General features: G+C 40.0%; 2 protein-coding genes across 2 annotated transcripts; both read left to right on the forward strand.

Annotated features, from left to right (window-relative positions):
* Window positions 1–18251: 18251 nt before the first annotated feature.
* Window positions 18252–19157, forward strand: OR2B11 (olfactory receptor family 2 subfamily B member 11). Its single transcript, XM_066361109.1, is given in 4 exon segments — window positions 18252–18338; window positions 18340–18491; window positions 18493–19101; window positions 19103–19157. Coding segments are annotated over 4 exon segments (903 nt in total).
* A 2263-nt stretch (window positions 19158–21420) lies between these two features.
* Window positions 21421–26149, forward strand: LOC136388327 (olfactory receptor 2H2-like). Its single transcript, XM_066360235.1, has 3 exons — window positions 21421–21530; window positions 24962–25271; window positions 25835–26149. Exons 1-3 carry the CDS (start codon window positions 21421–21423, stop codon window positions 26147–26149), a joined length of 735 nt encoding a protein of 244 aa, XP_066216332.1.
* Window positions 26150–52370: the final 26221 nt, after the last annotated feature.

A 52370-nucleotide genomic window follows, 5' to 3' on the forward strand; every position in this document is an offset into this window, starting at 1 on the left:
TGTATAATAAAAAGAAAACCTTGACATGCACCTATGGGCATGTGGTGACCTTTAGAATAGTGACTGTCAAACACTTATGCTTCAGGATACTTTTATACACTTAAAATATTATTGCAGCCCTGGGCTCTCCTACCCACTACTTTCTTCCCCTACAGATGTGCATCTCCTGAGCTCTAAGGAAACCCATGAGACATGCAACCAGGGGAGCAGTGGGCAGCAGCAGCTTGTCCTGGGCTAATGCCCTGAGCCTGTCTCCACGGCCCCTTTTCTCTAATTTCCCAGTGTAGGCTCTTCTCTTTCCTATCACATCTCTAGAGAGCCAAGGCAGCCCCACTCAGACTCTCCTGCTGCTTCTTCTATTCTAGGCTCTTCCTTGCTTCACTATCCCCAGCTTTTAACAAATGTACTCTCAAAATAAAATAAAAAAATTAAAAAGAAGAAGAAATGATATAAACCCCTAAAAATCTTTTGTCTGTGTGAGTTGTACCTATCAATTTCAACTGTTAAATATTAATACTGAGTAGATTTCAAAGTATATATTAATTTAAAATAAAACCAAACACTCATGCACATTAACATAAATAACATTTTAATGACAAATAACGATCTCTTTGAAAACCTTAAGGAGCAGTGCGGCACAGTCGTACAATTGCAGATCTCTCCAGAGGCTAGCTCTGGGCGAGGCTGGGCTCACCCGCTCTGGCCTTGGTCTGTGGCACAGGCTCTGGAAAACTCCATAATAACAGTAGAAAAGGGGAAAAGAGGCGAACAGGCATCAGTGTTATGAAAACACTCTTGGCCACACTTTGAGAATACAGAGTATCATCACAACTACATAAAAATAGACAAGTAAAAATTCTGAATACATGTGTCATTATGCCACTTAGTGGTGTCTCTGATTATTGCAATGCCTGGTCACCAAATTCGTGAGTGTGTGTGCAGTGTATGTGTGAACATGGGGGAGGGATTCACGTGAGCTGTGTCTGATGCAGTATGTTGTGTGTACGTGAGGTCCATGTGTGTTTGTATTCACAAGGTATGTGACATGCATGTGTGTGTTACAGCTGTAGCATGCATGCATGCAGCATACATTGCTGCTGTGCATGTGGTGCAAGTGTGTATGTGTTTGTGTTCACATGGGTCATGTGTGTGATGTGGTATGTTTGGTGTACTTGTGTCTTTGTGGGTGGTGCGAAGGGTGTGTGTGTGTGTTGCATGTATGTGGCACTGTTCACATAAAGTTGTGTGATGCATGTTTGTATATGTGTTCAACTATATGTTGAACACATGTACTCAAGTGTGGTTGTATATTTGTATGTCTGGGGGTTGTGTGCTTGTGGGGATGTGCTCCATGTCTGAGTGTGTGTGTGTGTGTGCATGTGTAGTGTGTGTTTAGGACTTGTATTTGGGAGAAGGGAATTATTACTTCCCTGCCTTTTGCACACGTGCTTGGCCTTGTACAAGGTATTTTCTTTTAGGAAAACATCTATTAAATCGCCCAGCAGAGAAGCAGGCACGTGCAAGTCCTCCAGAGACACATTCTTCTCCAGTAGCTTCGTGAATCACACATCACCTCCACTGACAAGGAGGACTCTGGAGGTGCAGTCGCTTGCTCAAGTTTCCCCGGCCAGAGAGGGGTGGGTCCAGGATTGACATGTGGATCTTCTGATCAGTGAGGAATTTAACACCTTGTACTAATGATTGCCTCTAAGTTATAATAAACCATCTATATGGTATGATCAAAATGGGTAAAAAGGAAAACAAATTTCTTAATTAAAAATAATACAACAGCATCATCCAGTCATTCTCTCTGCTATTACCCTTTCCACTGGTGTGTGCAAATATTTAGGTCACACGCACAATTGAAAAGATCTGAATTAGCACTTACAGGACACTGACTATATGCCAGGCCCTTTATAAGACACGTTCACACCCAAGTGCAAACTGCAGCCCTGGAGGTCACATGTACAAACCTCACTCTCCATTTCTCACCATTCAGTTTTAATTTCTGAGTCCAGTTCCTGTAAATGGAATCTAATCCCTTGCAAAGAAGCTTAGCCCCATCTGCAGTCACTCAGACACTTCAGGCAGATTCATCCCACTGTTTTCCCCTTTTTCTCTGCTGGCGCCCAGTCTCAGAAACATTGTCACCTGGAGCACATTTCTTCCACCCTCCCAGACAGTGATTAGTGCCTGTGCCTGCCAGCATCCACTGAAGTCCCTAGAAGCCATGGCCACCTGTTGAAAGAGAAAGCTACTTGTGTGCTTTGTCACTACTGTGAGCACCCTTGAGGTGCCCTAGACCTCTCTCAGGAGACTCAGGGCATGCAGCTGTACTCCCCACCCATCTGGGGGGCTGGGACCCTATGACCAGCTGGCTATTTGGCTCATGGCCCTTCTCTGACCCACATGACCTCACACACTCCAGCCTGGGTTCCCCAGACAGCGGACTCATTTCCCAGCTCCTACATCAACCTGCCTTATTCCCAACTCGGTTCTTCATGTAGAAAAATGTTTAGACAGAGTCCTTCAGGATTTGTCTCTTGATAACCAAAGCAAATCAAAATATAGTGGTTCTCAAACTACTCTTTTCTCCAATGTCAGTTTTTACTTGATTCAGATACTTGTCTGGCTCTGTGTTCTCTCTAGGTCTGAGGTCTCAGTGTCGTCCTCCCTTCACTGGGCCCAGAAGAGCCCTGAGAAGGCCCACAAGGACCACAGTGAAGGTAAGAACAGTAATTATCATGTGCACAGGGCTGGCTTGGCACCAATTCAACCCCAAATGTACATACACATGGAGAACCTGAGATAGAGAAGCCAGACCCCTTGGCCAGCCGCTGTCCTCCCTTAACACTGAGAGAAGGGAGAACTTGCTTCCATGTCTTGTTCCAGTGCCCCAGTGCAGCCAGCATAGGTCTGGAGGGCTGTCATCCCTGATGAGAGTGGGAAAGCAAAAGCCTCATGTGGCCTGACCAGGCGGTGGTGCAGTGGATCAAGTGTCAGACTGAGATGCAGAGGACCCAGATTTGAAACCCTGACATTGCCAGCTTGATTGCGGGCTCATCTGGTTTGAGCACAGCTCACCAGCTTGGACCCAAGGTCACTGGCTTGAGAAAGGGGTCACTCACTCTGCTGTAGCCCCTGGTCAAGGCACATATGAGAAAGCAATCAATGAACAACTAAGGAGTCAGAATGAAGAATTGATGCTTCTCATCTCTCCATTACCTGTCTGTCTGTCCCTATCTGTCCCTTTCTCTGTCTCTCTCTCTCTCTGTCTCTGTCACACACACAAAAGCCCTATGTGATACAAGCAGTGGTTCTCAACAGAGTCCATGGGGAGCTGAGGAAGATGCACATTCCTGGGCCCCATCCCCAGAGATTTGATGCAGGGTGCAACCTGAGAATGGTCATTCTCAAGATGCTTCTAGGCAATGCCAATGCTTGAAGTCCGGGACCCAGTGGCTGAAGGAAGGGGAACAGTGGCCAGCAGAGCAGGTGGTTCCTGGAGAGGCAGATTTCAAAGAAGAAACAAAGATAGCATTGAGAAAAACAACTGTAATGAGAACTCTTAAGAAGACAGATATATTATTATGGTTTACAGGTACATAGAGATTAGAAATAGATATAAAATAGAGATAGATTAGATAAAAACACAGATACAGATTAGCTATAGATACAGATTTATAATAGATGTCTTTTTTTATTCTTATTTTGTCTTTGTCTTTGTAATATCTTTTTAGCTCTCCTTAAGAGTTGTCACTACATGGCCTGACCTGTGGTGGTACAGTGGATAAAACTTCAACCTGAAATGCTGAGGTAGCCAGTTCAAACCCCCTAGCATGCCTGGTCAAAACCCCTAACATGCCCTGGCCAGTTGGCTCAGTGGTAGAGTGTCGGCCTGGCACCCAGGAGTCCCGGGTTCGATTCCTGGCCGGGGCACACAGGAGAGGCGCCCATCTGCTTCTCCACCCCTCCCCCTCTCCTTCCTCTCTGTCTCTCTCTTCCCCTCCTGCAGCCAAGGCTCCATTGGAGCAAAGATGACCCAGGGATGGCTCTGTGGCCTCTGCCTCAGGCGCTAGAATGGCTCTGGATGCAACAGAGCAACGCCCCAGAGGGGCAGAACATTGCCCCCTGGTGGGCATGCCGGGTGGATCCAGGTCGGGCGCATGCGAGAGTCTATCTGACTGCCTCCCCGTTTCCAGCTTCGGAAAAATGAAAAAATGAAAAAAAAAACCCTAACATGCCTGGTCAAGGCACATATGGGAGTTGATGTTTCCTGCTCCTCCCTTCTCTCTCTCTCTCCTCCCTCTCTAAAATGAATAAGAAAAAACCTAAAATATTTTTTAAAAGAAAAAGAGTTGTCACTACAGTCATTTAAAAAAAAATGTCAGAGTAATGGTGATGTGAGAAATACCATTGATCTCTCCCCTTAAAATTTCAACAGATTGAACAGCTATAACTCAACAAAGGAACCCCAACTGGGCTCACAGTCTTGCCTGAAACATCGATGCTTGGAATGGACTAGAGGTGGAATGGGTTGAGAAGGGGGGCAGAAGATAAGATGCACTTGAGATCAGCTCTGGAGAGGAGAGAAGCCTGAACTGTTTGGGTTTTTGTCCACCAGGGCTCCAGAGAGGGGAGAAACCTGGAGTGACTAGGCCTCCTTCTGTCAGGTGGAACAGAGAGATTGATGAGAGTTTGAGGAGATACTGAACTAAAGCAGCAGTAAAATGAGGGGACACTGCCAGTTTTCCCATGGTCGGCTGGCAGCCCACAGTGGGATAAACACAAACATACAAAGAGTAGCTCCCCAGCCTCCCAGATCCCGTCTTCCTCCTCTCATGGAGTATAGAGAGTGGCAGAGACAAACCCCACAGTTTATCTGGTTCTCTGGTCTGTTAAGAAGTCCTGAGATCCCCATTGTTAAAGCTGTAAACCCACAGCACGCTGTACCCATAATCTTGACTGCAGCCCCACCTCCATCATCCTGACAGCAACATCTCAGGAGAGGTCAGCCCAGGAATTTCACAGAGCTAAAACCTCTAATCCAGCATCTCCTACTTAAAAAAATAAAAATAAAATAAAAAACTTCTTTTTGTTTGGGAGTTTGGGGGAGATTTTTATTTTCTTCTAATGTTTTTTCCAGTTTTCCTTTGTTGTTGTATTGTTCGTTTTTTATTAATTTTTTTGTTTTTTGTTCTTGGCTTATTTTGTAATTTTTCTCTTTTTAATTTTTATTTTCAGTTTTATATTTTTAATTTTTTTGGGCTTGAATTCTTAACAATACCACTCTCAAATGCCCTCAAGACAGAAAAAAAATACCATAACTGCCCAAGAAAAAGATGCAGTTCAGATAGAAAATGAAAAATCTCCAGAAAGCAATCTCAACTAAATGGAAACCTTGAAGTTAAATGACAGAGAATTCAAAATTGAAGTTCTAAAAATACTCAAGAAGATATAATAAAACACTGATAGGCTATTTAATGAGCTAGGAAGCAAAATTAGTACCTTACCAAGAAGATAGAAACTTTAAGAAACAGAAATAAAAAACTCAATGTATAAATTGAAAAATGAGCTAGAACATTTAGCCAATAGAACAGGCTAGATAAGGAGAGAATTCATGACATTGAAGACAAGCAACTAGAGATGATACAAAGGGAAGAATAGAGAGACTCCATAATTTAAAAAATAAAAGAGCTCTACAAGAACTGTCTGACTCCATCAGAAAGAGCAATATATGACTAAAAGGTATATCAGAAGATGAAGATAGGGAGAAGGGAATGGAGAGCCTATTCAAAAAAATAATTGATGAGAATTTCCCAAACCTATGAAAAGAGTTAGAACTTTGAATCCAAGAAGGAAACAGAATACCTAGTTACCTCAACCCAAACAGGTCTTCTCCAAGGCACATTACAATAAAATTGTCAAAAATCATTGACAAAGAAAGAATCCTCATGGCATCTAGGGAAAAGAAAGTAACATATAAAGGAAAACCCATTTGGTTATCATCAGACTTCTCAGCAGAAACTCTACAAGCCAGAAGACAGTGAACCCAAACATTCAAAGTACTGAAAGAGAGGAATTACCAGGCAAAAATACGATATCTATCAAAGTTATTCTTCAAATATGGAAGAGAAATAAAAACTTTTGCAGATGTACAGCTTTTATCACCAGAATATAGCCATGGCAAGAAATTTTCAAGGGGGTTATTCTACCAGATACAAAGAACAAAACTACAAATAAAAGCTCCAACAAGGTTACAATATAAACAAAGCTAATCTGAGACAACAAAAGCATAAAAGGGAAAAGATAAAGGTCTGAAGTAGCAGAGGACGATGGAGTGCAGAAGCACTTATAAAACAAAGAATTCTTGGCCCTGGCCAGTTGGCTCAGTGGTAGAGTGTTGGCCTGGAGTGCAGAAGTCCTGGGTTCGATTCCCGGCCAGGGCACACAGGAGAAGCGCCCATCTGCTTCTCGACCCTTCCCCCTCTCCTTCCTCTCTGTCTCTCTCTTCCCCTCCCGCAGCGAGGCTCCATTGGAGCAAAGATGGCCCAGGCGCTGGGGATGGTTCCTTGGCCTCTGCCCCAGGCGCTGGAGTGGCTCTGGTCGTGGTAGAGCGACACCCCGGAGGGGCAGAGCATCACTCCCTGGTGGGCAGAGCATCGCCCCTGGTGGGCGTGCCAGGTGGATCCCGGTCAGGCGCATGCGGGAGTCTGTCTGACTCTCTCCCCGTTTCCAGCTTCAGAAAAGTACAAAAAAATAATAATAATAAAAAACAAAGAATTCTTGGCCCTGGCCGGTTGGCTCAGCGGTAGAGCGTCGGCCTGGTGTGCAGGGGACCCGAGTTCGATTCCCAGGCAGGGTACATAGGAGAAGCACCCATTTGCTTCTCCACCGCCCCCTCCTTCCTCTCTGTCTCTCTCTTACCCTCCCACAGCCAAGGCTCCATTGGAGCAAAGATGGCCCGGGTGCTGGGGATGGCTCCTTGGCCTCTGCCCCAGGCGCTAGAGTGGCTCTGGTCGCGGTAGAGCGACACCCCGGAGGGGCAGAGCATCGCCCCCTGGTGGGCAGAGTGTCGCCCCATGTGAGCGTGCCGGGTGGATCCCGGTCAGGTGCATGCGGGAGTCTGTCTGGACTGTCTCTCCCCATTTCCAGCTTCAGAAAAATACAAATAAATAAATAAATAAATAAAATAAAAAATAAAAAACAAAGAATTCTTGTATATATAAAGCTTTTATCTCTATAACCTAATGGTAACCACCCTCAAGAAAAGAAAACTGAAAGACATATCTTAAAAAAAGAAAAAATAGAGAAAAGAAGCATGAAATACCACAAAACAACAACAACAACAAACTGACAGAAACACAAAGGAAAAGAACCAAAGGAGACACAGAGCTACCAGAAAACAAAACATAAAATGGCTATAGGAAATTCTCAAGTGTCAGTAATTACCATAAATGTAAATGGCCTAAACTCACCAATAAAGAAGCACAGAGTAGCAGTTTGGATCAAAAAGCAAAACCCAACTATAAGCTGCAAGGACAAAAGTAGACTTAAAGTAAATGGTTAGTAAATGATTCTTCAAGCAAATAATAGCTAAAGAAAAGCAGGTATAGGCATACTTATATCCAACAATATTGACTACAAGACAACAAAGGTAATAAGGGACCAAGATGGACTTATGATAATGACAAAAGGGACACTCTATCAAAAAGATATCACACATCTTAATATATATGCACTGAAACTGGGAGCACAAAAATATATAAGACATCTACTAGCAAAACAAAAGAGAAAGATAGAAAAAAACACACTCATATTTGGAGATCTCAGCACACCACTGACAGTTTTAGCTAGATCATCCAGAAAATCAAAAAAGAAATATTGGCCTTAAATGACACACTAGACCAAATGGACATAATAGACACTTACTGATCATTTCATCCCAGAACATCAAATTATACATCAGATTCTTTTCCAATGTGCATGGAACATTCTCAAAGTTAGACCATATGTTGGGTCACAAAACTAACCTCAACAAATTCAAAAAGATTGAAATTATACCAACCACATCTGCTGACAAGAATGTTTTGAAATTAGAATTCAACTGAAAAAATGAAGTACAGAAACCCACTAAATATGAAAATTAAATGACATACTTAAATGAAAGCAGAGATCAAAAGATATATACAGACAAATGAGAATGACAACAAGACATACCAAAAATTCTGGGATGCAGCAAAAGCAGTAATAAGAGAGAAGTTTATACCATTGCAGGCTTATATCAAGAAACAAAAGAGATTCCAAGTAAACAACCTAACATCACATCTTAAAGAACTAGAAAACAACCCAAAATCAGCAGAAGAAAGGAAATAGTAAAAATTAGAGCAGAATTAAATGAAATAGAGAACAAAAAAGCTATAGAAAAAATTAATACAACAAAGCACTGATTCTTTGAAAAGTTCAATATAATGGACAAACCCCTGGCTAAACTCACTAAGGAAAAAAGAGAAAAGACTCATATAAATAAAATTTGACATGAATGATGAGAAATTACCACAGATATATCATAGATATACAAAGGATTATACAAGACAACTGTGAAAGTTTATATACCACCAAATTCAACAATCTAGAAGAAATGGATAATTTTCTAGAACTATATAATCTTCCTGGATTGAGTCACAAAGAAGTGGAAAACCTAAATAGCCCTATAAGCAGGGAGTAGATAGGAACAGGTAACAAAAACCTCTCCAAAAATAAATTTCTAGGACCAGATGGCTACATTAGTGAAAATAATTTTAAAAAAGATTTGGTATATATTTTTCTCAAGCTATTCTAAAAAGTAGAATAAACAGTATACCCTAACGCATTTTATGAGGCTAACATAACCCTGATACCAAAACCTGGCAAAAGAGAAACCTACAGAACAACATCTTTAATGAATACAGATGCAAAAATCCTAAACAAAATACTAGCAAGTCAAATACAACAACACACTTCAAAAATAATACATCATGCTCAAGTGGGATTCATTTCAGGAGCAAAAGGATGGTTCAACTTATGGAAATTGATTAATGTAATACACCAAATCAACAAAACAAAGAACAAAAACATGTGAGCCTATCAATAAATTCATAAAAGGCATTCAATAAGATACAACATTCTTTTATGTTTAAAACACTCAAAATGGGTATAGAAGGAAAAATACCTCAAACCATCAGCTAATATCCTACTAAATGGTTAAAAACTGAAAGCATTTCCTTTAAAATCAGGAACAAGACAAGGCTACCCACTCTCTCCATTCCTATTCAATATAGTTCTGGAAGTTTTAGCCAGAACAATCAGACAAGAGAAAGAAATAAAAGGCATTCATATTGGAAATAAGAAGTAAAGATTTCACTTTTTGCAGATGATATGATCCTGTATATAGAAAATGGGGTGACATCAATAAATCAGGATACATATATTCAAAGGTAACAAGTCGAGGTTATCTTGTCATTCAATTATGTTGCATACCCACCACCCAAAGTCAGATTGTCCTCTGTCACCTTCTATCTTATTTTCTTTGTGCCCCTCCCCCTCCCCCTTTCCCTCTCCCATTCCCCCCTCCCCCCCGTAACCACCACACTCTTATCAATGTCTCTTAGTTTCACTATTATGTCCCACCTATGTATGGAATAATACAGTTCCTGTTTTTTTCTGATTTACTTATTTCGCTTCGTATCATGTTATCAAGATCCCACCATTTTGCTGTAAATGTTCCCATGTCATCATTTCTTATGGCTGAGTAGTATTCCATAGTGTATATGTGCCACATCTTCTTTTTTTTTTTTTTTCTTTGTTTGTTTATTTTTTTATTTTTTTTTATATATAATTTTATTTTTTTAATGGGGTGACATCAATAAATCAGGATACATATATTCAAAGATAACAAGTCCAGGTTATCTTGTCGTTCAATTATGTTGCATACCCACCACCCAAAGTCAGATTGTCCTCTGTCACCTTCTATCTTGTTTTCTTTGTGCCCCTCCCCACCCCCTATCCCTCTCCCATTCCCCTCTCCCCCCCCCCGTAACCACCAAACTCTTATAAATGTCTCTTAGTTTCACTATTATGTCCCACCTACGTATGGAATAATACAGTTCCTGTTTTTTTCTGATTTACTTATTTCGCTTCGTATCATGTTATCAAGATCCCACCATTTTGCTGTAAATGTTCCGATGTCATCATTTCTTATGGCTGAGTAGTATTCCATAGTGTATATGTGCCACATCTTCTTTATCCAGTCATCTATTGATGGGCTTTTTGGTTGTTTCCATGTCCTGGCCACTGTGAACAATGCTGCAATAAACATGGGGCTGCATGTGTCTTTATGTATCAATATTTCTGAGTTTTTGGGATATATACCCAGTAGAGGGATCGCTGAGTCATAAGGTAGTTCTATTTTCAGTTTTTTGAGGAACCACCATACTTTCTTCCATAATGGTTGTACTACTTTACATTCCCACCAACAGTGTATGAGGGTTCCTTTTTCTCCACAGCCTCTCCAACATTTGCTGTTACCTGACTTGCTAATAACAGCTAATCGAACAGGTGTGAGGTGGTATCTCATTGCCGTTTTGATTTGCATTTCTCTAATAGCTAAAGAAGATGAGCATCTTTTCATATATCTGTTGGCCATTTGTATTTCTTCCTGGGAGAAGTGTCTATTCATATCCTCTTCCCATTTTTTTATTGGATTGTTTGTTTGTTTGTTGTTGAGTTTTATGAGTTCTTTGTATATTTTGGATATTAGGCCCTTATCTGAGCTGTTGTTTGAAAAAATCATTTCCCATTTAGTTGGCTTTCTGTTTATTTTGTTATCAGTTTCTCTTGCTGAGCAAAAACTTCTTAGTCTGATGTAGTCCCATTCATTAATTTTTGCCTTCACTTCTCTTGCCATTGGAGTCAAATTCATAAAATGCTCTTTAAAACCCAGGTCCCTGAGTTGAGTACCTATATCTTCTTCTATGTACTTAATTGTTTCAGGTCTTATGTTTAGATCTTTGATCCATTTTGAGTTAATTTTTGTACAGGGGAAGAGACTGTAGTCCAGTTTCATTCTTTTGCATGTGGCTTTCCAGTTTTCCCAGCACCATTTATTGAAGATGCTTTCTTTTCTCCATTGTGTGTTGTTGGCCCCTTCATCAAAAATTATTTGACTATATATATGTGGTTTTATTTCTGGACTTTCTATTCTGTTCCATTGGTCTGAGTGTCTATTTTTCTGCCAATACCATGCTGTTTTGATTGTCGTGGCCCTATAATAGAGTTTGAAGTCAGGTATTGAAATGCCCCCAGCTTCATTCTTTTTCTTTAGGATTGCTTTGGCTATTCGGGGTTTTTTATAGTTCCATATAAATCTGATGATTTTTTGCTCTATTTCTTTAAAAAATGTCATTGGAAGTTTGATGGGAATTGCATTAAATTTGTATATTGCTTTGGGTAATATAGCCATCTTGATTATATTTATTCTTCCTAGCCAAGAACAAGGTATATTCTTCCATCTCATTATATCTTTTTCGATTTCCCTTAACAATGGTTTATAGTTTTCATTATATAAGTCCTTTACATTCTTTGTTATGTTTATTCCTAAGTATTTTATTTTTTTTATTGCAATCGTGAAGGGGATTGTTCTTTTGAGTTCCTTCTCAGTTGTTTCATTGTTGGCATATAGAAAGGCTATTGACTTCTGTATGTTAATTTTGTATCCTGCGACCTTACTGTATTGGCTTATTGTTTCTAGTAGTCTTTTTGTGGATTCTTTGGGGTTTTCGATGTATAGTATCATATCATCTGCAAAAAGTGATACCTTTACTTCTTCTTTTCCGATATGGATGCCTTTTATTTCTTTGTCTTGTCTGATTGCTCTGGCTAGAACTTCTAGTACCACATTAAATAAGAGTGGAGAGAGTGGACAACCCTGTCTTGTTCCTGATTTAAGGGGGAAAGCCTTCAGTTTAGTGCCATTTAATATGATGTTAGCTGATGGTTTATCATATATGGCCTTTATCATGTTGAGATATTTTCCTTCTATACCCATTTTGTTGAGAGTCTTAAACATAAAATTGTGTTGTATTTTATCGAAAGCCTTTTCTGCGTCTATTGATAAGATCATGTGGTTTTTGTTCTTTGTTTTGTTGATATGGTGTATTACATTAACCGTTTTACGTATGTTGAACCATCCTTGAGATTCTAGGATGAATCCCACTTGATCATGATGTATTATTTTTTTAATATGTTGTTGTATTCGATTTGCTAGTATTTTGTTTAGTATTTTAGCATCTGTATTCATTAGAGATATTGGTCTGTAGTTTTCTTTTTTTGTGCCATCCTTGCCTGGTTTTGGTATGAGGGTTATGTTGGCTTCGTAAAATGTGTTTGGAAGTATTGCTTCTTCTTCAATTTTTTGGAAGACTTTGAGTAGAATAGGAACCAAGTCTTCTTTGAATGTTTGATAAAATTCGCTGGTATAGCCGTCAGGGCCTGGACTTTTATTTTTGGGGAGGTTTTTAATGGTTTTTTCTATTTCTTCTCTACTGATAGGTCTGTTTAGGCTTTCTGCTTCTTCTTGACTCAGTCTAGGAAGGTTGTATTGTTCTAGGAATTTATCCATTTCTTCTAGGTTGTTGAATTTAGTGGCATAAAGTTTTTCATAGTATTCTACAATAATTCTTTGTATATCTACAGTGTCCGTGGTGATTTCTCCTCTTTCATTTTGGATTTTGTTTATATGAGTTCTTTCTCTTTTTTCCTTGGTAAGTCTTGCCAAGGGTTTGTCAATTTTGTTGATCTTTTCAAAGAACCAGCTCCTTGTTCTATTAATTTTTTCTATAGTTTTTCTGTTCTCTAATTCATTTATTTCTGCTCTGATTTTTATTATCTCCTTTCTTCGGCTGGTTTTGGGTTGTCTTTGTTCTTCTTTTTCTAGTTCCTTAAGGTGGGAAGTTAAGTGGTTCACTTGGGCTCTCTCTTGTTTGTTCATATATGCCTGAAGTGATATGAACTTCCCTCTTATCACTGCTTTTGATGCATCCCATAGATTCTGATATGTCGTATTGTCATTTTCATTAGTCTGTATATATCTTTTGATCTCTGCACTTATTTCTTCTTTGACCCATTCATTTTTTAAAAGTATGTTGTTTAGTTTCCACATTTTTGTGGGATTTTTTTCCTCTTTTTTGCAGTTGAATTCTAGTTTCAAGGCTTTATGATCAGAAAATATGCTTGGTACAACTTCAATTTTTCTGAATTTGCTGATGTTGTTTTTGTGGCCCAACATATGGTCAATTCTTGAGAATGATCCATGTACACTGGAGAAAAATGTATACTCAGTCACTTTGGGATGAAATGTCCTGTAGATGTCTATCATATCCAGGTGCTCTAGTGTTTTGTTTAAGGCCACTATGTCTTTGTTGATTCTCTGTTTGGATGACCGATCTAGAGCCGTCAGCGGTGTATTGAGGTCTCCAAGTATGATTGTGTTTTTGTCAGTTTTTGTTTTAAGATCAATAAGTAGCTGTCTTATATATTTTGGTGCTCCTTGGTTTGGTGCATATATATTAAGAATTGTTATGTCTTCTTGATTCAGTGTCCCCTTAGCCATTATGAAATGGCCATTTTTGTCTCTGAGTACTTTTCCTGTCTTGTAGTCAGCATTATCCGATATGAGTATTGCTACACCTGCTTTTTTTTGGATGTTATTTGCTTGGAGTATTGTTTTCCAGCCTTTCACTTTGAATTTTTTTTTATCCTTGTTACTTAGATGAGTTTCCTGTAGGCAGCATACAGTTGGATTTTCTTTTTTAATCCATTCTGCTACTCTGTGCCTTTTTATTGGTGAGTTAAATAAAATATTTAGAGAACAAGTAAAGGTAATGCAGGGTGAGTGGGGAGCTGGCATGTCTGTGCATGAGGGGACTGTCCCTGTCTCAGTTATAGGGATTGATGTCCTCTCTACATGGGCTTGTGTCCCCTCTCTATGTTCCTGGACACCCACCCTGCTATGTTTCAGCTCCTTCTCTCCTTTGCCTCTCACCAGTACCAGGAAGGACCACTGATGGGCCGGGCTCCACATGCCATGCAGATGAAGGAGCTTCTCTAAGGATGAGATCCTTATTGTTAACAGAATCAGCCACCATTTCATGAGTTAATTGTATTATTCACATATTCTTAGTGCTGAACCATACAACATCTAAGATAGATGCTTGTTTGAAAAAAAAATGTACAATCTCCACAAAAAGTAGATTTTAACTTATTGGAAATTAGTAGCAAAAGCTATAGCACATCATGAAGTTTTCTATTAGGCAAGGTCTTAAATACTTTCCAGCTTTTACAGGGTGTTTAATGATGAGTCATACACATACACAGGGACTGTGGATGCTTTGGGGGCTATGGTGTCCTGGGTTCTGGCATCGGGGACCTGTCAGGAGATAGCATCTGACCCAGCAATGGGGCCCTGAATGACTTAGCCTGTGGTGTCATGTCACAGCAATGTCCTAAACCCTTAGGAAGCCTCAGTAGGCCCCATGGCTGAAGTAGGGCATGTGGTGGCACATACCTAGTGCCTGGTACACAGACCGATGGCAATGGTGCCTCATGTGAACTTACTGCCCTTCTCTCACTGTTTGTTAGAAGGTGTTGTTTAGTCTCTAAGATTAAAACATTTTGAAAAATTATACTTCAGCAACCTTGTGAAGCTATGGTTATTTGTGCTCCTCAAACCCTTAATACATGGAGCCTCCAAGGGACAGTCCATGGGAAAATTCGTGAGGGCACTTTGAGAAGGAAGCTGCAGTGAGGTCCCAGGTACCCGCGCACGAAGGCGCATTCTCTGCGGAAGGGCCTGGTGGGCACAGTCCAGCACAGGGAGCATGAACAGAATATAGTGAATGGGGCAGAGTGCCCATGGTGTTTTCAGACCCCTTCCGTGGACCAGTTCACTTCTGGTTTTACTCTGACCAGAACTCCATCTATGTCACACATACAAGTGTGACCTCAGACCAGGAGGTACACAACAATCATAAGAAAGCACTTTTTTCTTTTTTCTTTTTTTTTTTTGGTGATGAAAGAGCCCATTAACATCCATGAAAGGAAAGTGTCGTCATCTGTAAGCCATGTCCCAGGACCCCACCTCCCGCAGTGTAGCCCAGTTGTGGGCCCGGCAGTTATACAAGGCATGCGCCTGTCATCTGGATGGGAAACTCAGGCTGAATTTTAGATAAAGAGAGAGGTCTTTTCAGCTATTAGGCAATCAAAGCCCACGGCCTCAGTGTCCTCTTCCCTCTAAGGAGGTCATGTCCAGGTTTCTCTCTCTGGTTTGTTGGAGCTGATGATATGCCTGTCATATGTCAGGCATTGTGATGATGTGTGTGCATGGATCATAAGAGTTCTGTATCACAGACAATGCATACTTCCCAGGTTCATCCATGTGTGCACAGCCCAGCCTGCCATTGGGAGTGATGTGAGGGTAGCCCTTCAAACAGCCCAAGGGACGTGACAGTGGTCAGATGAAACTGCTGGGGAATCTGAGTGAGAGGACGCACTACTCTCAGCATGTGACTGTGTAAGGAGATGGGTTCTTATGTTTTAGATAACTGCAAGACCTAGATAGCTTTGCTCATAAGACCTGAGTCTTAGAAATATGACTTCATTGTGAAGGTGAGTGAAGGGTTGGATAGGAAAGGGGCTGCCTGCAGGAAGACAGTAAGCGTGCTCCTAGGGTCCAGATGGCTGTGGTTGCCAAGGATGGCTGTGGCGAGGGTATAGACAGCCATGCCTAGGACACAGTCACTGAGGGGATGTGATGAATGAGGAATAAAACATTTTACAGGTTACCTGAATACTTTGAGTCAGGATAACTGATGCAAACAAAGGCAAGCAGAAATGAGAAGGAGGGTGCTTGTTGGGGGAGGAACGGCTGACAGATTAAACATGGAATGCCTCTGTTAGCAATGTCAGGAGGAGGGCTGGCCATCAGTAAGGAATTGGCAGCTAGGAATTCAGCTCTGGAAAGATTCTGCTGAGGGTTATTACAGTTTACTTGGGAATTTCTATGTTCACCCAGAAAAGCAAGGCCACACCTTGGGAAACACCTCTATTTGGGGAGTGGGAAGACAAAAGAGGATCAAGGGAATGTGGAGACTAAACCTGAAGCAGAACTAACTCCACATGGGAAGGACTGGATGCAGAGACAGAATGGTCAGGCCAAGATCAGGTGCAGTCCTGTGCATGTGTGTGCGTGCACCCAGACACACCTGGCACAGTGAATGGGAAATTATACTCACAAGAACCCTCTCTGCTGCTGGTGACACAATCTCCATTTTCATACATTCTCTTCTGTCTCGGTCATTTGCACTAATGTTATTTACCAATGGCTTCTTAGAAAGCAAACTGATGGAGAGAATAATGGTTAAGAGCCAGACTTAGCTTTCAGTCTTGGCTTTGCTGCTGGCTGCTGTGTCGATGATCTAAGCTATCCTCTCCACACCACTCTGATCAACAGTAAAACTGTGGGTAAAAGACACCTACTTTACTGGGTCATTAAAGCACTAGGTCAGATATCATATGAAGTTGTTATCACAGCCCCTGGCTCATGTTAAGCACTTCATAATTTATATCTGCCCCTCTATTTTAATTCTTTCATCCTTTTTGTCTTTTCCTTGCTGTTTTTCCCTTTCTTGTCCAGTTTAGACTCTGAGAAAATTATCTTGAATCAGAACTTGAAGAGACATAGCACAATTACTTTTTTTTAATCTTAAAAAGTGGGCTAGCCTGAGTTTGCCCTGCCCAGCTCACTGTATCAACACCAGGGTGCTGAGCTGTCAATAGAGATAAAAAATGAGATTCTCTAAGACATACCATAGAAGCATTTTTAACAGAATAGTGGAAAGGAGTACAATAATTGGGTGCTCCACAAGAAAATTGGGGACTTTATGCAAATAGTATGTAGCTTTGAAACCACAGAGGAAGAAAGGCAATTGGCACTTGTTTTCCCCATTCAACTGCCAAGATTTGAGGTGTTTTCAAATTGTACCAGAGCTCTTCAGAATCAAGAACTTGGGGGATGGGGCTGTTATTGCAGCAGCCAACCTGAGTAGATGTCCTTGAACTTCCTTTATGCATAAAGCACCAAGTAAAATAACTAAAGATGAATTCTTTACAAATGACCCACAGACAGGATTCAATGTATTTTCAACACTGCATGAACAATATCATCCTCATCATGAAATTGAGGGTGTATGGTCCTGTGAACACTATAGGAGGCTGAAATCAAATTGCTGTGTTTTCCAACTCCAAGAAAAAACTATTGTAGCTACTTGGCAAATCAGTTGTACAGGGAATTCAAATGTCCAAACTGCCTTATAAATGTTATCCTTCAGCCAGCCCACACCAGGGGCCTTATTCCTTCCCAGATCAATATCTTTCTCCCTGTGCTCTAATCTTATCTCTTGGGTCACATTAGGTGCCATGACCAAGTCAGGGGTGGATGATTTAGCTCCTCTTCCCCCAAAGACTCAGAGGATGTTGGGTTGTGCTCTCTTTGCTGCCACAGTGAGTGACAGGGCTGTCTGTGTGTGGGGTGAAGCATGATGAAAGACACCAGCATGGTACAGAGGGTCATGGAGCCAGAAGTCAGCTTTAGGACGTGAGTATGGTGTGTTCATAGTCATAACCTCCCCCAGCTGCTTACAAAGCCCTTATGCTCGTTTTACGCCCCCTCTCACCTCCCTCCCACCTCTACCTCCAAACTGCAAACCAAGAAAGACTAAGAAAGTGGTAAATTCCGTCAGTGAGTTTGTAGAGATAAGACAAATATCCTAATGATGCTGGGAGCTGTGGCAGACTTTGATCAAATTGGAGGAACACTGTCCATACATTATGCTTACAAAGGTAATGTCCCTTTATCATCCCAAAGACTCTGTAGTTGAAGCAGGTATTCTCTGCCACTGTTACAGACGCAGGAACTGAAGTCCAGAAAGATTAAATGGCATAGGAAAAATCACAGAGTAGGAGGAAGAGCAAGACCCACACGCAGCTGCCCTGCCCCCTGGTTCCGACCCCCACATCTTGGCATGTCTGCTCCGCTAAGGCAGGGTAAAGCCTGTGGAGGGCAGCACAGGCCCAGGCTGAGGAACATGATTCCTTTCCTTAGCTTGTATTCATCCCAAAGTTCTTGATTCATCACAGGTTCCAGAAAATATCTCAGCATGAGAACTGACAACCAGAGCTTTCTGGGGAATCCTCCCAGGAACTTCATCCTCCTGGGTGTTTCCAGCAGGCCATGGCTGGAACTCCCCCCTCTTTGTGGTCTTCCTGGTGTCCTACGTTCTTGCCATGTTAGGGAACATTGCCATTATCCTGGTGTCCTGGCTGGATCCCCAGCTCCACAGCCCCATGTACATCTTCCTCAGCTATACCACCACCACGGTTCCTCAGATACTGATAAACCATCAGCTATGGCAGCTGCACAGTTCAGTATGCCATTTTCCACTGGTTGGGATGCACTGAGTGCATTGTCTTAGCTGCCATGGCCCTGGACCACTATGTAGCCATCTGCAAGCCCCTGTGGTATGAACTTATCATGCACCGCCCTCTCTGTCAGCAGCTTGTGGTCGTGGCCTGGCTGAGTGGCTTTGGCAACTCCCTCGTTCAGGTAGTCTTGACAGGACAGTTGCCTTTCTGTGGGCGGCAGGTGCTAAACAACTTCTTCTGTGAGGTTCCAACTATGATCAAGCTGTCATGGCCTGACACAGCCATGAATGACACCACACTGGCCGGGCTGGTGGCTTTCTTCGTGCTGGTCCCCCTAACTGTCATCCTTCTCTCCTATGGCTCCATCGCCCGTGTAGTGCTCAGGATCCGGTCCTCCCCAGGACCGCACAAGGCCTTTGGGACCTACTCCTCCCACCTGGTGGTGGTCTCCCTCTTCTATCTTCCTGCCATCTACATGTACCTGCAGCCGCCTTCCAGCTACTTCCAAGAGCAGGGTAAGTTTATCTCCCTCTTCTATTCCATAATCACGCCCACCCTCAACCCCTTCATCTACACCCTGAAGAATGATGGGAGCACTGAGAAGACTCCTGGCAAGAACGTGGGACCTCTGCAGAAAATGAAGACTGGACGTGCCACTCCCCGATGGTTCCAGAACACCCAGCAGGTGTGTCAAGTGCTCAGAGAACTTTCACTTAGAGAGCCAATCACCAAACACTGTACATTCTTTTTAGAGATTTCAGGATTTCCCCAAATCTTCTGTCCAAAACATTTCCCCTCTTATGTGATCACAGTGCCCACAGTATCCTACCTTCCCCAACAGTATTTAATTCTAGGAGGCCATGTGTTTATAAGAATTCCTTAAAGAGAATCAGCATTCATAAATGTGCGTCAAATGACTTAATTCCTAAATCCCTGAGTCTTCTCCCTTTTCTAATCTTACTACTTTTCTTCTTTCTCCCATGGGTCTCTCCCAATCTTTTTTACTCATAAATATATACAACATGAGACTGAAACATAATCTTATATTACTTAGGATAAATGTATGTTCTTCTCTATATATTAAAATCTCCAGAAATTTTATGTAGCTTTGAAAAAAATTCCAAAAATGAAGTAGATTACTTTCTGAATCCAAACCCCTGACCAAAGGAGAGCATGAAATGGAAGCCAGATTGAGAACATTCTGAAGGCCAGTAGGATTTGTTGAGATTTCTACTTGCTGAATTGGTTTATGAACAAAAAAGTCTAATGTAAGCACCTCAGAAAAACAGCACAGAAGTCTTTTATGGTGGAAGCTGTGATAGTGGAAACCCATCTCTCATAGCTCAGAGAAGGCACAGTTAGGTCCTGAGGTGACTGAGAACCCGCCACAGAAGGTATTCAGATGTAACGGCTCATTTTCATCTGAGAAGCAGTCCCAGTGGCCCTTCTCCATCTCAGCTGAATCTTCTCGGAATAGGCAGGACCTTTCAGGGCACTAGTTGTCATTTGTCTCCAATTCTGTGCCCCAGCATGCTAATAAAATCAGGTCTCTTACCCCAGTCCCCTTTTAATGACCATATATCCTGTAGGTAAGTCATTTACCCCTTTCTCAAGTTGCAACCAGAAGTGATCTGAAACACTATAAAATACATCTGAGAAAAAAGCAGGAACCCAAGTGACGCCTTTGGAACAGGCTATAATGGTGAGGTTGAAGGGAGCAGTGAATATATTCAAGGCATAATAATTATAAGAATAATAATCAGAAGTGTTTCAAAACTGATAACAAAATAAACAGAAAGCCAACTAAATGGGAAACGATATTTTCAAACAACAGCTCAGATAAGGGCCTAATATCCAAAATATACAAAGAACTCATAAAACTCAACAACAAACAAACAAACAATCCAATAAAAAAATGGGAAGAGGATATGAACAGACACTTCTCCCAGGAAGAAATCCAAATGGCCAACAGATATATGAAAAGATGCTCATCTTCTTTAGCTATTAGAGAAATGCAAATCAAAACGGCAATGAGATACCACCTCACACCTGTTCGATTAGCCATTATTAGCAAGACAGGTAATAGCAAATGTTGGAGAGGCTGTGGAGAAAAAGGAACCCTCATACACTGTTGGTGGGAATGTAAAGTAGTACAACCATTATGGAAGAAAGTATGGTGGTTCTTCAAAAAACTGAAAATGGAACTACCTTATGACCCAGCAATCCCTCTACTGGGTATATACCCCAAAAACTCAGAAACATTGATACGTAAAGACACATGCAGCCCCATGTTTATTGCAGCATTGTTCACAGTGGCCAGGACATGAAAACAACCATAAATCCCGTCAATAGATGACTGGATAAAGAAGATGTGGCACATATACACTATGGAATACTACTCAGCCATAAGAAATGATGACATCGGAACATTTACAGCAAAATGGTGGGATCTTGATAACATGATAAGAAGCGAAATAAGTAAATCAGAAAAAACCAGGAACTGCATTATTCCATACGTAGGTGGGACATAAAAGTGAAACTAAGAGACATTGATAAGAGTGTGGTGGTTACGGGGGGGGAGGGGGGAATGGGAGAGGGAAAGGGGGAGGGGGAGGGGCACAAAGAAAACAAGATAGAAGGTGACAGAGGACAATCTGACTTTGGGTGATGGGTATGCAACATAATTGAATGACAAGATAACCTGGACTTGTTATCTTTGAATATATGTATCCTGATTTATTGATGTCACCCCATTAAAAAAATAAAATTATTAAAAAAAAAAAAAGAAGTGTTTCAAGCAGTCTGAGAAAACCAAGTTCAAAACAATGGAGTGGTATTGATCCATGGGAAAGAAGGAAATCCTGCCATCTGTAACAGCACAGGGGAGCTGGGGATATCGTGTCCATGACATGTCAGGCCAAGAAGGACAAATACTGTGTGCTATCCTTCACACATGGAATCCAAAACAGCTGCACCGTCAATACCAGATGTGGTTTCCGTGGACTGGAGGGCAGGTGGGGGGGTGGGCACGATGTGAGACTGTGGTCAAAGGGTACACACTTGTGGTGGGAAGATGAGCTTCACCAGGACCTAACACACAGCCTGGTGCTGTCACCACCAACTCATTGGCCCACCTTGCACAAGGACCCTCCACACTCCAGGGGCCACCACAGGGCCTCTGTTGCTCTGGTTAGTGTCCCCACTGTAGCCCCACAGCAATGGCCACCAAGGTGGAGCCAAAGAGGCTGGCAGGGAGGCACGCAGCCCAGAGGGGCAGAGCATCACCATGTAAGGCAGTGGTCCCCAACCCCCAGGCCACGGACCGGTACTGATCCGTGGGCCATTTGGTACCAGTCTGCAGAGAAAGAATAAATAACTTACATTATTTCTGTTTTATTTATATTTAAGTCTGAACAATGTAGTTAAATCTTTCATTTTAAATCTAGTCATTTAAAAATGACTAGATTCCTTCTGTTACATCCGTCTAAGACTCACTCTTGACCCTGTCTCGTAAGTTCGACAATTATATTTTAAAATACCACAGTTTTTACGCCGGTCGCATAATTTTATTTTGTGCATTTATCCGTCCCACCCTAAAGGCCGGTCCGTGAAAATATTTTCTGACATTAAACTGGTCCGTGGCCCAAAAAAGGTCGGGGATCACTGCTGTAAGAGGTTTGCCGGGTGGATCCCAATCCGAGTGCATGCGGGAGTCTGTCTGCCTCCTCACTTCTCACTTAATTAAAAAAAAAAAAAAAGAAAAAGAAATGGAAATTATGTGACATGATGGAGGTGTTAGCGAAGGTTGTGGTGGTCCTCAATTTGCAATACGTGTGTGTACCGGATCAATACGTTGTACACCTGAAACTTACTCCATGTTATACATCAATTATTCCAATACAGCCCGGTGGGGTGGGGAGAAAAGAAGCAACTTTATCTGAAAAAATATAAGGCCTAGGAACTTGAAGGCAGAGCACTTAGTCAAAGAACAGAAGCAAGGTCTTTCTTTCCAAAAAACAGGTAACCTGGATCTGACTAGGTTGGAATCAATGAGAATGACAGTCTTTGTTTGAAAAGTCTGTCCCTGATTTGCATATCTTTGTATGGCTTTAGAGGCTGAGAAGGAAGAAAACCTCTACAAACCAACCCTTTTCTTGTAATCGTTTTGGACATTTCCATTGCTAATAAGCTGGGTCATCGTAGGAGAGACCATTGAACTGTGCTGCTACAGCACTATGATCCTCACATTAATGTGTTGTTTATTTTACATTGAATCATTGATCAAAATAAATAGTAGAAATTATATGAATTCACCAAGAATGAGCTCAGGGACATTCAAAATAATGGGTTTTAAGATCGGCATATGTTTTTTGTTGTTGTTGTAGTGTTCAGATAATTCTAAAAAACCAAGCACCTCATGCAGCCAATGGAGGGTGTTCATGGAGAGAAAAAAGAGGGCGCTAAACTGCTAGAGCTAGCAGCTGAGGACTGGAAAGGCAATGACGTCATCTCTCGCTGTCCCTTCCCAGGGTCTGTCCTAGCCCCTCACTCTCCGTGACCTCTGTCTGGGTACACAGCCCTCTGCCTTCTCAACACCAGTTGTGTCATTACATTGAGAATACTGTTTGGTAAGCATGTGCACATCTGCTGACTTGAGAGTTCTCTGGAAATACATGAATGTTGGCAGGAACAAAAGAAAAACACAGAAGTTTCCATCAATCCTTGGGTCCTCAAGGATTTGTACTAACCAGTGTTGGGCAGGTTGATGTGAGTGGCTGCAGCTAAGCTTAGAAAGGTCAGACAGCTGTGGAAATAGTAAGAGTTTAAGAAGTCCACCATTGGTGGAGTGAACATGGTCTAATTGAAGAGAAGTTATTATAGAAAATATTCCACAACACAGGTAACAGATGATGGTTCCTGAGCTTGGAGTGAAAGGACCAGGGCTTATAGCATAATACAAGCTTGGAACTGACCACAGTCATTTTGTTTAGAAATGTAGATAAAGTGGCCCTGGTCAGTTGGCTCAGTGGTAAAGCGTCCACCTAGTGTGTGAAAGTCCTGGGTTCAATTCCCAATCAGGGCACTCAGGAGAGGCGACTATCTGCTTCTGCTCCTTCCCCCCACCTCAATCTTCTCCTCCTGCAACAATAGCTCAATCGACTCAAGCATATAAGCCCTGGGCATTGAGGAGGGCTCCATGGAGCCTCCCCCTCAGTTGGTTGCAAGCATGGCCCCAGATGGGCAAAGCATTGGCCCCAGAGGGGGGGTGCTGGATGGATCCCAACTGGGCTGTATGTAAGAGTCTGTCTCTCCCCTCCTCTCACTTAAAAAAATGTAGAAAGTTAGAGACTACAGGCAGAATAAATATGTTTCAGATAAATACATGATGATGAACAAAATATAGTTTGTTCATGGAGCAATTAGGTGGTGACTGAGTACCTTTTTAGAAGCAAAATTAGGACTGCCACTCATAGCTCATGACCATGCCATTGAAGGCTGCTTCTGTCAGTAATGCAGGGCATTTACCAATGTCACTACTAAACTGAGACACAGAAACCTGGGACCACAGGGAAACATAGAGCACTGAGATCCTGGGAAATATTGCCAAGGAGTCAGGGAATACAGGAAAAGGAGGGAGGAAGTCACCAGAAAGAAAGTTAAGTCAACCCACCCTGCCATGTCCCTACTAGAGCATGGCAGAAAATGGCCCTTCATTTCCCTGCATTTCCATGGCGCCATGCTGTGGTAGCTCCTGTAGCTACAAGTAGGGAACTCCCACCAAACTGCTCACAGACTGGAGGGTAGTGGAAAAATGAAGAAAACAGAAAATCCTCCTTGAATAATAATAATACTGATAAAAAAAATGCATCACAAAAATTTTTGGGGCTCGTGGTGTCAGCTGAAAAGTCACAAATATGGAACAATAGTGTATATTGGCTTTATGATTGGTTATGCTGAGAAGTATCAGAAACAGCTCATGCTGTTGTGTTGGCTTTGCAGAGAGAAAAGCAATGGTCAGAACTGGAGATGGTCAGACTGAAGCTGCAAATCAATAAATGCTTAGTGAGTGCTCTACTGTGCATGTCTCTTTGGAGGATGCCGACATGCATCCTGACTCAAGGAATTGAAAATCCCATGCACATGAGTCACATCTTTCTTACTCAAAGGGCTAAAGATCAGCATGTGTGTTCCCCTTAGTCAAAGGCTCTCTGCATTTTTGGAAGCCCAAAAGTCTAAAGAAATGAACAGAATGCCCAAGAAGGGAGCAACATGAAGGAAAGGCCAGAAAGATTGCAGAAAGTATTAGTATGGGACAGGCGATTATGGTAAAACCAGACACTGCTCCTCTCTGCCTCCTCTAATCAATGTAATGCCCCTTCCCATTCCTGGCGGGTGCTGGATGGACACACCAATTACACCCTTCCACATGGTTTTATTCTTTCAGGGTCTTGGATAACCCCAAGCTGGAAGTGGCCCTGTCTGTGTTTGTATCCATCCTTTACATGGTCACCCTGGTAAGGAACACCATCATCATCTTGGTGTTCCACCTGAGCCACCCCTTGTACACATCCATGAGCTTCTTCTTCAGCTACCTCCCGCTCCTAGACTTCTGCTTCACTAGCACCTGCTCAGATGCTTGTCAACCTCTGGAAATGCACAAGATCATCAGCCACCTGAGATGTGCAGTCCAGCTCTATATTTTCCTAAGACTGAGAGCTGCTGCTGGTCACCACCTTTCAGCACTGTGTGGACATGTACTGACTCTGATGTTGTTGTGAGTCAGGGGCGCAGAGAGAGAGATCAGCAGACGAAATCATCAAGGACTAGCAAAGGACCACCGTTTGCTCAGACAAATGGCCCCGAGTTCATGCAGTGTCCTAATTTTATTCACAAGACTTCAAAAAGTTTGTTTACTGAGAAATTGGCATAACATCAAGAGTAACTTTTACTTAAAGATACATAGAGTGCACCTGCAAGATAGCTTAGTAACAACATAATATCAGAAGGCATTAATTGCTATTGCTTCTATGGATCCCACAACATTCCTCTCCTTATCTTAATGGATAACCTTGGAAATTACAGAATTCTTATGAGAATGTTTTACTGAGAAAAGCCCAGCAACTGCCTTCAGTCACATAGACCTGTTTCAGTGACCTGCCTTCAAGTCACAAAACAACTTTCTTGGCAAAACATTCATTTCTTGTTGGCTGTGTTCCCATCCAAGGCCATGCAATGGGTTATTCCACTACATTCTGATACTATGGTCATCATGCACCTGCACTTGTGTCAGACTGCTCTTCCTGGTATGGGTAAATAGGATGTTTGGCACCTTGGTGCAATTGTCTACCACCATGAAGCTTCCCCGTTGCCATCACTACTAGGTGGACAAGTTTTCAGGGTCTCTGCTCTGACCCACCTGACCTATGGGGACACAAGGGTCATAAAGCCCCAGATCTCAGTGGTCAACATGATCTTTCCAGTGGGGTGGTTTGTGCTCATCCTTGTCTCCAAGGACACATCATGGGGCAGTGCTGGCCATGCAGTCCCCAGAGGGGAGGAGCAAGGCTTCAAAACCTGTTCCTCTCACCTGGCCATTGAGCTCCTCTTCTACTACAGCATCACTGGTGGCTAAACCCAGCCCAAGCCCATCTTCCCAGAGGGCAGGAAAGTTTCTGACCCTTTTCTACACCGTGATGACATCCATTCTCAACCCCTCATCTGCTTCACCTTAAGAAACAAGATTGTGAGGAGGGTATCTCAGGAGGCTCTTAGGAAAGTCAGACTGGCCAGTGAGGATGGAGTGGGTGCACTGACGTGCCAGCCCATTCTGGGGATGACCCCTGACCCAATTTAGCTTATAGCTACAGCTAAAGTAAAAAATTCTCACAGCCTCAGCATTCCTAGTCTTACCAACAGAAGCAGGATGTGTTTCTTGTGCATCAGCCCTGCAGATATTGCAGGAAGGCAGTTTATTATCTTAGAACAGTGTGTACTTTTGCAAAAATATTGCACAAACGTGCTGAAGTAACTGTAACCTTATGGTTTTGTCTATATATACCCCTCTCCCCCTGAGCAGCTCTCCAAATTCCTAATCAATTTGGGCTCTAGTTCTGTTACTTACAGGTTAACCACAACATTTGGGGGCTCGTCGGGGATTTGCCAGACTTTTCTGGTAATCAGGCCCATTTAGGCCTTCAGGTACTCTGCCTAGGGGGAGATCTCTGAGAGATGTTCCTCAGCCTCAGGCACCAAGGAACCAGAGGAGCACCTGCCTAGGGGGAGATCTCTGAGAGACATTCCTCAGATCTTGCCGGTAAACAACTGGGTCGGGACAAGTAGGGGCACCCCCAGGGGGGTCAGCGGTAGGGCTGGACACAGCCTAACCTCCACGACCAGATCCTGGCACACGACAGTGGCCAGTGATCTCAGGTTTGGTGGCCAGCAATCTCAGGTTTGAGATCAGGTTCAGTTTGTTGGCCAGTTGGGTTCCAGGTTTGGTTTTGTCTGGTTTGTTTTTTGTCTGTCTATACGTTCTTGGTGGAGTGTTTGTCTAGTTGTCTTCCTCAGTCTAGACCTTGTCAAGTCCGTCAATATGGGTCAGTTTGCTTCTTGTGCTAAGGGTATGCCACTTCAATGTTTTTTGAATAATTTTCAGGACTTCAAGAAAGGAGCTGCGAACTATGGAGCTACTGTTAGCTCCGGGAGACTACACACTCTGTGTGAGTTAGAGTGGCCAGTGCCCCCCTAGGGAACTGGCCTTCCAAGGGATCTACTAATATTCTCTTGCTTATCAGGTTCAATCAGTCATCTTCAGGTGTCCTAGACACCCGGACTGGTCAGCCTCTCTGGAGGGTTGCCTGACCCCACTAGATCTCTAGGAGGGGCACCTCCCGAGACATTCCAGGGCTCCAATTTTCCTGTGGGTCTTGGATAACTTCCTGGAAGACACCCCCAGCCCCCAGACTCAACAAAATTAAGGAGTGTAAATTCTGACCTCCGGAGGTAAGTAAGGCAAATCTTTTGCTTTACTGAATTCTAGCTTTTCTCTTTGTAACTAGTCAATTTGAGGCTCTCCAGGACCAAGACATTAGTAGAGAATTAAGTCCTCTCTCAGGCTTCCTAGAACACCTCTGTGCTGTTTGTTCATCTGTTTATGTCAAGATCTCATTCTTTGCTTTTATTATTTCTATCTGAGAACCCCTGAGTGATTAGTGTGTAAGTAGGGATCGATCTCTGGTGCCTGCACCTGAGTTTCAGTTTCCAGTTTGTAGCTCCCGCTAGAGACGTGGCCAGGAGAGCACCTGAGAGGCCCCTGACAGGGAACCCCCTTCCTTTGTCTGTTGAACTGTGCCTAAAAGTCAAGTGTAAATGTACATAGTAATTTGTCTGTTCTGAAGTTTCTCTTTGTTCGTCAGAGAAATCTCTCATTACATTTTCTAGTTTGAAGCCACCTTCCCTGGACCCATTAAGATCTCTTTTCTTAGATCCAAGGCCTCTAGTTTTAAGGCTGTCTGTCCAACTTTTCCCTTGAGGAAAGTGCTTTGTTTATTAGCTCCTATCTTTCCTCTTGTGTGAGGTACTTAGCCTTGAAGAGGCAATTTCAGTTGGAAATTTCTGGCGTAAAACCAGAGGGCAAAAGTAAAGGGAAATTCATAAACAAGCCCACAAATTATAAGAACTAACTAAAAACCTAAGATAGTGCTAGAGCAAGTATAGAGTAGAAACTACTCTCAGATATTCAGATATCCACCTACTGACCCAAAGAAGTTTTTACCCATTTAGAAAATACAAGGTAGGAATTAATATTAAGAAGATACATCAAAAACTCTCTGTAAATTAAAATAGCCAACTTTAGAGCAGAATGGCCAAATCAAGGATTGCTAGATCCAGAGAAAGCACAGGCAGTCTAGCATACTACCATCAGGCACCTACCCACAAGCGGGTGGCATAGCCAGGATGCAGCCGAGTATGGCAGCAGAGACAGCAGGAGTAAGGAAAGGCAGCCAAGCTGCAGCTTGGCTGCATGAGAAGCGGCAGAGAAAAGGAAAAAATAGAAGCGGCATGCTCCCCTCACAGCTCCAGGCACCTGCCCCTCCAACTCGGGCACCAGGAATCCCAGGCCCCTAACGGATTCCCTTATATTATATAACAAAGAAACCTCTTTCTTAACTCAAGGGCTGTGCCACTGCTTAGTCAGGCAAAAGATAACAGTGCAGTAAGTGAGAGGCAGGCTACTACCACCTTGCTACAACCCCCCTCCCTCCTCTGCTTTGGCTCCAGGGAATCCCTGTCTCCTACCTGGAGCCAGACCCAAGGAGAAGATTTAGGAAATACTGTCCCTCCTAAACCAACAGCGTTGGCTATAATTGTCAAGAGTTGTAAGAAAGGGTCCTCAGGGAATTACAGGGTTACTATGTCCCTGAGGAAATTGAGGACCTTATATAAACTAGAATACCCCACTGTTAGGAAAATGAGTTTATAAAATTTGTGTTCTTTGAGTTTGCTACCCCAACCTCTTTATCGACTTAATGTTATAAAGCACTGTAGGTCAAGAAGAGGATTAGCATCTCTTTGCCAGCTGGGTAGCCACGAAATAGTGAGTGCATTTTAACCATTCCTTATTTTTCTCAATAAATCAGTAGTAGTTCATTAGGGATACTAGTTTATAATCCTCTTATTGTGAATTATACTAAGTTTGTACTAATGTTAAGGCATACAGTATAGAATTGTATAGTCTGCCAAATACAAAGACTTCCTTTTTGTACCAAGGATCTGTTACTGTAGAAAAAACATTTTCTATGTTAGAAATGTATATGTTATTTCAAGAGTTTTTGTTAATTCTCCTTTTTATTTGCTATTTCATAGCCCTATAATGTTGAAGTCTTAATTTAAATTTTAGGGTATATGTAATAATTATTAATGTAATGATTCAGTAATTATTAATTGTTTAATGTTAGGTCACCAAACCCAGAGTGACAAATATTACTATTAATTAGCTTAACAGAAGAATTATCAACATAATAGGTAGAAAGGGGAAAATAGAAAATAGATGACTAATTATAGTAGTAAGGAACATTTCAGTCTTGTGCCCAGATTAAACGAGCTAAAGGATATGAGCAGAAATCTGTTTCTCTTGAGCTTTCAGACATTATCTGTTAGGATACATAAAGTTACAGCATAAATAGGTATGTTTTCTTAGACTATAAAAGGGTTATAATTAAGTAGAGTATAAGCTTTATTTTATGAAACATTAGTCATTTCAGTTAGTACTTTTAACTAGATCTTTAGGACTTGAGGCATAGATATAAGAAATAGTTTAAATCCTTTTTTCCAAGTGACCAATAGAGTTAGAAAGCTCAGAATCCCCTTTTCTCAGGGAAGCCTCAAACCTTAACAAGACTGTTAGAATCTGTACTGCACATACACTGCCCCTCTTAGGACAACTGAGACCACCTCGAGAAAGACAAAGAACCATAAGTTTGTCTAAGGTAGTTATCAGGATTCTCGGAAAACCCCGCAGCTTTTATAGACTATAGAAAGCTTACAGAGTCTATACACCTCTAGACCTAGAGGCGCCAGAAGATACTAAGGCAGTCAACTTAGACTTTATATAGCATTCAGCTCTAGAAATTAGAAAGAAAATATATTATGTTTTTTTTAAAAAAAGGTAGAAACATCAGCTGCTAAAACAAACTAAACATTTTGGAAGGGACATTGCTCCTCCCTCACTCCCATAACTATAACTAACTCTGTTTGGCCCCTAAGATGGCTAGTTAGTCAATGACAGGTAAGATTCCTGAAGGCAGGAACAACCTAAGACAGGCACAGTCAAAGAGGGGCCATCAGGAGAAGACTTAAGAACTAACAAAGGTGAGGTTCAAACCCTCACCCTGGAGAATATAGGAGACTGCTCCCCTGAAATAGTGGCCTTCATCCACTCTCCAGAGCACCAAAAAGGAAGGACTCCATAGAAACTCGAGAAAAACCAAACAGCTGATGATACTACCAATAAGGTAGCCCTAAAACCAGTGGGTTTTTAGGAAATTTTATTAACTTTACTAGAACCCTTGTTGGCAAAGGTTTTTTGCAACCAATTTGAAAAGACAGACTTAGAATCTATTATAGAAGGCAAAATGTCCGAGTGTTTAATCTGTGCCCAAATAGATTTTACTAAAATAATTGACAGGTAGGAAAGGCACTCCATATTAATTGCAAATTACATTATGCCTACAGGCCCCAAAGTTCAGGGCAGGTAGAATGCATGAATCGGATCCTAAAGGAAACTTTAACCAAATTTGTTTTAAAACCGGTAAAAAGTAGCCCACCTTACTTCCCTTAGCTCTCCTTAGGGCAAAATACACCCCCTACAGGGAAGAATTCACTCCTTTTAAGATATTGTTTGGAAGACCCCCCTCCCTTCCTACCAAAACTCGGAGAAGAAATAAAAGCTATGTTAAGTAACCATTTCTTCCTTAAGTACTTACAGGGTCTACAGATTACTCAGCAGACTGTTCAAAAGACTGAGAGGCACCTCCAGCACTGCCAGGGGATCTAGTACATCCCTTCCAGCCTGTAGACTCAGTCTAGGTAAAGAAGTACACCACACAAGGACTGACTTCCACATAGATGGGTCCACCACAGCCAGTTGAAGCCTGCAGTCCCAGCAAAGACACCCTCGTAGACAGCGGAGACTGACCCCTCCAATCCCTGTAAATTGACCCTAAGAAGGACAGCATGCCCTGCTCCAGCCACAGACCAGAAGCTGGCTGGTCTACGCATGGCTAATTCCTGAAGAAACTCACTGAGGACCTCCTTTTAATTAGACTTAGAGAGTGAAGGAAACTGAGGTCAAAGGAAAGCCAGAGCAAGTTGTCTTAAGAGTTGATACTGCTAGGAGTCATACAGAAAGGAGACATAAGTCCCTTTGCTAGAAGGGAAGCTACAAGGTATAAGATATAGAAATACTCTTAAACGAAAAAGGAAGAAAGTAAGTTTTTATAAAAATCAGTTATTTCTGAATAGTTAAGAAAGTTTATAAAACTTAAAGGTTTATATAAGTTGCAGAAGGTTTGTACAGGTTGTAGGAGGTTTGTACAGAGAAGAAAAACACAAGGCAGAAAGAAATTAGTATAAGAATTTATTCTCTTCATCCCCTTAACTCACTATGTTACTTACTGCTCTAACTGGACCCCTCATTTTACTTACAGTAGAGGCCAACATTGGTCCGCGTATTTTACAGTATGTACGAAAAAGAATTCAAGCCATAAAGTTTCTAGTATTAGGGGCACATTATCAGCCCGTTCATACCGATAAGGAAACAATGATTTGTTTCCCCTATAAAACCAGTGGGGAATGTGCTGGCGTGCCAGCCCATGCTGGGGAGGACCCCTGACCCAATTTAGCTTATAGCTACAGCTAAAGTAGAAAATTCTCTTGGCCTCAGCATTGCTAATCTTACTAACAGAGGCAGGATGCGTTCCTTGTGCGACAGCCCTGCAGATATTGCAGGAAGGCGGTATAGTATCTTCGAACAGTGTGTGCTTTTGCAAAGATATTGTACAAACGTGCTGAAGTAACTGTAACCTTGTGGTTTTGTCTATATGTACCCCCCTCCCCATGAGTTCTTTGCTGTTCATTGCTTCCCTGCACAGCGGACAGACCACCGGCTGGAGAATAAAAGCTCTCCAAATTCCTAATCAATTTGGGCTCTAGTTCCATTACTTATGGGTTAACCACAACAGTGGGGACTCAGCCTCAGAGACAGCAGTTGTTTTGCTGGTAAATCACTCACAGCACTAAGGGGTGGCTTTCATGCATGTGGGACTCTCATCTAAGAACACTGATGCTAGAGGCCAACAGCTGGTCGTCCAGACAGTGGACCCAGCAAAGATAAAATGAAGTGCACTGCGATGTTTTCTTAAATTTAAAGGCAAGTGTCACATCACTCCAGTCAGGCTGCCAGCAGGAAACACACAACACTCCCATTATTTCAAAAAAGAATGTATTACAAGGCATTGTTAACTAGCTCTTGAAGGAGGGCAAGGCACATGGAAGCAGCTATAACCTTCCTGCTGGAGTTGTTAAAACTGGTGGCCTAGAGGAGTGGCCCCAGGAAAAACACTTAGACTTCTTGCTTCTGCGATGGGGGCATTGCTAGGGGTTGGGGTTCTGCTGTCCCCCAGGGAACACTGGTTATGCAGAATTCTAACTCAGCCTGATTCATTGCTGTTGACCCAGTCATCAGCCACAGCAGGATGAAAAAACATTGTCAGGATCAAATGAGCAAGAACAGAAAACAAACAGAAATGAAAAAGAAAGCACTGGTGTGCTTCCCAGCATCAGCCTGCAGCCTACCTGTCTGAGCCACCGAGGTGGCCAAGCTTAATTAGCAATCTGCATGCAAAGCATAAACAGGGCCTGCATACTCCCAGCAGTGCGTCAAAAACTAAGAACTATATGATTACATACATAGATGGGACGTAAAAATGAGACTCAGAGACATAGACAAGAATGTGATGGGAATGGGGGGGGGAGGAGAAGAGGTAGGGGGTGGGGGGGGGAGGGGCACAAAGAAAACCAGATAGAAGATGATGGAAGACAATTTGACTTTAGGTGAGGGGTATGCAACATAATCAAATGTCAAAATAATCTGGAGATGTTTTCTCTGAACATATGTACCCTGATTTATCAATGTCGCCCCATTAAAATTAATTACTTAATTAATTAATTATTTTTTTAAAAAAACAGAGCTGACAGATACCTGTGTGAGTTTAGAGCCACGAGACACCAGCTCAACCACTGTACAGCTCACAACATTACCAAAGGAATCCCAAATACAAAGTTCAGAGAATTAGGAAGACATGATGGCGGTCCGCTCATGGATTCCACTCAGTACCATCCCTACATGTCTGTTGAGAATGAGCTCTCTGTGAAAATCAGAATAATGACCAGCAGCAGATGTATAAGGGTTCTCATTCATGAAATATTCTAAAGAAAGCCCATCATCTCAAAATGGTTACAATCTTATGACAAAGGCATTCTCACTGCACCTGCTACATGGGATGTATTTTAAAATAACAACTGCATTTTGAGATCGTTGTAGATGCAACGCAGCTGTGAGAATGAAGAAACAGATCCCAGTGTCCACCAATGGTCACACTTTGCAATAGCATGTTGACATCCATACTCACAAGACACAAAATACTTCCATCCCAAGAATACTTTATGTTGCCCTTCATGGCCTCGGAACCTAAAAATGAAAGGCCAAAGTGAGAAGCCACAAGCATTTATTTAAAATCAGAACATCGCATACTCTTGTTTCTCTTCATATCGTATAAATCTTTCGCCTTTTTAAAATCAGAACATTATAGCTCTTTAGGAAGCACTAATTCAGGCAGGAACCCAAACAATGTTTCAATTGGGAGGTGAAGGCAATGAGTATTTATGAGAAATGGAAGGGGATAATTACATCATAGAAGAAAGGGATTCCTTTTGGTGCAGATAACATAATATAGGGAGCTAATTCCAAACAATGTTAATTTCAATCCAGTAGTCATAAGGAGTGCTTTCTGGTTATTGTTGTCATCGGTTCTTTGAAAACACAGTGTTGCTTAGGCCCTGCCCCAAGGTTATTCTTGCCAAGTTTTAACATCCCAAAGGGGTGTGTGTGTGTGTGTGTGTGTGTGTGTGTGTGTGTTTTAGAGAGACAGACAGTAGGAACAGACAGTCAGGAAGGGAGAGAGGTGAGAAGCATCAATTTTTTGTTGCGGCACTTTAGTTCATTGATTGCTTCTCATTTGTGCCTTGACCAGGAGGCTCCAGCCGAGCCAGTGACCCCTTGCTCAAGCCAGCAACCTTGGGCTTTAAGTTAGTGACCTTTAGGCTCAAGTCAGAGACCACAGGGTCATATCTATGATCCTGCGACCCCATTCTCAAGCTGGCAAGCCCTCACTCAAGCCAGCAACCTTGAAGTTTCAATCCTGGGTCCTCAGTTTACCAGGCCAACACTCTATCCACTGCACCACTGCCTGGTCAGGCAACATTCCAAAGGTTTGAGGCCCAAGACCTGCAAGGTAGTTCTTGTGGGGTGGCAGCTCTGGCTCTGCTGTGAAGTGGCTGTGTTTATATTTATATTAATTTTTTACAGGCCACACCTGGTTCCTCACAGCACCATCACACCCCTTATGTCCTGACAATCACTAATCTGTTCTATGTTTCTATGTTTTTGTCAATTCAACTATTTTATACAAATAGAATTATACAGTATGTAACCTTTCAGAATTAGCTTTTTTTCATTCCGCATAATTCTCTGCAGATTCATCCAAGTGGTGGTGTGTATCAATAGTCTGTTTCTTTTATTGTCAAATGGTATTTCATAGTATTGATTTACCAGTTTCTCTGATCAGTCACCTATCCAAGGACATCTGGGTTGTTCCCAGTTGGAGGCTATTATGAACAAAGCTGCTATGAACACTTTATACACGGGCTTTTGTATGAGCATTAGAATTGCACTTCTCCCGAATAAATACCCAGAAATGTAATTGCTGAGTTGTATAGTAAATGCATGTCTAATTTTGTAAGAAACTGATATATCCTTTCCAGTGTGGCTGGACTTATTTATTTATCCACCAGCAACATATGAGCAATCCAGTTTCTCGGCAACTTTATGAGCATTTGGTGTTATCACTAATTTTTTTTTTTAGGCATTCTGACAGATGTGCAATGATGTCTCATTGTGGTTTTAATTTGGATTTACTTAATAGCTATTGATGATAAACAATTTTTCATCTTTTATCAGCATAATTTTTTCAGTGTATCTTGTACTTTGCCTATTTTCTAATTGGCTTTTTTTTTTTTTTTTTTTTTTTTAGTTAGAGACTACCTTGTATATTCTAGGTATAAGTCTTCTATCAGACATGTATGTAGTTGAGGAATATTTTCCCCCATATCATAGATTGAATTTTCACCATTTTAACAAAATCACACAGCAAACAATTTTTCCATTTATCAATCACACATTTGGTGTCATATTTAAAATCTCTTCACCTATGAAAATTTTATTCCATGTTATGTGTGAGGATTTTTCTTTTTTCTAATTTTTATTAATTTTAATTTATTGTGTTAACATGGATTCAAGTGTCCCACTCAATATAACTCCCTCACCTCCCACCCTCGTCTCCCCCATTACACCCCTTTAGCCCCCCTCCCTCTCCCCTTCCCTCTGGGATTTGCTGTCCTGTTATCTGTATCTATGTGTTATGTATATATAGTTTCACTAATCCCTTCACCTTCTCTGATCCCATCCCCTCATCCTCCTTCCCTCTGACAGCTGTCCCTCTACTCCCTGTGACCCCACCTCTGCCTCTATTCCGTTCCTCAGTTCACTTTGTTCATTAGATTCCACATGTAAGTGAGATAATATGATATTTGTCTTTCTCTGCCTGACTTATTTTACTAAGCATAATAATCTCCAAGACCATCCATGCTGTTACAAAAGGTAAGATTTCCTTCTTGCCTGACAAGGCAGCGGCGCAGAGGATAGAGCGTCGGACTGGGATGTGGAGGACCCAGGTTCGAGACCCCAAGGTTGCCAGCTTGAGAGCAGGCTCATCTGGTTTGAGCAAGGCTCACCAGCTGGAGCCCAAGGTTGCTGGCTTGAGCAAGGGGTCACTCAGTTTACTGTAGCACCCCGGTCAAGGCACATATAAGAAATCAATCAATGAACAACTGAAGAACCACACAAAGAATTAATGTTTCTCATCTCTCTCCCTTCCTGTCTGTCTGTCCCTATCTGTCTCTCTTTCTGACTCTCTCTGACTCTCTCTGTCTCTGCCACAAAAAAAGAAAAGATTTTCTTCTTTTTCATGGCCGCATAGTATTCCGTTGTGTATATGTACCACTGTTTTTTAATTCACTCATCCACTGACGAACATTTGGGCTGTTTCCAGATTTTGGCTATTGTAAACAATGCTGCAGTAAACATAAGAATGCATATCTTCTTTTTTTTTTTTTTAAATAAATTTTTATTAATGGTAATGGGATGACATTAATAAATCAGGGTACATATGTTCAAAGAAAACATGTCTAGGTTACCTTGTCATTAAATTATGTTGCATACCCCTCGCCCAAAGTCATATTGTCCTTCGCCACCCTCTATCTAGTTCTCTGTGCCCCTCCCCCTCCCCCTAACTCTCCCCCTGTCCTCCCTCCCCCGACCCCTGGTAACCACCACACACTTGTCCATGTCTCTTAGTCTCATTTTTATGTTCCACCAATGTATGGAATCATGTAGTTCTTGTTTTTTTCTGATTTACTTATTTCACTCCTTATAATGTTATCAAGATCCCACCATTTTGCTGTAAATGATCTGATGTCATCATTTCTTATGGCTGAGTAGTATTCCATAGTGTATATGTGCCACATCTTCTTTATCCAGTCTTCTATTGAAGGGCTTTTTGGTTGTTTCCATGTCTTGGCCACTGTGAACAGTGCTGCAATGAACATGGGGCTACATGTGTCTTCACGTATCAATGTTTCTGAGGTTTTGGGGTATATACCCAGTAGAGGGATTGCTGGGTCATAAGGTAGTGCAGTTTTTTGAGGAACCACCATACTTTCCTCCATAATGGTTGTACTACTTTACAGTCCCACCAACAGTAAATGAGGGTTCCTCTTTCTCCACAGCCTCTCCAACATTTGCTATTACCCGTCTTGTTGATAATAGCTAATCTAACAGGGGTGAGGTGGTATCTCATTGTAGTTTTGATTTGCATTTCCCTAATAACTAATGAAGCTGAGCATCTTTTCATATATCTGTTGGCCATTTGTATCTCTTCCTGGGAGAAGTGTCTATTCATGTCTTCTTCCCATTTTTTTATTGGATTGTTTGTTTGTTGTTGAGTTTTATGAGTTCTTTGTAAATTTTGGAAATTAGGCCCTTATCTGAGCTGTTGTTTGAAAATATCATTTCCCATTTAGTTGGCTGTCTGTTTATTTTTATATCAGTTTCTCTTGCTGAGCAAAAACTTTTTATTCTGATGTAGTCCCATTCATTTATCTTTGCCTTCACTTCTCTTGCCATTGGAGTCAAGTTCATAAAATGTTCTTTAAAACCCAGGTCCATGAGTTTAGTACCTATGTCTTCTTCTATGTACTTTATTGTTTCAGGTCTTATATTTAGGTCTTTGATCCATTTTGAATTAATTTTAGTACACGGGGACAGGCTGTAGTCGAGTTTCATTCTTTTGCATGTGGCTTTCCAGTTTTCCCAACACCATTTGTTGAAGAGGCTTTCTTTTCTCCATTGTGTGTTGTTGGCCCCTTTATCAAAGATTATTTGACCATATATATGTGGTTTTATTTCTGGGCTTTCTATTCTGTTCCATTGGTCTGAGTGTCTATTTTTCTGCCAATACCATGCTGTTTTGATTATTGTGGCCCAATAATATAGTTTAAAGTCAGGTATTGTAATGCCCCCAGCTTCATTCTTTTTCCTTAGGATTGTTTTGGCTATTCGGGGTTTTTTATAGTTCCATATAAATCTGATGATTTTTTGTTCCATTTCTTTAAAAAATCTCATAGGGATTTTGATGGGCATTGCATTAAATTTGTATATTGCTTTGGGTAATATGGCCATTTTGATTATATTTATTCTTCCTATCCAAGAACAAGGAATATTTTTCCATCTCATTGTATCTTTTTCGATTTCCCTTAACAATGCTTTGTAATTTTCATTATATAGGTCCTTTACATTCTTTGTTATGTTTATTCCTAGGTATTTTATTTTTTTTGTTGCAATCGTGAAGGGGATTATTTTTTTGAGTTCGTTTTCTAATATTTCATTGTTGGCATAGAGAAAGGCTATGGACTTCTGTATGTTAATTTTGTATCCTGCGACCTTACTGTATTGGTTTATTGTTTCTAATAATCTTTTTGTGGAGTCCTTCGGGTTTTCGATGTATAGGATCATATCATCAGCAAAAAGTGATACCTTTACTTCTTCTTTTCCAATATGGATGCCTTTTATTTCTTTGTCTTGTCTGATTGCTCTGGCCAGAACTTCTAGCACCACGTTAAATAAGAGTGGAGAGAGTGGACAACCCTGTCTTGTTCCTGATTTAAGGTAGAAAGTCCTCAGTTTTATGCCGTTTAAAATGATGTTGGCTGATGGTTTATCATATATGGCCTTTATCATGTTGAGATATTTTCCTTCTATACCCATTTTGTTGAGAGTCTTAAACATAAAATTGTGTTGTATTTTATCAAAAGCCTTTTCTGCATCTATTGATAAGATCATGTGGTTTTTGTTCTTTGTTTTGTTGATATGGTGTATTACGTTAACTGTTTTGCGTATGTTGAACCATCCTTGAGATTCTGGGATGAATCCCACTTGATCATGATGTATTATTTTTTTAATATGTTGTTGTATTCGGTTTGCCAGTATTTTGTTTAGAATTTTAGCATCTGTATTCATTAGAGATATTGGTCTGTAGTTTTCTTTCTTTGTGCCATCCTTGCCAGGTTTTGGTATGAGGGTTATGTTGGCCTCATAAAATGTGTTTGGAAGTATTGCTTCTTCTTCAATTTTTTGGAAGACTTTGAGTAGAATAGGAACCAAGTCTTCTTTGAATGTTTGATAGAATTCACTAGTATAACCGTCTGGGCCTGGACTTTTATTTTTGGGGAGGTTTTTAATAGTTTTTTCTATTTCCTCCCTGCTGATTGGTCTGTTTAGGCTTTCTGCTTCTTCATGACTCAGTCTAGGAAGGTTGTATTGTTCTAGGAATTTATCCATTTCTTCTAGATTGTTGTATTTGGTGGCATATAATTTTTCATAGTATTCTACAATAATTCTTTGTATATCTATGATGTCTGTGGTGATCTCTCCTCTTTCATTTTGGATTTTATTTATTTGAGTCCTGTGCCTTTTTTCCTTGGTGAGTCTTGCCAAGGGTTTGTCAATTTTGTTGATCTTTTCAAAGAACCAGCTCCTTGTTTTATTGATTTTTTCTATAGTTTTTCTGTTCTCTATTTCATTTATTTCTGCTCTGATTTTTATTATCTCTTTTCTTCGGCTGGTTTTGGGTTGTCTTTGTTCTTCTTTTTCTAGTTCCTTAAGGTGTGAAGTTAAGTGGTTTACTTCGGCTCTCTCTTGTTTGTTCATATAGGCCTGAAGTGATATGAACTTTCCTCTTATTACTGCTTTTGCTGCATCCCAGAGATTCTGATATGTCGTATTTTCATTTTCATTTGTCTGTATGTATCTTTTGATCTCTGCGCTTATTTCTTCTTTGACCCACTCATTTTTTAGAAGTATGTTGTTTAGTTTCCACATTTTTGTGGGTTTTTTCCCCTCTTTTTTGCAGTTGAATTCTAGTTTCAAGGCTTTATGATCAGAAAATATGCTTGGTACAATTTCAATTTTTCTAAATTTGCTGATATTGTCTTTGTGGCCCAACATATGGTCAATTCTTGAGAATGTTCCATGTACACTAGAGAAAAATGTATACTCTGTCGCTTTGGGATGAAGTGTCCTGTAGATGTCTATCATATCCAGGTGTTCTAGTATTTCGTTTAAGGCCAATATATCTTTATTGATTCTCTGTTTGGATGACCGATCTAGAGCCGTCAGCGGAGTATTGAGGTCTCCAAGTATGATTGTATTTTTGTTAGTTTTTGTTTTAAGGTCAATAAGTAGCTGTCTTATATATTTTGGTGCTCCTTGGTTTGGTGCATATATATTAAGGATTGTTATGTCTTCTTGATTCAGTGTCCCCTTAATCATTATGAAGTGACCATTTTTGTCTCTGAGTACTTTTTCTGTCTTGTAGTCAGCATTATCAGATATGAGTATTGCTACACCTGCTTTTTTTTGGGTGTTGTTTGCTTGGAGTATTGTTTTCCAGCCTTTCATTTTGAATTTGTTTTTATCCTTGTTGCTTAGATGTGTTTCTTGTAGGCAGCATATAGTTGGATTTTCTTTTTTAATCCATTCTGCTACTCTGTGTCTTTTTATTGGTAAGTTTAATCCATTTACATTTAGTGTAATTATTGACACTTGTGGGTTCCCTACTGCCATTTTATAAATTGCTTTCTGTTAGTTTTGTATCTAGTTTGATTCTTCTCTTTTGTTTTTCTATCATTTGTTTCTGTTTGTTTGTGTTCCATACTTCTTTCCTCTGTTGCTACCTTTTTTAAGTCATGTGTTTTTGTGGTGGTTTTTTCTAGGGTGGTTACCATTAAGTAATGAAAAGGGTACCTACCATATTCATTGTAGTACCCTATCTTATAAGTATTTCTGCACTTCATCGTCCTTTGCTACTGTTAATCTCCATTCTCTCCCCCCCTTTTTTTTTCCTTTGTTGTCACAGTTTAAGTTTGGTTTTATTGTGTTCTTGGTGGAGCTGTTACTTGTGGTGTTGTTTTCTTTTGTTCTTTGAATCTGGTTGGAAAACCCCCCTTTAGTATTTCCTGGAGTGGGGGCTTTCTGTTGATAAATTCTCTCATCTTTTCTGTATTTGTGAATGTTTTTATATCTCCTTCATACTTGAAGGATAGCTTTGATGGGTATAGTATTCTTGGCTGAAAGTTCCTCTTTTTCAGGGCTTTAAATATTGGGGTCCACTCTCTTCTAGCTTGTAGAGTTTCTGCTGAGAAATCTGATGATAATCTAATAGGCCTTCCTTTATATGTTGTACTCTTCTTTTCCCTGGCTGCCTTGAGAATTTTTTCTTTGTCATTGGTTTGTGTCATCTTTATTATGATGTGCCTTGGAGTGGGTTTGTTGGGGTTAAGAAAACTCGGTGTTCTGTTTGCTTCTTGAATTTGAGGCTTTAGTTCTTTCCACAGGCTTGGGAAGTTCTCGTCTATTATTTGATTGAGTATATTCTCCATTCCATTTTCTTTCTCTTCTCCCTCTGATATACCTATTATTCTTATGTTATTCTTTCTGATGGAGTCAGATAATTCCTGTAGGGCTTTCTCGTTTTTTATTATTTTTGAGTCTCTTTCTTCTTCTCTCTGTTGTGCCTCAAGTTGTTTGTCTTCTATTTCACTAATCCTATCTTCAATCTGGGTTGTTCTGCTAGCTAAGCTTGTTACCTCGTTTTTCAGCTCGTGAATTGAGTTTTTCATTTCTGTTTGATTTGTTTTTATAGTTTCAATTTCCTTGGTAATATATTCTTTGTGTTCATTGAGTTGTTTTCTGATCTCCCTATATTGCCTTTCTGTGTTTTCTTGTATATCTCTGAGTATTTTTTTTTTTCATTTTTCTGAAGCTGGAAACAGGGAGAGACAGTCAGACAGACTCCCGCATGCGCCCGACCGGGATCCACCCGGCACGCCCACCAGGGGCGGTGCTCTGCCCCCCAGGGGACGATGCTCTGCCCATCCTGGGCGTCGCCGTATTGCGACCAGAGCCACTCTAGCGCCTGAGGCAGAGGCCACAGAGCCATGCCCAGCGCCCGGGCCATCTTTGCTCCAATGGAGCCTTGGCTGCGGGAGGGGAAGAGAGAGACAGAGAGGAAAGCGCGGCGGAGGGGTGGAGAAGCAAATGGGCGCTTCTCCTATGTGCTCTGGCCGGGAATCGAACCCGGGTCCTCCGCACGCTAGGCCGACGCTCTACCGCTGATCTCTGAGTATTTTTAAGATTTCTATTTTAAATTCTCTGTCATTTAGCTCCAAGGCTTCCAATATGTTAAGTCTTTTCTCCATAGATTTTTCCACATCTATTTGTGTTACCTCTCTTTCTTTTGTATCCATAATATTTGATTTCCTCTTTCTTATTGGCATCTGAGGGTGGTCTTGTTGATAGCACTAATTAGAATTAATAAAGAGTAAAAAGTAAAAAAAAACAAACCAAAGGGTAAAACACCCCACAAAAAAAAGCAGTAATAATTTATTAGCATATCTTCTTTTGAATCAGTGATTTGCTATTCTTAGAATGTATTCCTGAAAGTGGGATAGCTGGGTCAAAAGGCAGTTCCATTTTTAATTTTTTGAGAAAACTCCATACTATTTTCCACTGTGATTGCACAAGTTTACATTCCCACCAGCAGTGTAGGAAGATTCCCTTTTCTCCACACCCTCACCAGAACAACAATTGAGTGTTGTTTTGTTAATAAGTGCCATTCTGACAGGTGTGAGGTGGTATCTCATTGTGGTTTTAATTTGCATTTCTCTGATGATTAGTGATATTGAACATTTTTTCATATACCTATTGGTCATCTGTATGTCCTCTTTGGAGAAGTGTCTATTCAGTTCTTTTGCCCATTTTTAATTGAATTATTTATATTCTTGGTGTTTAGTTTTAGATGTTCTTTATAAATTTTAATTATTAACCCCTTACCAGATGTGTTGGCGAATATATTCTCCCATTGTGTGGGCTGTCCCTTTATTTTGTTAATGGTGTCATTTACTGTGCAAAAGCTTTTTAGTTTGATATAATCCCATTTATTTATTTTGTCCTTTATTTCACTTGCCTGTGGAGATATATCCATAAAAATATTGCTACAAGAGATATCAGAGACTTTACTGCCTATGTTTTCTTCCAAGATGTTTATGGTTTCATGACTTACATTTAAGTCTTTTATCCATTTTTAATTTATATTTTTGAATGGTGTAAGTTGGTGGTCTAGTTTCATTTTTTTTTGCATGTATTTGTCCAATTTTCCCAACATTTATTAAAGAGACTGTCTTGACTCCACTGTATGCTCTTGCCTTCTTTGTCAAATATGAATTGACCATAAAGGGGTCGGTCTATTTCTGGTTCTTTGTTCTGTTTTATTGATCTGTGTGCCTATCCTATGCCAGTACCAAGCTGTTTTGAGTACAATGGCCTTGTAGTATAACTTGATATCAGGAAGTGTGATACCTCCCACTTTCTTCTTCATTTTCAAGATTGCTGAGGCTATTCATGTTCTTTTCTAGTTTCATATAAATTTTTGAAATATTTGTTCTATATCTTTGATGTATGTCATTGGTATTTTAATAGAAACTGCATTGAACTAATAGATTGCTTTGGGTAATATAGACATTTTAATGATGTCTTTTCTTCCTATCCATGAACATGGTATATAGTTCCACTTGTTTGTATCTTCCTTGATTTCTTTTTTCAACATCTTATCATTTTCTGAGTATAAGTCTTTTACCTCCTGGGTTAAATTTACTCCTAGGTACTTTATTTTTGTTGTTGTTGCAATAGTGAAGGGGATTTTTTACATAATTTCTCTGTCAGACAGTTTACTGTTGGTGTATAAAAGTGCCACTGATTTTTGAATATTAATTTTTTATCCTGCCACCTTGCTGAATTCATTTCTCAGGTCTAGTAGTTTTTTGAGACTTTAGGGTTTCCTATGTACAGTATCATGTCATCAGCAAATAATGATAGTTTTATTTCTTCTTTTCCAATTTGGATGCTTTTTATTTTTTCATCTTGTCTGATTGCTGTGGCTAGGACTTCTAGAATTATGTTGAATAAGAGTGGTGAAAGGGGGAACCCCTGCCTTGTTCCTGGTCTTAAGGGGATTGCTTTTAATTTCTGCCCATTGAGTATGATGTTGGCAGTGGGTTTGTCATAGATGGCCTTTATCATGTTGAGGTATCTTCCCTATATTCTCACTTTGCTGAGAGTTTTGATCATAAATGGGTGCTGGATTTTATCAAATGCTTATTCTGCATCTATTGATATAATCATGTTATTTTTATCCTTCCTTTTGTTTATATGATAAGTCACATTGATTGGTTTGCAAATATTGTACCAGCCTTGCCTCCCTGGAATAAATCCCACTTGATAATGATGTATGACTTTTTTAATGTATTGCTGGATCTGATTTGTTAATATTTTGTTGAGAATTTTAGTATCTGTGTTCATCAGGGATATTGGTCTATAGTTTTCTTTCTTTGTAGTGTCTTTACCTGGTTTTGGAATGAGGATAATGCTTGCCTCATAAAAGGAGCTTGGGAGTCTTTCCTCCTCTTGAATTTTTTGAAATAGCTTGTGAAGGATAGGTGTTAGTTATTCTTTGACTATTTGGTAAAATTTGCCTGGGAAGCCATCTGGTCCAGGACTTTTGTTTGTTGGGAGTCTTGTGATAACTGTTTCAATTTCATTAGTTGTAATTGGTCTGTTTAGGTTTTCTGATTCTTCCAGATTGAGTTTTGGAAGATTGTATGTTTCTAGGAATTTATTAATTTCACCTAGGTTGTCCAAATTTTTGGCATCTAGAACTACATAGTATTTTCTTACAATCCTTTGCATTTCTGTGGTGTCAGTTGTTACTTTTCCATTTTTGTTTATAATTTTTTGAGTCCTCTCTCTTTTTTTTATGAGTCTGGTTAAAGGTTCATCAATCTTGTTTACCTTTTCAAAGAACCAGCTCTTGGTTTCATTGATCTTTTGTATTATTTTATTAGCCTCTATGTCATACATTTCCACTCTGATCTTTATTATTTTCTTCCTTCTACTCCCTCTGAGCTTTATTTGTTGTTCTTTTTCTAGTTCTTTTAGATGCAGTGTTAAGTTGTTGTTTATTTAAGCTTTTTTTTTTTTTTTTTTTTGCTTCTTAACATATGTCTGTAATGCTATGAACTTCCCTCTCAAGACTGCTTTTTGCTGTGTCCCATAAATTTTGAATTGTTGTATGTTCAATTTCATTTGCTTCAAGGAAATTTTTTATTTCTTCCTTGATCTCTTAGTTAACCCATTTGTTATTTAATAGCATGCTATTTAGCCTCCAAGTGTTTTAATGTTTTTCAGTTTTTCTACTGTAGTTGATTTCTAGTTTCATGCCATTGTGATCCAAGAAGATGCTTGATATGATTTCAGTCTTCTTAAATTTATTTAGACTTGTTTTGTGTCCTAACATGTGGTCTATCCTAGAGAATGTACCATGAACACTTGAAAATAATGTATATTCTGCTGCTTTAGGGTGAAAGGTTCTGAAGATATCAATTAAATCCAGTTGATCTAGTGTGTCATTTAAGGCTGCTGTTTCTTTGTTAATTTTCTTTCGTGAGGATCTACCCATTGATGTTAGTGCGGTATTAAAATCCTCTATAATTATACTATTGTTGTTGATCTCTCCCTTTATGTCCATCAAAATCTGCTTTATATATTTAGGTGCTCCTATATTAGGTGCATAAATATTTATAATGGTTATATCCTCCTGTTGGTTTGCTCCCTTTATCATTATGTGGTGACTTTTATCCCTTACTATAGCCTTTGTTTTAAAGGTTATTTTTGTCAGATATAGGTATTGCTACCCCAGCTTTTTTTTTCACTCCCATTTGTGTGAAATAATTTTTTCCATCCCTTCACTTTCAGTCTATGTGTATCTTTTGTTCTGAGGTGGGTTTTTTGTAACAGCATATGTATGGGTCCTATTTTCTTATCTATGCAGCTACCTTATATCTTTTGATTAGAGCATTTAATCCATTTACATTTGTTATTATTGACATGTACTTATTTTTTTTTCTAACCAGCTTTTACTATATTTTATTTTAATACAGAATAAAACCAATTGTTCCTGTTAATTTACTCTGGAATTTATAATATCAAGTGAGCAAATATATAATTGTGTTTATTTACATCTCATCTCTGAGTTAGAATTTTGGGTAGAGGGTGAGTGGTAGTACATATGTGTATATGGGGAAAATGCATAAAATGGTCCCTGCTTGCCAAAAGCTCAGCCTCAGGTGCTAAAAACAGGTTGGTTGATTCGAGAATCAGACCCAGAAGGGGGTTGCTAGGTGATCCTGGTTGGGGTGCATGCAGGAATCTGTTTATCTCTTCTCCTCTCACTTAAGAAAAAGATAATGGCTGTGAGTTTTCCAAAACTGATGAAAGACATCATCCGTGAAATTAAAAAGTCCAAGCATGAAAAACACAAAGTAACCCACCATACATATTATAGCAAAACTTTACAAAACCACATATAAAAAGACAGTCTTAAAAACTGCCAAAAAGAGATACTAATTTCAAATGAGTAATAATCAGAAAAAAAATTCAGTGATGCCTTCAATGCACTAAAAGAAACGAATTGATTTCTATGCTAGTGAAAATACTATACAGCATTAAGCTGAAGTAAAAATATCTTCAGGCTAAAACAAATAGAGAAGTCATCACCTGTAAAACTACATTAAAGGAAATACTAAACAGTGATTCTCAAACAGAAAGACATGATTCTAGATAAATCTTGCAGATATAAGACAAAATGGAAAATAATAAAATTTGTAAGTAGGTGGGTAAACTAAGCAAATATTAAACATATGAACATGTTATGATGTCTTATGAAATTTCATACACACATACATACACCTGCTCTAGCGTAATCTATAGGTTAGAACCTGGATCAGTGGTTATCCTTACCAAAAATCTATTAAAGAGAGATTGCAGAAGTGTTGTACTTTAAAAGCTTGTTGATAAAATGCCTCCCTCTCCACCCCTATTTTACTCACTCTTGCACAAGAAGCAGATGGAAATTGCCCAAAGCAGTCAAGACTGTGCCTGGCACACCATGGTATACTATTCAGCCATAAGAAATGATTACATCAGATCACTTACAACAAATGGTGGGATCTTGATAACATTATACGGAGTGAAATAATTAAATCAGAAAAAAAAAACAAGAACTGCAGGATTCCATACACTGGTGGGACATAAAAACGAGACTAAGAGACATAGACAAGAGTATGGTGGTTACGGGGGGCAGGGGGAGGGAAGAAGAAAGAGGGGGAGGGGGATGGGGAGGGGTACAAAGAAAACTAGATAGAAGGTGACGGAGGACAATCTCTCTTTGGGTGATGGGTATGCAACAGAATTGAGTGACAAGATAACCTGGACATGTTTTCTTTGAATATATGTACCCTGATTTATTGATATCACCCCATTAAAATAAAAATTTATTTATAAAAAAAAAAAGACTGTGCCTGGCATGTCTCACTATTCCATATACAACTATAAACATCAAATCTAGGGAAATAGGGCTGTGTTTCCCTGGGCAAGCAGGCAGGATGTCACAGCAGAAGGGCAAGCTGGCCGTGAGGGGTGTGCAAGGAAGACCCATGTTAGTCAGTCTTCAACAATTAAAATGGCAAGTATAAATGATTATCTAAAAGTGCTTACCAGTTTTAGCATATCTACATTTAAGCTCAGAAAATTTTGTCTATCAATCCACCAAAATAATATTATTTAACCATTCTTTATATGGCTCAAGTAAAAATATAAATTCTTAATGTTGCAATATACTTATCATAAAACAGCCATATACTTCATTTAAAAGACAAATGGTTGTAACTGGGTTTATATTACTTTATCCTCTCTGAAATTTTATTTTCAAAATAAAATACTACTATTATTACAGAGAAAAGACAAACACATACTTGAACCTACAACATCCTATCAGTTTTCTGATTCATTTCCCCCTTTCTAAAATCTTTTGGAAAGGGACATGGGGGTTAGAAAAAGCTGCAAAGAATATTGTGATTGCTTGATAGGCATTTATAGATTCTGAATATTAAGTCATATGTGATGTAAGAAACCTAACTTCTCAGAAATACCTCAATAAAATGTTGGTCAAAAACATACTTTCAGATACATTAATTCAAAAGTTTTCTTTTTTTAATTTATTAATTAATTTTAATGGGGTGACATTGATCAATCAGGTTACATAGTTTCAGAGAAAACATCTCCAGGTTATTTTGACATTTGATTATGTTGCATACCATCACCCAAAGTCAAATTGTCTTTCATCACCTTCTATCTGGTTTTCTTTGTGCCCCTCCCCTCTCCCCACCTTCTCCCCCCACCCCCCGTAACCGCCACAGTCTTGTCCATGTCCCTGAGTTTCATTTTTATGTCCCACCTATGTATGGAATCATATAGTTCTTAGTTTTTTCTGATTTACTTATTTCACTCAGTATAATGTTATCAAGGTCCATCCATGTTGTTGTAAATGATTTGATGTCATCATTTCTTATGACTGAGTATATAGTATTCCATAGTATATATGTACCACATCTTCTTTATCCAATCATCTACCAAAAAGGGCTTTTTGGTTGTTTCCGTGTCTTGGCCACTGTGAACAATGCTGCAATGAACATGGGGCTGCATGTGTCTTTAGGTACCAGTGTTTTTGAGTTTTGGGGGTATATACCCAGTAGAGGGATTGCTGGGTCATATGGTAGTTCTATTTTTAATTTTTTGAAGAACCACCACACTTTCTTCCATAATGGTTGTACTACTTTACATTCCCACCAACAGTGGATGAGGGTGCTTTTTTCTCCACAGCCACTCCAACACTTGTTATGACCTGTTTTGTTGATAATAGCTAATCTAACAGGTGTGAGGTGGTATCTCATTGTAGTTTTGATTTGCATTTCTCTGATAGCTAATGAAGATGAGCATCTTTTCATATATCTGTTGGCCATTTGTATTTCTTCCTAGGAGAAGTGTCTGTTCATGTCCTCTTCCCATTTTTTTATTGAATTATTTGTTTGTTTGTGGTTGAGTTTTATGAGTTCTTTGTATATTTTGGATATTAGGCCCTTATCTGTGCTATTGTTTGAAAATATCATCTCCCATTTAGTTGGCTATCTGTTTTGTTGTCAGTTTCTCTTGCTGTGCAAAAACTTCTTAGTCTGATGTGGTCCCATTCATTTATCTTTGCCTTCACTTCCCTTGCCTTTGGAGTCAAACTCATAAAGTGCTCTTTATAACCAAGGTCCATGAGTTTAGTACTTATGTTTTCTTCTATGTATTTTATTGTTTCAGGTCTTATATTTAGGTCTTTGATCCATTTTGAATTAATTTTAGTACAAGGGGACAAACTGTAGTCGAGTTTCATTCTTTTGCATGTGGGTTTCTAGTTTTCCCAGCACCATTTGTTGAAGAGGCTTTCTTTTCTCCATTGTGTGTTGTTGGCCCCTTTATCAAAAATTATTTGACCATATACATATGGTTTTATTTCTGGGTTTTCTTTTCTGTTCCATTGGTCTGAGTGTCTATTTTTCTGCCAATACCATGCTGTTTTGATTGTCATGGCTCTATAATATACTTTGATGCCAGGTATTGTAATGCCCCCAGCTTCATTCTTTTTCCTTAGGATTGCTTTGGCTATTCGGAGTTTTTTATAGTTCCATATAAACCTGATGATTTTTTGTTCCATTTCTTTAAAAAATGACATTGGAATTTTGATGGAAATTGCATTAAATTTGTATATCACTGTGGGTGATATAGTTATTTTGACTATATTTATTCTTCCTATCCAAGAACAAGAAATATTTTTCCATTTCATTATATCTTTTTTGATTTTCCTTAACAATGCTTTGTAGTTTTTATTATATAGGTCCTTTACATTCTTTGTTATGTTTATTTCTAGGTATTTTTTTGTTGTTGTTGCAACCATGAAGGGGATTTTTTTTTTTTTGCTCGTTTTCTGATGTTTTATTGTTGGCATATAGGAAGGCAATGGACTTTTGTATATTAATTTTGTATCCTGCAACCTTACTGTATTGGTTTATTGTTTCTAGTAGTCTTTTTGTGGAGTCTTTGAGGTTTTCGATGTATAGGATCTGCAAAAAGTGAAACCTTTACTTCTTCTTTCCCAATATGAATACTTTTTATTTCTTTCTCTTGTCTGCTTGCTCTGGCTAGAACTTCCAGCACTACATTGAATAAGAGTGGAGAGAGTGGACAACCTTGTCTTGTTTCTGATTTTAGGGGAAATGTCCTCAGTTTTATGCCATTTAATATGATATTAGCTGATGGTTTATCATAAATGGCCTTTATTATGTTGAGATATTTTTCTTCTATACCCATTTTGTTCAGTGTTTTAAACATAAAATGATGTTGTATTTTATCAAATGCCTTTTCTGCATCTATTGATAAGATCATGTGGTTTTTGTTCTTTGTTTTGTTGATATGGTGTATTACATTAACCGTTTTACATATGTTGAACCATCCTTGTGATTCTGGGATGAATCCCACTGATCATGATGAATTATTTTTTAATGTGTTGTTGTATTCGATTTGCTAGTATTTTGTTTAGTATTTTAGCATCTGTATTCATTAGAGATATTGGTCTGTAGTAAAAATATCTCTAATGAAGACATGTACTTATTTATTGCCATTTTATTCTTTAAATCTACAATCCTCTTTTCTCGATTTCTTTTTTATTTCTTTTGCTCTTTTTACAGTGGGCCTCTTAACATTTCTTGCAGTACCGGTTTGGTTGTAATGAATTCCTTGAGTTTTTTTTTTATTTTGTTTGGGAAGCTTTTTATTTCTCTTTCAATTTTAAATGATAGCCTTGCTGGATATAGAAGTCTTGGTTGTAGGTTCTTGTTTTGCATCACTTTGAATATTTCTTGCCAATCCCTTCTGGTCTCAAGTATTTCTGTTGAGAAATCAGATGTCATTCTTATGGGGGCTTTTCTTTAGGTAATTAACTGCTTTTCTCTTGTAGTTTTTAGTATTCTTTCTTTGTCTCTTAACTTTGACACTTTAATTATGATGTGTCTTGCTGTAGGCCTCCTTGGGTTCCTCTTTAATGGAACTAACTCTCTGTGCTACTTGAATTTGTATGACTTTTTCCTTCATCAATTCAGGGAAGTTTTCAGCTATGATTTCTTCAAACAGGTTCTCTATCTCTTGTTCATTCTCTTCTCTTTCAGGAACCCTTATGATACAAATGTTGATTTTCTTCATGTTGTCACAGAGGTCTCTACGAGTTTTCTCAGTCTTTTTGAGCTTCTTTTCATTTTGCTGTGCTATTTCTGTGCTAATGTTTATCTTGTATTCTAAATCATCAATTTGACCCTCTGCTTCATCCAGCCTGCTGTTGATTCCTTCTAATACAGTCTTCATTTCTGATATTGTATTTGCCATTTCTGACTGGTTCTTTTTTATAATTTCAATGTCCTTTTTGATGCTTGTTATCTCTTTGTTTAGGTGCCCATTATGTCCATCCACTGTTGCTCTAAGACCCTTGAGCATCCTTAAAATCTTATTTTAAACTCTGCAACTGGTAGTTTGGTTACTTCCATTTCATTTAGTTCTTTTTCTTTGGATTTCTCTTGTTGATTCATTTGGGTTGTATTTCTTTGTCTGCTCATTTTGTCTGTGTATTAGGTAGCACCATCTGACTTACAAATTTTTGTGGCATCTTTATGAATAGGATGGACTCAGTGGTACTGTCCTCCAGGCCACTTGTTTTTCTTGTTCTAGAAATGCTTCTTGAGTGTACTATTTTCCTTCTTGTTGTATTTGAGTATTGAATGCAGTTGGTCCTTACATGGGTACAGTTATCCCTCAGGCTGGCTGGTTCTAAGGGTCAACCTTCATCATGTGTATTGGACACTATGCAATGTCTTTCCTGTTGGGCGTATTTATTCTCCACAGTGTCTGGTGCCTGCTAGATTCCTCCTTTGGGTGTGCTGCTTGTGTAGCTAACTGAGTCTAGGGTTGGTGCTGTCTGCCACCCACTACCAGTAGTGTTGGCTCTAGATCTTCTTGTGTTGGCATCAGCTGTTGTTTGTAACCCACTGTGAGCAACCTGTCTTCAGCTACTGCACTTTTCACTATTTGTGTCTGCACATTCTGTGCCTGGGTAGTGTGAGAGGGGTTGACTTTTGTATAAGGATCAGTTTCCTCCTGCTTAAAGATGACAGCAGCTCCATAAAAGCCTCAAGCTCTGTAAGATTTGTCTCTACTTTTCAGCTGCTTCTTCTCCTCTTGAAGCTGCCTGGACTTCTCACAGAGTCTTCTGTAGTAAGACTGTAGTGTGAGCTCAGACTGGCCTCACCCAACCAACCTCTCTATAGGTTGCACGGTTGGTGGGTTAGGGCTGCTGAGGTTG

This window comes from Saccopteryx leptura, chromosome 1 (assembly GCF_036850995.1).
Source record: "Saccopteryx leptura isolate mSacLep1 chromosome 1, mSacLep1_pri_phased_curated, whole genome shotgun sequence".
NCBI lineage: Eukaryota > Metazoa > Chordata > Mammalia > Chiroptera > Emballonuridae > Saccopteryx > Saccopteryx leptura.

Bases quoted from the DNA above. Each gene is read 5' to 3' on its own strand.
- LOC136388327 (XM_066360235.1), top strand. From the start codon at position 21,421: ATGACATGTCAGGCCAAGAAGGACAAATACTGTGTGCTATCCTTCACA. The intron at 21,531-24,961 runs GTGGGGGGGTGG...TTATTCTTTCAG, and splicing joins TTCCGTGGACTGGAGGGCAG to GGTCTTGGATAACCCCAAGC. The intron at 25,272-25,834 runs GTACTGACTCTG...ATGGGTAAATAG, and splicing joins TTTCAGCACTGTGTGGACAT to GATGTTTGGCACCTTGGTGC.